This window comes from Chelmon rostratus, chromosome 9 (assembly GCF_017976325.1).
Source record: "Chelmon rostratus isolate fCheRos1 chromosome 9, fCheRos1.pri, whole genome shotgun sequence".
Classification (NCBI taxonomy): domain Eukaryota; kingdom Metazoa; phylum Chordata; class Actinopteri; order Chaetodontiformes; family Chaetodontidae; genus Chelmon; species Chelmon rostratus.
This window is the reverse complement of record NC_055666.1, coordinates 12016369-12088014: the sequence shown is the minus strand read 5'-3', so window position 1 is coordinate 12088014 and position 71646 is coordinate 12016369. Positions and strand designations below refer to the sequence as shown.

The following is a 71646-nucleotide window of genomic DNA, read 5'->3' as shown; positions in this document are numbered from 1 at the left end:
TCCTCTGATATCATCGACTTCATTTGATGTTTCCAGAAAGTTAGAACAAATCAGTATCACAGAGTACACAACACGAACCCGCTGCCAGCCACACCAGAGTGGATACGAGACGCCGGCTGGTCATCGCGGACCGAAGCTTCACGGATGAAATGTGGAACTATTTGTCATGGCATTGTGTGTATTTTGACTTTAAACATGCTCTTATTGGCTTTTGCGTGTGAGGCACAAGTGAGGTTATTAATTATAACAGTCTCCCAGCTCTAGTAAAGGCAACAGCTGCATTTCATAGACGGCTTTGTATATAAAGAGATGGACAGAAATAGACCTTTGCGCCTCAGAGTGATGTGTTTCTCACAAACTGCCATTTCATCAGAGAGCTGCAGTGACTGAGGGGAAAGGGGGCAGTGAATGCTGATGAAGCACCTGACTGATTAACAGACTCTTTTCTTTGAAATTCCTTGGGCATAACTTCACCCGTTTGTTAATGTTGCTACGGCTGTCAAGCTTACACCTATGTGCTTTACAGAGCTAATGGAGACACGATATAATGCAGGTTCATGCAGTACACCAAGCAGCAAGCCTATGGTGACGTCATGAAGACCACGTCCATGTTTTATATAGTCTGGGGTGCTCAGTTTTTTCACATCTGCCACAGCTAGATGTTGCAAATGCTAAATAGTGGTTGTTTGTCAGTTTATGAGATTAACACACACATATGCTCCACACCAGTTACTTTTATAGAGTGTGAAGTTTGATGAGGATACCGTTGGCTGGCTAAAGTGATCACTGATCTAATTGCTTATGATTCCATTTTGAACTCAGTTTCCAGTGATGCTCACTGGACATTAACTTGCCCGTTTTCACAATGGGGGCACCTTGTGTACAGAGAGAGGGGCAGGCAGTGATCAACAGTGGCACCGGTCTGTGGATGGATTCGTTCTGACAGTTAAGATTCGACTAAATCAAATAACATACAGTTGAATATTGATTGCTGATTACTTAACCTTAATGATGTGTAGCCCACGGCAGAACACCAAATAAACAACAACAACATTAATGATATAATGATAGATTTAGAGGGACATATGATTCGGTTTTAGTGGTTCTAGTCTCATGTAGCTGTCACAGACATTTATAGTTTGCCTACCTTTTATTTTTTTGAAGACTGGCTGCATATCCCAGCCAGACAGTCAGGATCCTCACCAGCTGATGATCCACGTAAGCACCATTGTTTTTGCATCGCCGTGAGTAAAGTAGAGCTAGATCGTCCTGATCTTGTATGATCAGGAAAAATGTAACATCTAAGATCACTCTTTTATTTTGCCATAACCCTGCCTACCTTACTTCAGATGTTCCAAACACCAAACGTCCTTGACAGACGTAATTCTGCCTCAACAAGCTCTGTCAATGCCACAGTGTGAACTCTCTCAAATCCAACAAAGAGCAGTCATTTGTCATTAGTGATATTCTCTGGCCTCGTTGTGATTGTTACTGTATTAATGACGTGCTCCTCAGCCTTGGAGGTGACGCTCGGTGACGCTGCTGCAGCTAGTCGGCTGGTTAGCTGAGCGATTGGAGCTTACAACCACACTGTTTAATGATTTCCTTACATTTTTTTTCTTGTGCTTTTGAAAGCACAAGAAAACGAAACGAAACGAAAAGACACCAGTTGCCAAGCTACGGTTGGACAATTGCGGCACGGGGTTTTAGGAACAGTCAAACAGAAACAGTTTGAAATAAAGTGAAGAACTGATAGTGGGCGACTTTAACATGTTGTGGGAAACAGAGGAAATAGACCTAGTGGTCTGTGGTAATAAGTACATTTCCTCCTGTTGAATACAGCATCAGGATGATGGAGACAGAACACACACAGCGGCAGCTTCTTCGGAAGATATGAGCGCAACCTTTGAAGCGACTGGTGACAGTAGTTCATATATCTGGCGATGGTTTTGTCAGGTGGACAGCCTCCTATAAACACATTCCAGAGGGCCAGACATAAGCCGTTTTCCAGAGAAGGTGGAGAGCAGCGATGTTAAAATCACGGGCTTGTTTAGGTTTTGCAGAGTGATCGCCGCATTATGAAACTTTACATCTTCTGACCCTGGGGTCTGGAAATGCCCACGTGGACACATGGCGTTTTCATTGTCCTCACAAAGCCCGTCTATTGTCTGCCTGCTCTCTCTGTGTCTCAATCAGAGACTCTGACGCTGCTCTGCGGATGCACCTGGCCCATAAGGTTTCACTCATACGTCCTCCTCCTCGGAATATTAAAACGCTGACAAAAAGTTAAACCGAGCGGTGCTGTCGTCTTTCAGCAGACTGCTCTGTGGCACGGTATTAGGTGCTATTGTCGGGACAGGGCGAGCAGTCAGTGAGATTTAAAAACAGCATGGTCTTTATTGGGGGATATCATGTTTTTGGGGGGATGAATGCAGGATTACTTGAACTGGATGGGCTGGGACGAGGGGGCGAGTTGTGGAAGAAGTCTGGAGGTGGCTCCGACTTTTGCTTTTAGTCTCGGCTCCTGCGTAGGGGCACAGAGGCGGTGTGGATCGGCCCAGTCATGAGCCTAACAGATGTGGTCCTCTCTCTGTTCCTCGTCCAGGCTGCTGTGGCAGTCGTTCAGTTATTCTCTGTCAGAGGTTCAGCCCAAGGAGTACAGGTTTCGGCCCTTGCGTGCGCCCTCCCCAGTGTTTACCCTTCATCCTGTCAGCATGGCTGGATAATGGCTAAAAACAGCCAGCAGCTGATGATGTCCAGGACTGATAGAGGTATCTGCTTTCATTAAAGAAGACTCTATTAGCCAATGGTGTGAATTTAACGTTTGTTCTTTGAGGCCAAACCTCAAATAAATGAAGGGTTATCTATAGCTCTCTAATTGGAACCACCTTGACTGTTGCTTCCCTCTCTCTCTCCCTCCATCCCTCCTCGCCTCTCTAGTGAGTGATTTCATGACTTTTGTCCGTTGGCGCCACAAGAAACAGATGTGAGCGAGATTCCTGCTGGTTTCTGTTTTTGATCGAAAACCTGGTGGATGGTGGGATTGATGACATTTTGTTTGCCTGTGAACATGTTCTTCATTGGATTTATGGAGTGTCTCTCCGCTTTCAAAACACCTGCCGCGCTGGGGCAGATGTCAAATCAAAGTTGATACTCTCACGTCTCCGACATCGCCAACGCGAAGGAGAGTCCGGCCGAAAAAGAAGTGATGGGAAAGCACACAAAGTGAAAAATATCGTTTGGTTGACATGTAATTTGTGAATATTTTGTAATGCTTGTAAAACAGATAAATGTGTGCCAGCTAGGCAACGTTACACATGAAGGAGAAGCAGCATCCATCATAAATTTATGCCCCATAAAAAGTATTACAGTGACAAATTACACTATTTTCAGAACAGTATGCTCAGGGATGAAATATCACTAATATATCTTGTTGCCTTATTATTGCAACCCTATCCAGCTTCTTATTATTTTGCCCTGAAACAACTGTTGAATCTGTATAACGTGAACATTATGATATACAGCTGAGGCTGTACATTAATGACCTGTTAGGAGTGTAATTTCTATGATATCATTCCTTCTAGTGTTTAGGAACGAAATGCAGTGCCCTTAAATCAATTGTGGTTGAACTTGTCAAGCAGAAAAACAATTAATGTTGGATCTAAGCGTTTTCTCTGATTTGTGTTTAACCTGTGGTTAACCTGATAACTCCTAGAGAGGCTCTGGAAAACAGAACGATCCTCTATTCTTTCCCCGGCTTCAGAGGCCCTGTCACTTCACATTAGCGCTAACAGTCAGCTGCACCCCGGCCTGCTCTGTCTGGCAATCAGCTCCAGAGTCTGAAACACCTGCTCATGTTAGGCAGTTTCCATGGAATAATGCAGTAATTCCACCAGGAATTGATTGGGATTGGGAAGAAAGAAGGGGGGGGGGGGGACAAATATGCGCCTGCACATACAGTAGACTCGATTGGAAAGAATGGCACTGTTTGTTTTTCAAGCGAAGGAAAAACCTCTCCTTCTTTACCGCGGGGGATCAAAGAGGTTTCGTGATATGAGATGGTCTGCATGCACCTCACCGAAGTGAATTACACCCCCTGTTCCCCCGGTGCAATCTGCAGCGGCCTTTGATAATTGTAAAAAAAAAAAATATATGAGCTGCTGTGTTTGCTTTGCCATGGGTATGTGCCTTTATTTATGGAAAATAAGTCAAAGTTCAGATGCAAGATTTAGCTCTATATTCGGACAAAAAAGTTACTTGCTGTGTGAGATTCCCAAGAACTTTAAATCAAAAGTGGAACATCAACAAGGCAGAGCAAATTATACATGAAGCCTCTCAGCTCCTCACACAACTTTATGTCTTAGCGGTATTTCCTGGATCATACTGTTAGCTGTTTTTGGAGGACATGAGTCCCTTTTAATTCCTCCCAAAGCCCAGAGAACTCCCTCCTTCTTGAGACACTTTTACAATCCGTCAGGATTTGCTCTGACTTCTCCTCAGACGCTAACTGTTTTTCATCAGCGGTACCTTTGTTGACACACAAACACACACACGCTCACTCAGGCATCCACTCCTGTTTCAGCCGCTGCAGGAGGGTTTCTTCAAGGTTGCACCTCAGCCCAGTGGGAATCATTCTCTCTCTCTCTTGCTGGCTTCCATGTTTCCACCATTTTGACAAATGCAAGTATTCCCACTCCTTCCAGATGGGAGGATAAGCGTTGGTGTTCTTGCCAGGGTCGAACGCGCTGCAGGGAAGACATGATATCAAAGGGCTGGGGAGGATTTGGAGAGTGAGGAAGCACACCTCCTGGGCTCTGGAGAAACACAACTCCTCACACATCCATCATCCCACTAGAGCACCATTACCATCATCATTCTTCACGCAGCGGACGGAGCATCTTGCTCAAGATGGATTTGTCTCTCTGAGCATGCAATGCGAATTCCTTCATTCCTCTCAGAGCATCCCTCTCATAACCTCGTCCCCGGGCGTGTGTTATTTATTTCGACAAATTGTACTTCAGAGCAAACTACGGCCTCTAGCGGCCGCCAGAAGGCTCGCTTTGATGTGTGACTGAAGAGAGGCAAGCTGCGTGTCTTTTTAGCGATTACATGTGGAGAGAAAAAAAAGGTTTTCCATTGCGTTGCAGTTTCGTTTGCAGCTGGTTTTTCCGTGCAATGCGTCTTACATATCAAGGGGAGTGGTAATGACTGAAAAGTTGATCTTATCTGATAGCAAAATCTAGATCTACTGATGGGAGGCCATGTGTGTGCGGTGGAACTTTCCGCCTGATCTAGGAACAGGTTGTCATGTTCCCTCTGTGCTTACTCCTTGTTTACTTTGTCTCCTCAACCTGCTAAGACATGAGATATTGTCTTCCTGCTCACAGGTACTCTACAAGCTGTCTCTCCTGAGCCTGCACACACACAGACACACACACACACACATGCGCAAACAATTTCCCCCTGTGTTGATGGCTGAGAGAGAAAAACATTCCTCAGTCAGGAGGTGGAGGTGCCGTGCCCTGAAGGACTGAGTGTGTGAGAGACCAGAGAAAGACAAAGGAGTCATTTCACAGCAGTTTTTCCCCGACAAGACAGTGGACACTATCAGCTGTAATACCTCCTGTTTCAGTGCAGGAGACCCACGAACGCAAACACACACACACACGGTCAACAGCTTTATAAGATATAAGAAAGACCTCTTCCTCCTGCTCAGATGCACACACACAGGCACCAGAGACACACTCACGCTGCAGAGCGGGGCCAGGTGGATTACATCAGGAGTCGGGTATTACTTCAGGTGATGCCTTGTCATCTGCAGGGTGTTGGTGCTGTACGTGGACTTATGCTGCGAACACCGGGGAGAGGCATTTTTGTCGAGGGGAAGGCAAAACAGCAAAGAAATAAACATGTTGTCAAGGCAATATCAAGCATGTTCCCTCACGCCTGCGACTGGCAGCGGGAGTATTTCCGAAGCCTCGCCGCTGTTTCTCTACTTAAACACCTGTGACACACGATATGAGCAAAGCCTGGGAAAAGCATGGTTGTGGTTCCCTTGGGGAATGTGGGGGTGGGGGGCGAGGGTGGGGACGTGTGCGAGGCCTGAAGAAGTGTGTGTTCCAGGGGTGTTTGCCATGCAGCCCGGTGTGTGGAGCTTGGGGCTGCTGGGGACGCCGGTGTGTGTTCAGCTGGACCTGCAGGATGTTTTTATAAGGGAGGCGATCCCCTCCTGCACAATGCACACACACACACACACACACACGCACAGGTGCTTACAGGCTTTAGCTCTGACGGCGCAGGGTTACGTGGTCAGTGCACCATGCGTCACTGCGCAATATGTTCGGTATGCGGCGCGTAGGTCGGTCTCGGTGCAGCGGCGGGGCCTTTCCTGTAACCTCTGTCTGATGTCTGCTTCGTGGCAGCCAGGCCTCTCCTCTCCGCTGTCAGTCTGTCAGAAGGCTCGTTCAAAAATCTGGAGGTTTTGGTCTGCCCCGCCAGGCCTCAGAGGGACCTCCACTCACACGTTTCCCACAGGCAGGAGCAGGAGGAGGAGGCCGCACGCTCGCAGCCAGTTCTGTGTAGTTACAGTAACTGTCTGGCTATTCCCCGCCAGGAGGAATAAATAAATAAATAAAGGGAACTCCACTTCATAACATTTTAATTGGCTTTGGAGGCTTAGCTGTGGCTCGCCTGTGGTTACCGCGGTCAGGCAAGTATGGAGCACAGCAGCCACTGGATGTTTTAGGCTCTCAGGCACACAAACGCTCTCTAAGAAACACACATACACACACTCGGCAACTACACTCTCTCTGTCTCTCACTCTCTAAAGGCCAAGAGTGCCGTACCACAGAGGTTGGCATTTCCTTTGACGAAACCGCTTGTCGAAATCCAACCCCCTCATTACACCGTGCTAGAACCGCTGCACGCTGGGGCGAAACATCCCCGTGAACCCACCAATAGCCCAAACTTATCTTCCAAACAAGTCAAATCGGACTATAAACACTCTGAGCTTGTTTCTGTTCGACCTCCCGTTCTGCCGCCCGTGTGTGTGTGCTGAGTGTTTTGATGTGTTTTGACTTGAGGCTTTTGCGGTGTGTGTGGTTCCCATGCCATTTGGAGCTGGGATCCTGTCAGCATGGAGCCTCGCTGTGATGAAGCCTGCAAGTGGCGTCTGATGATGTCATTACATGAAGGAGCTTTAGAGATGTGTGTCAGTGTTTGTACGTGCACCTGCACATGTGCATGTGTGTAATTCTTAGGTTTGGTTATAAGAGGGATTAAGTGGTGTTTCAGAGTGGCCCCTCACTTCAGATGAGATGATATGAAGGTCTGTACAAGAGGGTGGCTGTGTTTCACCGTGTGAATGTTTCCTGGTTGTACCTCTGAGTGATAGAAAAGTCTCCAATTAGAGCCTGGGCTCATGTCACACATCTGCTGATCCCATCCACCCAGTTTCCTACCTATTTATGAGAAAGCCATCCATCCGCCTTCACGCCTCCTAATCCCCCAGCCTCCATTATTCCTGGGAAGCGCACTGTCACCATAGAAATCAAGAACGGGAAACAGAAAAACAAAACAACTATAATCGGGGGAAAATGTAGAAGAAGAAAACAGGGAGCGAGGCAGGAAACAATTGTGAAAATTCTCCAAAGGTCAAAGCACTGCTTAAAAAAATGCATATATAAAAAAGGGAGAAAAATGAAGAAAGAGAATAAAGAATCGGCCATGAAAGTGTCAATGTGGAGCTTGTGACGCATTGTCGGTGCGGGGTTTGCCTGCTCAGGCGAATGGGTCTCAGGGGCTCTTTATTTTTGAAGCTTGACTGCAATTTGGATAAGGACCAGAGGTCCCAGGGAAGGAGCCGCCAACCCTGACAAGCTGCTGGAGGAGCCCTGCGCGGGGTCACTGAGTGAACCCCATCCATAACGACTCTGGAAGACAATAAACACATGCACCTTATACGCTCATGCATGCATTTTGGTGATGATTATCAGATGCACGCGCCGGATGGTGCACGCTTACAGTACATAAACCTCACCTTGTGCTGAGGCTCGCCACCGTGTTATCCTTTGTTATGTCTTCTTTCCGCCATTGCTGCCAGCCTCCTCGCTTCCCTCTGTCTCCCTCACTCCTGCTCCACCTTAAAACAAAGCAACACACTCGCTGATAACCTCATTACTCTGACAAGAAATGCCTCCAATAATCTGTGCCCATAGAAACCAAAAAAAAATAAAGGCAGAGAGCCGTGAACACATTCAATCCTGCAAGACAACATCAAATGAGAAGCTGATTCCCGACTATTATCCCGTTCAAGTGCATTCACATACATGAATTGTTCTCCACGTACTGGTCTCTGCATGTGCTAATTTGTCAGACCGATGCTTGATGAAACACAATAAGGACAGCGAGTGTGAAAGGAGTGTCAGCGGGGAGAGAGAGGGGGAGAGAAAGAGAGAGGGACCTGACATGTTCCTGTTTTGATCGGGAGATTCCGCTATTACTGCAAAGGTTAAGCCTCCAGAAGACTGGCTGCTGACTGGTTGATGGGATTAGAGAATACATAATTGTTCGCCAGTCACATGTGTCATAAAAAGAGACGCCAAACCCTTTGTAATGAGGATTATGTGTCTTTTCCATGGATTCATTTCTCCGCTCTGTGACATTATTGTGTGCTTGGTGAGCTGCGAAAGCCTGTATCTCTCCCATCCTGACTGTCTTTGTCTGATTGCACACATGGGCCAACTACCTTGACTTTCCACTGTGCTCTCTGAGACTTTTACTGGTCAGTGTGGATACGGAGCACCATTGGCCAAAACCCGTAAAACTAGCACAAGCATGTTTCATTGCGCTACAAGGTGTGAACTAATAGAGTCTTAGCGTTTGGCAGCAGAGAAAACTGGAAGTGAACCGTTGGACCTTGACTAACCTCAGCAGATAATTGTCTGTTATTTTGCTTTGACTCGGGAGAAGTCAGTGTGGTTTGTGAAACCTACCGTTTAGGTGTTTTATGTGCTGGACTGATGAAGGCCATTGGCTTCGTCTTCTCTGAAATGGCTGTGTGAAGCTGTTTATTGTTCAGTATATTAATTGACTTTAAGTGCTCCCACAGGCACTATAAAGTCAAATGAAAAAGCCACAGTTGTATAAATCCTCCATCAGAAGGTGAATACAAAGACAATAGGAAACCGCAGATTCATGCTATTTTCTTTTTTAAGTTTGTGTGAGCAGCTGGGTGTGTGTGTGTGTGTGTGTGTGAGCGGGGGGGAGAGAGAGAGAATAAGTGAGGCAGAGAGAAAGAACTAGTGTGTGTCCATGAATACATTACTCCTGCCGCATGAAACCCTCATATGTGAAATTGGTATGATTTTCATTCTTTTGGTTAACTTAACAGATGGTTCATGGCTCTCCAAGGGATGAAACCAATTTCCATCCATTTCAAATGATAATGTGCAAACTGTGCTGCCATTTTTAAAAACCAGGCTGTTTTTGGCGACACGTTCTTTACCGTTTATAAAGGGTTTATAAGCTGTAACAAAATTCTTTATTAGTGGTTAATAGAGCATTCGCTAACGCTCTGCAGATCCGTTATAAGCTATTGCCAAGCACAATGCTTGGGTTGACAGACTGTGGAAAATCCTGCTCATGCATTACACTCACTTTGCCCTTTCAGCTAACTTTTAAATCCATCAGAGCTCCCTCAAATAGACCAGCAAAATCTATTAACAGCTTCATTAACATTACCTTATTTAGTTAATGTGTCCATTTAATGAATTCCAAAGCCACAGCAGTGTTCTTCTATATATCCTGTAACTCCTCTGTAAAGCATCAGTGTAAATAAAACCATTAATCACAGCTTATACATCCTTTATAAAGAGTGGAAAGTGGTAGAAACTAATATTGTGAGACTATTTAGCTTGTCCATTCATCTTGGAAGGAGGTGAAACAAATCAAGCAGGTGGAAATAACAGATAAGTACAGTGGACGCTGTAACAACAAACAGGAACGTGAGAGATTTGAGTAAAGTGAACATTAGATAGTCTGAAAGAGACGCTCAAAGTTTTTAACTCATTCAGAGGCAAGTAAAAGCTGCCAAATATGCAGTTTAAGCAGAGGTGCACCGGGCACAGGGGGGCAGTCAGCTGCTTTAAATCGAGCCCTGATGTTGATTACTTTTCCCATTTCACCGCTTTCCTCCCTCTCTACCTTTGCTGCTAATTTACATACTCTGTCTCCATCTGCATGTATAATCATGTGTGACAGATGATTCTAGATGTGTGTCTGGGTCTGGAACAAAGCAGCACTGACTGTAAATGCAAAGTGATCACTGGAGCATGAGCTGAAATAAGGCTTGGCCGTGGGGAAAGGAAACATTAAGTCTTGCGCTGCACAGCAAACACCAGAAACTGCATTAAACATTGCAGTCACATTGTAATTTTACAGCCTGTTTTAGTATTGCTCATGACTCTAATGTAGGAGTGAGGCAATCAGTGCGAGTGAAGCTCGGGAATCCAAATGAACTTTGAAGTACACATTGGTGTAATGAGTTTCCTTGCACGCCAGGCAGTTAAACTGTGGGGACTGGTGGACAGAGCGAGTCCACGCGGCCTGTCGAGCTGTCTGAGGAGGCCTGACTGACCTGAATGCTGCTGCATGGACTGAAGCTACAGCAGTCAAGGAAAAGAAAAGTGTGTCACTGATCTCTGAGCAGTGATGATGACAGTCAAAACAGTCCTCTGAACCACCTCGCCTTTGTCATGAGGTGCTGGACTACACCTGTACACCTGTACATCTACATCTATACCTGTGGAGGTCAGCAAAAACAAGAATTTTTTTGGGAGGGTGGGTGGGTGGGGCTGGGGGTGGGGGGGGGGTTAACTGACTCTTCACAGATGAATTTTGAGATGCTAAGTGTCTGCCGTATGTTCGTGTGGCGGTTCTTTTCTGCCTTTGATTCTCTCCTCCTCTGTACGGTGTCTGCATCTGTGTGAGAAACAAACAGAAAAGACTGTGAGTGTGTGCGGTCCTGCTAGTGTACTTCTTCAACACCCTGAAAAGCATAAAATGGCCCTCAGTGGAGCGAGCCTCCACACTGCCTATCACTCCATTACCAGCCGCGCCGCTTGACTCAGGCCAATGTGCAAAACAGCTGTGGAAAAGGCCTCATGCCTTTTCTTTAATAGAGTGTCCCCTTAGAAATGTTTTTCCTACTCTCCCCATTTTTATCAGAAGTATAGAAATACCCACCCACTTCTGTCATGTAAGATTGGTCCCCCTCCAAGTATGACATGATGGAGCTCATCTGGATTGAGTTAGGGTGGGGCACCCTGAGGAGATAGAGAGGACGGGAATGTCATTACTGAATCGATAAAGCCCCTCTAGCCGTTTGGGCTGACGGTGTGCAACAAACACTGGATTTGCTCAGTAGGACGCAGCCCCCTCGTCCAGAGGGAGCCGCTGTACCATGACGGTGCACCATTTTGCTTTTAGGAAGCGCCTGCCCCCCCCTCCACCCCACCCCCGCTTCTGTTTCTGGTATGTTACTTGTGAACCACGTGTTGCACAAGCTTCAGCACCATTAAAGTGCTCTCTGTTACCACTCGGGCTGTAAAGCACAGATCATTCTGTCAGGAAGCACCATATTCGGTGGCCTCCAGTATCTGGGGGCTATGCAGGATTAGAGAGACACAACCCCAAATTAGCTCTTGTATATTTGTGACTGATTTCACTTGTCTTTACTCAGCATGTACTTGTAAATTAACATGTGAAAGCCCACATCTCTCATGCATGAATTATTCATGAATGTCTCCAGTAACTTCCCTTCATACAGTTCCCACCTCTCCCGTCTGTCTCTGTTCACACACCAAACATGCTCCTCCGTCTCATTCAGCAAAGCCAATAGAAACATTTCATGTGCCATGTGCTGCAGCTTGTGGGCTAAGGTAATTCAGTTTAATTGGTTGCACATTACAGAAGCAAAATCTCTGTTGAGAGTCTCTGTGAAATCCTACCTAAGTAATAGGAAGCAACAGAGATCAATAAAAAAGGAGACTGAAAAGCATTTTTCTGTAAATTGTGACAAGCATAATCATGTTAGAGTATGTGGGAAATGACATGCAGCATTTGCTTCATATTTGAGTGGATGTCATAAAGTGAAGGAAAGACAATGGCAACGACTCACTGAATATGACAACTGACGACCTTTGCGCAATTGAATAATCCACTGTGAACACCACAACTGCAGGAGAAAACCTGGATCTGTAATTGAGGGTTTTTTTGCCACTTGGGGGCAGTGGAAACAAGCTGTAAACACCACTGTCACATATAAATTCATATGCCAAATATTGGCAAACAGTACACATCCAGCAGAGACAGAGCACTATAATCATAAAATAATAATTTCAAGTTGCTTAATGGTCATTATTCTTTGTTTTTGGTCTCAACCTACTGTTTTAATATGTTCACGATTTGTTCGCTAACTCCGTCAGCCTGCTATTTATTTCTCTGATGGTAGGCTGCCTGCTGCAGCTGAAAATGTTGTTAATAAGAGTGGTGAGAGTGAACTAAAACAATGAAGTTGTGGGCTGTACAACCCAAAACACTGAAAGAAGCTAAAATGCTCCATAGAGCTGAGTGTAACTGCTTCATCAGGTGATAATTCCCTGTGGGTTCATCATTATGAATCATTACATGTTGTCATGATATGAAGCAGCTTTAAAGTTCATTGTCGTCTTATTTCAGCAGTATTTTCTCCATCTATAATATTCCTCTATGTGTTTTCTAAGGAAGCATGGTTGGCTGCATACATCCATGCAATATGTGGTATACACATTTCAAATTTGGGTAAAAAGAGAGCACCAGTATGTGATTGGTGCTAGGTTTCTGCGAGTGAGTTGAGATATTGAATTCGGTGTTGGGAGAAAAAAAATAGATTGGTGCATCCCTAATTGTGCAGAGCCCTTATGATCATAAAATCCGTTATGATAGCCAAAGCAGGATTATAATCAGGCATCAAATCACGTCTCAACTTCTGGGATGTTGTTTTTATAACATTCATGTTCTGTGACGCATTTTGAACGAAACGGAATAGGAAAATGATGCATGGAGAGGGTGTACCTGTATCAGGTGTCCTAAGGTGCGGCCGGTCCAGTGGCTCAGCACAATGTGAAGGCTGAGAGCAGAAGAATGCTGTAGGTGTTTGTGGTTCATTGGTCAGTCTTTTCCTGGTTCAGACGCTGATTGTCTCCATTTGTCCTTTTGGTGCTGCATCTGTAAATCCCCTGTGGAACGACATTTGCTATTTGAATGGCATTTCCTCATGAGTGATTTAATTATGAAAATATTTCCATTTTCCATTTGAATCTCTCCAGCCATGTGATAATGTCTCCCAATCAACTATAGCACATTTGAATTTGCGTAATAAAAGGTGATTTGTGACACCTGCATTGACAGTCCTCTCAGCACCCTACCTCTACACCTCCGTGCCTCTGCATTAGGAAGATCTCTCCTATCTCAAGCCCCTGGTGGCTTTTTACGGCAGATCTTAGTCCTTGTAACCATTTATGCAAGCAGACGTAAAAGCATAGCTGAAATTGCTGACATTTTCCCTAGGTTTTGTTTGATTACGTGAGAAAGGTTCTAATGAGAGACATCAGGCTTGTTTTCCAGTCCTTCTTGTGCATGTCGAACATTCAGCCCAGGACCCATCAGGTCGGTTCTCCCAGCCGGTCTTTGATTCCAGCACAGAGCAATCAGACTAATTGGCCATGGCAACACTGATGAAACATTTCAGAAGGAGAAAAACACAGGCTTGAGGAACTGAATCAATATCATTAATCACAGGCAGGAATCTGCTATTAATGGTGTCTGTTTTCTATTAGGGGCCGAACACAGACGTTAGCCGGGCGCAGGGATGGGGATTATCTAGCCGGTGCTGTGACCCCAGCTGTCCTCAGCACGACCAGACAAAAAAGTTCACAGCAGAGTGTGCAGCAGAGTTCACAGCTGTCAACCCCCCATAATACAAAACAACACAGCCTCATCTCTATCTGTCAAGGTCACAGTGGATGGCACAACACACACCTGCAGGTGCAACAGCCAATCTGAGGGCACCAGTAAGAGAAGCTGCATAACAGAGGGGCATGGGATGTAATTTATTTGTTGTGTTATATGTATCAGGAGGAGGAGGTGTGCGTCTCACTCTGCTTTAGACACAGCAGAAGTTCTGTCTTTGAAGGGCAGATGATATGAATGTCTATTAAAATTCAAAACAAGCCTAATCAAACCCCTTTTGAGCAAGGCTGTCTGGACAGCTGTTGGTGCTGCTTTCCTCTCTTTCTTTGTCAACCAGGCTGTTATAAGTAGAGACATTTACTCACTGCAACATTATGAGTTGTGTTTCTAGCCACTTACTGAATGCAAGTCACCCTTCTTTTAGCTTTGTTTTGGTCTCCACCAACTCCTTAAGGAAATATTTGGCTCTTAAGCTGCTGAATGCTTCACTGCATTCACCAGCTGGTTGCTAACTTTCTGTTGTTGGTTCTGGGCAGGTAGTGAACAGAGCGTTTAATAGAGCTTTTTCGTTGAAAACAGCTTTCAACCTGAAGCTGCTCTGTTAGTGATGAGACTGAACCAAAACAAAAGTTGCAGAGCAGGAAAGCAAAACAGTGAGCCAAAAGACGCTAAAAATGTGGGGAGATGCAGAGTCGGGTGATAATTCTCTGTGGCTTTGTCACTATGAGAGACCCCTCTAAATTAAAAAGCACCAGGTCTTGTATTAGAGCATGTCAAAGGCGTGAAAAAAGCAAGACTCATGAACATGAAAGATCCACTGAGTACTGCTCTGAGCCAGGTGACATGAAAGGCCCTTTCACACTTTATGAGAGCCCTCCAGACCAGCAAGGCAGCCCAGCCTCCGGTGACACATACGGACCGTAGCAGCTGTCCCACCAGTGGACGTCCATCCACAAGAAAACAGACATTCCTCAAAGACCCTGCTTCACCAAAGAGAACTATGAGAGAAACTACCTCAAGTGGAAAGTTTATTATGCTAATGTGTTGAGGGGCTGCAGGGAGAAGTGTCAAGCGTGAAGGGTGTATGGCTGCGGAGGCTAAATAGTTAGGCTGCCGTCCCAGCTCATAGCTTCAGCACTGGTGCACTGAGGCAGTGCGTGCCTGTTACTTGCCAGAGGGCGGGAAGAGGGAGCGGGGTACACAGGAGCAGCATGAACTGTACCCCTCCTCTTTCTCTTTCCCTCTCCTCCCTTTGCAGTCCCTGACTTTGATGTAGCACTGCTGGTTATGCCATATTTTTCTTGGCTATTGAGACCGAATGGAAAATACAATGTAACAAAGTTCTCGTCGCTGCCCAAGTGCATATATTTAACTTTTTATGTGACTTTAAAAGATGGAGGAACTATTTGTAGGTGACACTGGCACTCTAATTCCCCCTAATCCCTAACTCAACACAGAGCTCTTTTGCGAATGAAAAGTCTCTTCCACGCTCTTTAATGCCGGAGCTCTCCTTTGTATGGAGGTAGTGACATCATCACTGCAAGACACGTCCATTATCAGCCACCTGATGACATGTGGGCAAGTTGAATTTGTTGTCATGGAGACGGAAACACTGCTATATATACAATGCATATCTGCGTATGTGGGGGAACAACATGCGCTGGCAGCGTGATTTTACTGTTGCAGCATGGATTTGCACAAATGCATATATTCTACATCAGGTAACGTATCTCTAATGCTATAACTAATGACAGAAATCTGCTGAAGATTAGCTGAAGCAAAGCAACAGTAGTACCATTCTTATTAGCCTGAATTCAATCCAAGCCAGACGCACAACAGTTGCTCATAATATTAACCCTACATGACTATCCAAGAGAAACATGTTTCTACCCGCTCAGTTACTGTTTCCCATCAATGAATCACACACACATTAAGAAGTATTTGTGTTTGCACTCTTTCGACAGCGATTACTTATGTTGTCAAATTTGTCTCTGGAATGGCATGCTATAGTAGGCGTTGGGGTCACTGTAGGTGTAGTCTGCAGTGTGTGGGAGCGCATGTGTCTGTCTGCACGGGGAACATTTGGGATCTCATAGACTGGATGAGGATTTACAGTCCCGCTGAGACCCAAAGGACCCCAACTAAGGATCTGTTTGGACCCACAAGAATCTCTTTCCAGGCAGCTGTCGGTCTGGCCGGTGGCTCCTGACAGCAGTGGGGCTGTAACACTGGATCCAACACAGGGGAGACAAAATCAGCTGCCAGGGTTTACATGACACTGCCAATGGAAAGATGGAACATTTAAAATACATCAGTGGAAAGATCTTCAATGGAACCAGCTTTCCCCTACTGATAAAAGAAGCTCCTCTTTGCACTTACTGACAAATGCAGGGTGAACTGACTTGCTCATTAATTCATAGCTTTCCTGTGGCTGTTAGGTCAGTGAACGCTTCATTTAGAATATTATTAAATGACAGTTGTGTATTAAGAAAGACATTGTAGCCACACTAAAAGTCTGCCACTTGGTCTGTCTACTGCTTTGGTCCAGACTGAAATATCTCAACAACTGTTGGATGGATTGCTGTTCAAATCTGGTACAGACATTCATTGTCGCTATCTGGATAAACTGAAATAATTTTCATGATTCCCCGTTTCATGTAGCACCATCATCAGGCCATCGTGTATCCGGTGCTTTGTATAAGACCAAATTCCTGCAAAGCCAGCCTCAGATGCACTTTGTATTTAGTGTTAATTAGCAAGTGTTAGCATGCTAATACACCAACCAAATTATACCTGCTAGCTGTTAGCATTGTCACTGTGCACATGCTTGCATAGCTATAGACTCTTGTCACCTTTCTTTTATTTTTGTCACAAAACCCACCTATCTACCTGAATGCACTCATTGCTTCCATGGGGAAAAAGTCCCAAAATTCAGAAACTGCAGCAAATAAAAAAATAAGTTGCTGTTTATATTGGCAACAGGCAGGTTTTTATTGGTATTCATTTCAATCATCATAACTGATTACACAGTGTGAAGCCCGAGGCAAAATGCAGAGTGGTACAAATTGGGAGGAAATTTCTTAACAGTATGAGTAGCAACTTGCACGACGCATGGTTTATGTATTATTTTCTACTTTTATAAGCAATGTCAACGAATGAAGTGTTCCTGCTGGCACACAGGCAGTGTTTTAAAAAGGCACGTGTGCCCTGTTTGTGCGGTTGCCCGTCTGTCTTGCCTGTCTGTCTGCACTTCAAAGGCATGTACGTATCAGATACAGCGACCGGTCCAGGTTTCTTGGGGGTGCAGACAAGGTCAACAACATGTGCTATGACTACCAACCAGCCCCCTGCGGCACCAGGCTGCATCTGTTACATTCCTTGCGAAAACTGAACAAAACACGGTCACCCCGTTTGTTTTGGTAACCCGGAGCATGAAAATGTATTAGTGGCTGTATCAGGAGGCTTTAGATGCAATGGTTCATTTCCTTAATGTGGTTTACAACTCAGTGCCTGTGCCACCTTCGGCTGCCTTTGCTCACCGCTCTCAGAGCTCTGACTACATTACTAACTCAATAAGCCCCTTTCAACCCCCATGCCTTTTTTATTTGCTCCTTATATGTGGATGTTTCTGTTTCAGCACCCCCCACAGTCACATATCTTCTTAATCTCTTTTACCTATGCTTTGTTTACCCTCCTGTCTGCTCCTCGCTCTCAATGCTGCTCAGCCATCTCTTCTTTTTCTCCATCGCTCTCCCTCCCACATTCATCTCTCTCTGTTATATTTATTCCACTCTCACTGTCTGACTCTCTGCCCCTGTGTGTTAAATCGGAGCATGGAAACAGATTCCCTTAAGTACCTGCCCTGGAATCTCCTCTGCGATGATAACTCCAGACCCTTTCCATGCAGGACTGGGAAAACAGTCAACCCAAACTCAAACTTTCAGAAGGGAGAGAAAAAACAAGCCATTAAAGTTGTTTTTGCAATGTCCTTTGAAATGTAAATTATTGTCACTGATGGGGTCACCTCTGTACTCGAGGCATTCGTCAGAATATTTATGAGCATGCAGTCCTGGAAAGCATCCATTTGTGTATGGTTCAAAAGGGGTGCTCATAAATTACTATAAGTTGCCATTGCAGGAGACAGATGGAGCTGTTGTCACCCAGGTTTTCTTTATGCCACATTACTGCTCTGTCACAGCCCGATTCTTTGCATGATCTGGCTCTGATAGCTGCGCACATCTGGTACCAGAGTGCTGACACTTGAGTTCACCTCTGTCCTCTCATCAACCAGGGCTGTGTGCTCAGGTGAGCGTGTACTCGAGGGCCCATCAAAGGAAGAACAGGTAGGAAATAAGATTAGCTGATTATTGCCAAGTGCCACCTGGCTTTCTCATTATTCCCATTCATACAGTAGGCAATAAGTCTTTAAAGTTTATGTATGCTATAATAGTTCCGTATCATTAATCCTGAGAGCGACTGACTGATATATAGAGCTTGTTCTGTGTGTGTATGTGTAAGTACAGTGTGTATTCATGAGGATGAGTGGCAGACACCCATAGTGGAAGAAGACTGATTTGGTCCCATGTGAACCCGACATGGTTGCGTCAGTAGGGCTGGATCATCAGAACCCAATGAGGCCTTCCTCTGTCTCCCTCAGTCTATTCCCTGCTGTGCCATCAGTGAGTAATCTGTTTTTTTGAGGCGGTATGGGAAAAAGCGATGTTCACACATTCGTGTTCTTGTTATTACTGTTATGTGTTCTGCCTGCTCTGTCTCGTCAGAGTTTGGTATAAGCAGGAGAGAGAAAAAAAAGTCTATTTAAAGTCATATCCTGCAGCAAAACATTCAAAGGCTGCTCGTACTCATCAGTAAACGTTTCCTTGTGTGTGGTATTGTGTATGTTGTGACTGTGTCTGTGGAAAGAGTGCCGCGCCACAGATAAGTGTCCTTGGGGGACGCTGGAGGCTGGCGTACAATACAAGGCAAACAGCATCTAAACCTGTGAGATGATAGACTTTCCAGCTGCCCTCTGCGTCCAGTGCTGCACTCTCTCTTTTCCCCTGCCGCTGTTTGTGTCTCACCAGTGGCACTTAACAACCGCTTCCTTTTCACCCAGCCAAGTAACACATATTGATGCAACCAATCATATTTATGGAAAGTCGACCTGAGGTGATGAAAATGAGTCTAAGTGAGAGGATTGCCTTTTGTTCTCACTATCTCCGAGGAGAAAAGTTCAGATTTTCCATGAGGTATTTTCAGTGGCAGAGATGTGGTTGAGTTTAGACGGAACGCAGGCAGCGGTTTAGCTTTCAAAAGGGTCCTTGAAAGCGACAAAGCTGCTGCAATTGCCTTTTGATGTTCTACCCCAAATATCATCATGTGGTTAGACACAATGTATTACTTTATCACTTGGCAAAATGCAATTAATCTGTTTGATGACAAGTGCAGAGATCAAGAACAATGATACTGGTGAAATACGTTTTCAGTTTAGATCCTGTCTGCGTCAAGGCAATGAAAACCACGCTCCACGCGGCTTTTCGAGGCAGCATGTGATACAGAAATCGCCCATGAGCACATGACACGCACACACTGTAATGAAATGCCTTTATTAAAACGCGTATAGCCCTCCTTCGTGGCGTGGCCATCGCAATTTCCATGATTGTTGAAGACACACAGGTCTCCACCCTTGAGCAGATTTATTTTCACACATGCTGGGTGAGGTGTCTGCAATTCCTCCCCGCCCTGTCATTGTTTGCTCTGCTGTTAAGTGTGAATATGAGCAGAGGCCAGGCAGAAATATGTTTAAGGGCTTCTCCTGCTCCGCTGAGTGCCGTTTGCTGATGTCACACGAACCCAACAGCTTTCCAGACGTCTGTAGTCCGCCGTGTCCATCTGCGGGGTGAGAGCCAGACCTTGAGGCTCTGCGGTCCTCCTCAGAGTCAGAACATGTGGCTGTGTGATGTAAAAAAAATGCAGACGAGGCATCCAACATGACTTATTCATACATGCATAATGCACCAAAACAAGTTTCTAGACAGTTCTCAGGGCAATGCATTGGTGTTACTAGGTTAATAGTAGAATGCATTAAGTCTTTTTCTGTGTTGTGTTAAGCTAAATTGCAAATGACATGTGTGACCACGCTCTGTGAAGCCGTAGCTTTATTTTCTTGCGCTGGTCTGTCTCTCTAATTACTCCTGTGCTCATGTCTGATTTTTGCACACACATACCTTTTGTCTAAATGTGGGCAACTCAGAACAGCAACCCTATGATCACCTGGACTCACACCAATGACAACATGTTATGATGAATGCAGACTTTCCAATATGTGCTCCATATTGACTTCGAACGGATGCACGCAAGATGAATTCCCCGTCCAGGCGCTGAAGTGTGCAGGGAATGAAATGGAAATCCTATCAAACTCAATGCTGCATCATCTTGGTGTTGCATGAAAAAAACGGATAGAGAGAAACAAACGGTCCAAAAACGCACAAAACCTCCATCCCTCTTCCTCACACACATACACTAATGAGGCCTGTTGCTCCCCCACATGCACGGAAACACACACACCTCCCAGATGAATCACCCTCCCAAGCGCTTAGCATCATCAGCGTTCCCTGAACCGGCCATGACTGCAGAGCACTACTGCATGACATGAGAGTCTCAGGGGTCAAATGAAATGCACACTCTCAGTACCACTTCATCTTCAAGGCATAACAGCGAGCAGCAGCTCAAGAGCAAACTCAAATGACACTGGACTGTGTCAGCCATTGTGCTCCTCTCGCCGGTAAATAAGCCTGCATTGTGGCACATTGTAAACCAGGGTCCTTTCGCACTTTTCTGCAGCCACGCATGACTTCCCCCCCAAACAGGCTCTCCTCCAGCCCCTACCGTCTGTTTATGTAGACTACCACCAGGGCGGCATGGAATGCACCTCCAACACGCTCCGCTCACACACATCTCTGAGACGAGGAGTCTGCCTCAACCTGCTGTTTGTGTTTTACTTTTACACGGGGGTTAATGTTTTGATTAAAAGGCCGTTACTATTTTGCTAGTCACAATGGCTTTGTAGTGGAGGGGTTTGCTGCCGTGCTGATGGATGGACGGCCGCTCCCTGCCTCCAGTGAGCGGTTGAATGAGAGAGGAGCTGTCATCACCCAGCCGCCGACACTGTTGCCTGAAGAGAGAGGAAGGCGGAGGAGGAAGGGGGCGGGGGGGGCAACAAGAGCAGGAACTGGATGGAGAGCCAGTGGCAGATGACGTGTTGAAGTGGGAGAAGATGTCGGGGAAAGGAGCAGGCCTAGAGAAAAAGAGGAGAGAACATGTGTGATGGAGGGAGAGGAGGTCAATACTGGGTGCAGCTCACCTCACACCCCTATCCCAAAAGGCAGTGCAGAGAGGGAGTCTGCATTACGTAAAAGGGGGGAGAGCAGGTGGTACTGTGAAACACACAAAGCCTCTCTACACAGTGATCAACAGTCCCACTGGGCTGTTAGAGTCCACGGTTAAATGCTCCAGTGACTCTGGAGTCCCGTGGCATGATGAAAAGTTTCACAGCATCCAGTAATGGGGAGACTATTACACTGGATGTTACGCATTGTGTTGGACGGCCACGTCAGAGGATGACGGCATGTAATAAATCTTCAGAACAAAAGGAGTAAACGGGTGAAGCAGCATCTCTCTGAAGGGACGGATGAGGAATTAATGGGACATATTAAAGATGAGAGTCGCTGATAGTGACATCAGCAGTGTTGGTCCTCCTGGCACAAGATCAGTTTGTTTCTGCTTGGCTTACAAAGACAACTGTGAGCCACTATACAAGCCCAAGTCAGTGTTCAAACAAGACTAATTACTAGTCTAATTGGATACCTTGATGTTCGAACTGTCACTGCGCCTCAATAACCCAAACCCTTTGATACAGATATCAAACCTTGCATAGTGGGACACTGCTAATGAGCCAGCATTTGACTAAAACCACATTCATGTTCACATTTGAGATTCTCTTAAGAGCAATGGTAAGAGGTGTGCTGTAAGCTGCTCAGATGATGTCTGAAAGGCTACTTTCATACTGGTTTTAAAACGGTCTCACAGTGCCTCTTACTGGTGGCTGCTGCAAAGTGCATGTGGTGTTGATTTTGTTTTACGCCAGAAAATGCTGAAATTAATTTCAAGAGAACAAAGAAATTAACTCAGGTAATAATTTGCCCCTTTAGTGAGCACAACATGTTTGGAAAAAGTGTAAACTGATTCTGGATTTGCCACCATATGATCCTCACGGACTTCCTTTACAAAACGACTGGTAGCCTATATCAGCAGAGAGGATGTTAAAATGGACCAACAGTAGTGAAGCTGCTGAAAATGTTTTATTTCACTGTCTTAAACATTTATTTTCTTTATTCTCTTTATTTTTTTTATTTTCTTTATTTATTTATTTTCAACTTTAAGAGTAGTGTCACAGAGCTGTGGAGTCATGTCAACTAATTTTATTTTTATAGTCCACAATCACAAATAGGAAATTTGCCACAGGGGCTTTACAATCTGTAGGGTTTACGCAACCCTCTGCCCTGAGAACCTTTGTGTCAGATAAGGTGAAACTCCAAAAAACCCTTTAATGGGGAAAAATGGATGAAACCTCAAAAAGACCTACAGGGCAGGCATCCCTCTCCCAGGATGGTCAGACATGCAATAAATGTCATGGCGTCAGGTGACAGTTTGGGATTACAGTCCAGTTCCCCTCAACCCACAGTGAGACAAGATGACCTGCCTCTACCCTCACAACTTCAGATTCAATTGTGAGTCATGTAACCTCTAGACATTTTCTGATTGCCTCTCTATTTTGGGATGATTGCAGCAACCTGGCAGAGAACTGCAACTATGAGAGGAGAATTATTTGCAGCTCAGTTCAGTGAGACGAAGAAGCTGTTAGTTACTTTCCAACAAAGTGAGAGAAGTTAGAGACAGTCTGTCCCTATCGGAAGTGAGCAGCTGCCTCTGAACCTCGAATGGCACAGAGCAGCAGAAAGCACGGCCGAATGTTCCATGTCATCAGTCGTTCCTTTATTGGCTTTGGTGTTTTGAGGAGGCAGCGTCACGTCAGGGAAGGCAAAGAAGACAAACAAAGCGAACAGGCAGGGCTGAAACTGACACCCTGGAGACAGTAACACACAATCCTTTTTACCTTCTCTGTGACGTGCGGGAAGCACCTGCAGTGTCCACCTCATGCCTCGAAGGTGTGACAGGAAGCCACCGTGCAAATATCAATCACAAACTGCAGAACTGTCTGACCAAAGAGGTTCACACCAAGGCAAGCAGGAGGAGTGGAGCAGATACCAACACAGCTTGAACAAGCTGAACTATCTCTCTTCATATTTAGTATGTGATATCTTGTAACCTATTAATGTAAAAATATTACACATGTAGATATTTCCATGTCCTCTGTCTAATAAATTGATGTTAAACTACACACACTGTGCTTACCGTTATATGCATGCACTTCCTGCTAATTACACTTTACATGCCCAAATTCTGGGTTTGTTTTTTCCTTTTTTTAAAATAAAGTTTCTTCTGATGGGTTGCTTGTTACTATTTATTGCTGCAATGCACAAAATTACCTCACAGTACCATTAAAGTTTAATTTAATCCAGTCAAATCTCAAGGTTGAGCCGTTTAAGTGTGTAAATCGGGGACGGCAGGGTTGAAAGTAACTCGCTAATGCAGTATTATCGCATTAAATTCAAATAAGGAACAACACAAGATGATGTAATTCACTGAGTGTTTTAAAGGAGAGGGGGAACATTATTATTTATGTTGAAAGCAAATTAACTGCAGCGGTACTCATGGCTTATACTCAAAGAATGCTGATCCAATTTTGCAAAACAATTAAGCGATTTTGTGTGTGTGTGTGTGTGTGTGTGTGCGTGTGTGTGTGGCCTGCGGAGATTTGGGCAGAAATCCAGCGGGTACTATAATCTATAAATGATGTAAACAAGAGCACTTAATTGAAAAAGTGCTCAGTCAAGTCAATCCCTGGTTAAGGCCCTGCTGGGGACCTACTGTATGTTGCTTGTCAAGCCCATCTCTCCCTCCTCATTTCTTTCAGCTCTCTCTCTGCTATCTGATGCACCTGGGTGGCTAGAACTTCGTGGTGGAGTGTGTTGGCCATTAGTGGGGGGACTGGTGCTGAATTCCCCTACTCCTCTTGGCCACATGGCACAGTATTATCAGCAAGACACTGAACTCCAAATAGTTCCCAAGGTGCAGTGTGTATGTGCAGGAATAAAATTAAACTTTTTGCCAAATGAGTGTAATGTAATTCCTTTGTGCTTATAGCTCCACTGGTGGAAGCTTATGCACACACTCAAGAAATGCTCCATAGGATTTTAGATGGAAGATCTTTTATGGCTGTTCTAGGTGAAATCATGTCAGAGCTAGTACAGCAAACCTAATCCTTCATACGTGTGGGTAAAGGTTCTTTTCAGCTGTAACTAAGACGGAGTCATAAGTAGTTAAACATTGACTAATGGGTTTGTAAACAGAATGCAGATAATTTAATGCACTGAACTTGCAATAAAAAATGATCACTAGGTTATCAACTGCACGAGTCTAGCTCCTGGAGTGCGGTGAATCGCTCGCCGATGTCTCTGATGGATAAATCCCAGGAATGGTAGTCGAGCACAGATAAGAACAGAGGTGAGATGGAATATGGCTCTCTCCAGAGGTTTGAGATGCTGTCAAAGGGTTTTCTCTTGGATACCTGTGCTTATAATAACCTCGGTGGTGTTGTGGTCATACTACGCCTACGTCTTTGAGCTTTGTCTTTGTAAGTATGCGAAACTGTGCTCGTTTGTTGTGATTTCGACCGTGTAACTGTAGACATCGCAGATTGCCGCACAGCAGTGTTGACAAAAATATCGTTATAGACCGAGAAGGAGCTAGCAAACTAGGCGGAAGTGGTTTAGGGTGTGCTTTATTTGGTAAATGAGACATTTAACTTTGCTTTTAAAAAAGTGACAGGTAATTAAATTTGTCATTGCCATTAACGTTAAGAGGTAAGCGTTAACTCTGTATTCATACAAAGACTGGCTATTGTTGTGCCTCTTAGCTACAACCTGTCTGGCTAATCGTGTTAGCCGGTAAATGTTCCTCCTTTGATTAACCGAACTAGAGACAGTTTGCTGCACTGTTGCTCGTCTCTGACATCCGGCATGTGTTTTTATTATGCTATTTTCTCATTTTTCTAGTTACACTCACCAACACATTGGAAAAAGGTGAGTTACCCACTAATATTTGTGCTACAAACACGGCGCGCTGCTAAACAATACATAAATTATTATTGTTGTTATTGAAAATAACTGTGACTGTTGTTTTGTGCTTTCAGTCGCCTATCTACTGGTATTTCATGTTTGTTTTATGATGTTCTCCTGGACCTACTGGAAGTCCATATTTACCCCTCCTTCATCACCATGCAAAAAGGTATCCTAAACTGTGAAATATGACAGACTGAACACAATGTCATTGATGTATTGAACCATACAATAGATCTGTGAGACAAAACAAATCTTGTGCTGATCAGGACATCTATGTGGCTCCAGTTTCAGCTGTCATACTCAGACAAGCAAAGATACGAGCTGGAGGAGAGGCCAGATGCTCAGAAGCAAATCCTGGTTGAGATTGCAAAGAAACTGCCCATCTTCACCCGAGCTCAATCTGGAGGCAAGTTGTCCTGTCGAGAAATGTATATGATTCCCATGCAAAGATATGATTCCATATGATGTTACAAACTTATTTGCATTATCTCAAAGCAAGTAACATTAGCCACAGTCCGTCATCTCGCACATAATCTGTGTGTGTTGAAAGCAAGTAGGCTAGGGCAATTAGCTGTGTGTGTGCTCCTCAGCATCCCCATCCAGAGTAATCAGCCAATGTATCGCTTTCATTAGTGCTGATTGCAAAGACCGAGTTCCAGGGTGCAGGAAGTAAGTGAAGGGTAAGCTCAGCTCAAATGTCGTTCACTCAACTGGCCATCCTCTTGTCTTCAGCTATCAGGTTCTGCGACCGCTGCCAGGTACTGAAGCCTGACCGCTGTCACCACTGCTCAGTTTGTGAAACGTAAGTCACTCTTTCCTCCTCAATCCATTCATCTAGAGAGATTACCCTTGGCAAGGGGATATATGTTGGCCAGGACCTGTTGTGATAATTAGAAGGTGTTGCTTTGTTGGCACATTTTTTCTCAGAAAGAGTATCCTAATGATCAATCAGAGCAGAGGTTTACCAAGAGGACTCAGCAGGCCACTGTCAGAATAAGTCTGAAGAAGGTTTCATTAAAAGCTGGACTGGGAGACAAATTGAAATAAGAGTTTCATTCATGATTAAAAATGGTATTAAGATATTTATTGCTTTAACATAGCTGCTATATTGACAAAATGATTTGTGGAAATAAACATGTTTTTCTTTTAAAGGTGTGTCTTGAAGATGGACCACCACTGTCCCTGGTAAGTGGCAACTTAGCCTGTATTTCCCTCTTTACAGCAATTTGTTCATTAATTTTATTCTGACAACAGAATTTCTTTTTCCTTCAGGGTGAACAACTGTGTGGGCTTTTCCAACTACAAGTTCTTCCTGCTTTTCCTCTCCTACTCCATGCTGTACTGTGTATTCATTGCAGCATCAGTCTTTCAGTATTTCCTCAAATTCTGGGTGGTGAGTGTCAGTTAAAATTATTGCTTATGCTCGACATCTGATAGTGGAGTCATATGATGAGTTGCACATAGTCAGCGCTGTTGCAATTCCACAACAACAGAGAACTGGAGCCTCTGTCATGAGTTGTACCTTTTTGAAGCCCACCATTTTATCAAGTTTCTGTCTCTCCTGTTTCTCTCTCCCAGGGGGACTTGCCAAATGGGCCCGCAAAGTTCCATGTACTCTTCCTCATGTTTGTGGCGCTCATGTTCTTCGTCAGTCTCATGTTCCTCTTTGGCTATCACTGCTGGTTGGTGGCCAAAAACAGATCCACTTTAGGTGAGGGCTCACAAATCTATCAGAAAACCCCTTCGTTCTGGTCATTAAGCTGCTCTCTCACTACCTAAATGCCATGAATTATTTGCTGGGAGGAGCTCTTGTGATATGAATGCGGGTCCTTTGTAAAAGTAGGCGTGACGAATTGAATCACAAAGACATATTGTTGTTTTTCCTGTTCTCAGAGGCCTTCTCAGCTCCTGTTTTTGTTACCGGACCAGACAGAAATGGCTTCAATGTCGGCATACGTAGAAACCTGCAGCAGGTGTTTGGAGAGGATCGGAGACTGTGGTTCATCCCCGTCTTCACAAGGTGAGTTTGATGTCATCAGCAAGTTAAAATGCATAATTTGCTGATTCTCCTCCTGTTGCCCATTTTTCAACAATGCTGCTCTTTTTGCATTTGTAATGTATTTGATTTGTGATAGACACAGAACTAAAATACAGAATCAGAAGATCCATACAACATAAATGCCCATAATAATCAAGGTCACAGGGATATGGATAGTTGACAGGATGGACAAAATAAATTTGACTGCCTGCAGAATACAGAGTTGTTTTACATGTCGCAGCATTGGTAAAAGTGTAGAATGAGGGACGGGATCAGGGGATGGGAGTAGGTAATGGTCACAGTTTCTTAACTAGCTTCCATTTTCTTTTGTGTGATGAACACGTCAGCCAAGGGAATGGTCACTACTTCCCCTTGAAGAATCGGAGTTCTGAATCCCACAACCCCTTATTAGCTAATGAGGATATGTGGGAAGAGTCAGATGACGACTCTGAGGAAGGAAGCCTGGGTGAGTCATTTTAATTTTGTCATATGCATATTTATACTTCCACATGTTCTCTGTAGTTCCATATAATTCAAGCTGCTTCTCTGTATTTTATAACGGAATCAGTAGCTTTCTGCATTGAGTGTAAATATTTATTTTTTAAGTTTAGTGTTTCACTACAGTCAATACAACACCTAATTCACAGGAAATATGGATTTTATGAAAATATGGATTTTAAACTTTCAAAAACTACAGTACTGTGTGTTTGATTTGTACGACTAAAAAACTGAATTTGAATATGTGCTTCTTGTTTCTTCGCGCTTCTATACACTGTGATTGTATTTGCAACAAAAGCTTTTTCCAACCACCACAATGTTAACATGATTTGAAAACTTGGCTTTTGAAAGAGTTTGTAATTCAGCACAAAATAGCAATAGTGCTGTAACTACTTTCAATGACACTACATATTAGTAAGGTGAATTTCAAACAAGGTGCAAATCTTAACAGGTCTTATGAGCTGCTTAATGTCCCTCTATAATGACCATAGTCTTAATAGCATACCCAGTCCTGTTATTGAGGTTAATAAGCTACAGTGATAATGCACTAAAAAACAAAATAGTTATTAATGCACTTGTCTTCACAAGAAATGTGGGCTGCATTATTATTACCACTACAAACCGGATGTATCTGCCACATAATACCAGAGAGAAAATACTACTGACGACTCAACCACACATCACAGACGTTGTTGGCACAGCTCACATGACCTTACCACGCAGTCAGTTACTGTGTTTAAATTACTTTGCACTTAAACTTGTAGCGAGGCTGTAAAATTAAATGGCAAATGCAGTGATCTCTTTCACTATCCTCTCAAGCTTGACATGGATTTTCCTTCCAAATCAAGTTTTCTATATCCCACATGAACATGAAAATCAACTGAAAAAAACAAAATAACAACCAAAAAAAAACCATGTTGAGAATTTAAAAAATTATTGAGATAAATTCTGATTAAACTCTAAAATGCAACATAAGTGCCTTAGTTGTTAGCAATTTCTTTTTCAAAGCCTCAGTAGCATGTTATGAATATGACACCAACTTGTTTTGTTTGTGCTCACTTGATTTCTCCAGTTCCAAAATAAAAATGCACCAGCAAATGCAGTTGATCTGGATCCATCTTACAACAGATTTTTCCGCAACTCAGTTTTCCGGTTGCACACCTAAAAGCAACAAGTATCTTCTGGTGAAAGTCACCTTCCAGCACCTACCGTAAGAAGTTAGAAGGACACAGTTTGTCACCTCGGAGGAAAAAGGCTCAGAGACATGATCGCTATAATGACACAAGCAAATCTGCATTCATTTGCATTTAAACTTGCATGCTCAGATTCAGTGATGGGTAGGCACTGATCTCCTCCTGCAAGAGTTTGCTGTGTTTGGATTCCAAACAAAATACTCTGCTACCACCTGGTGGTCATGTGCAACACAATGTTAACAACTGTGTGAGCTGAATCAGTTACAGCAAACACTGAGAAAAATAATGCATACTGAAATTTCTTTTTGTTTTTTTCATTTCAGTTGAAGACCAAGACCCCTCTGTTACCATAGAGATGGAGGAATAGAATTTAATGTAAGGACAAGTTACACTGGTACAGAGGATGTATATTAATATCGCACGCACTGTGTACCACGAGGCAAATGCATTCCAAATCATGTGGATGTTCAGACACAAAAAAATCTTAAGGGGGCCAAACGTGTGGATTAAAGCCTGCATTTGGACTGTCATTGCCACTTTTACATAATGATGTAAAGAGGAACTCACTGGACAACCACCTCTCCTCACCTCTCATGGACAACAGGGTCAGTTTGATTCGGAACAAACCCGTCAAATATTACCTTGCGCACAAAGAGACAACTGCTATTTACTGTACCATGGCGGCATATTTCCCTCTGATTGTTCATCTCAAGGCACTGGCCTCTGTGGGATTATAAATTGTTGTTAATTGGGAAGGTTGTAAGGCACTGTACTAGTTAGCCTCTGTTTCAATGTTGGGCTGTGACTTTACAGTGTTGCATCTTAGAACTTGATGTGTGACCTCACACCCATAATGCTCCAGAGGTATCCGGTAGTGATTCAGTTGTCTGGCCTCTACCAGTTTGGGTCATGCAGCATATTAACATAGATTTTTTTTTAATAAGTGAACATAAACATATTAGAATACCTGACTTAACCTTCGCCTTATTCATATATTTATTCTGTTGTTTTGGGAGTCCATTTCTCCTAAGAATGTATCTAGCACCTGCTTGCGAGTAGACTGTGCCAACATTTTGGGCACCTGTTTGCGAAAGAACATCTCACATGCTTTATCTCAGCATTAGTAATAATGAGTAAAAATGCCATTAATAATGTCTGATCAGCATGTAATACACAGAAAACTAGCATAAAGTTGTAGCTTTGCTTCACAGCTACAGTTCATTATGTTTGAAAAGGAATGCTTAAATCTCAACCAGAGTATTATAGCAATTAATCATATTTTTTCAGTGGAGTAATATCCTGAATATATTGTATATCATGGCTTCAACGATGTTGGCTTCATTGCTAATTTACAAAATGCAGTTTGAATTTTTTTTTTTATCTGGGATGAGCATACAAGATATACTGTGAAAGACCTTTTTAAATAAAATGATCACAATCTTGTTTTCTAGCATATCAGCCATCCCCAGTATGATTAAACTTCTGTGTTGATGCAAAGTGAGAGGAAATCAGCGTTCATCATGGGCACAAAATCGCACATAGGAGAGGACGTGGGTTTTCTGTCTGTAACTGTACATGTATATAATGCCTGATCCTCATCCACTGGTTGGTGGAGGTCAGCGGTCCTCTGCAATACGATGTTCTAAATTTTTTCTACCTGTGTTTATGTATTTTGAAAATTTTAATACCAACGAAACAGATTCTCCTCATTGAGACTGTCTGGTTTATGGACTTATGTATTTAGCCAGTGTGCTTAGTTGAAAACCATTTTTCTGTGACTGAGTTCACCCATTTATTCACTATGAGGAGGGAGTTGGGCCTTTATCAAAGCTTGATGCTGTATGATCTTGACACTTTAACTTGCTTCATCAGATCTGTTTTTCTACTATGTTGGGAAAGCCAAATCAAATGCTGCTCATGTCTAAGAAATTTGTATCATAACATACACAACTCATTTATTCATTAAAGCTGTGTGTCCTTTTTATCCGAGGTATGATTCAGTGTTTGAAAGCATGTATAAAACATTAGGAAAGATGTGGATGTTGAGTGTTCATGTAGTCTTGTGTCTATTTATTGTTCTAATGTTCAGCTATTTTCTTGTGTATTAAGTTTACTGATTCATAACTGCTGCAGGCAGTGTCTGTATATTATGCTTCATGAAGTGACACTTAAACTATTGAAGCGACTGTGCTTTTATCATGTAGTAGGATATTTAAAACATGAGGACAAATTCTACCCAGTTTGCAGACAGGAGTTCAATATTGCTAAAGCACATACAGACACATACATATGATCCCTTTTGTGGCGCTTCCCTTTTTCAACACCTCTGAACCACCAAAAGTACAGATACTGTTTGATTTGCGGTTCTGTCTGTTAACAAATATAAAGTCTTTATTTTCCATCAGTTGTTGTAACATGCAAAATAAAATGATCCAAGTTGAACTCTTTATATTGTTCGCTGTTGCCTTCTTTCTATAACATTAGTATACACAGCAAAAATGCATGATAATAAATACAACTGATCAGATTCGTAATTTTCTACCAAGTTTAGGAGCTTTGGAGACAAAGTAGCAGTATTTGGCACAACAAGGAGAACATGAGATACATTTAAATGAACAGGACAAAATGCGTATACTCAAAGCAGTTTGTAGATCATGTTCCTCAGGTTGTCCTCGGTTTAGTCAGTGCCAAAGTACCTCTGTCCAAAATGTGTCGGAGCCACTGGATGAACCTCTGTGGTCAGGATGGTGATATCTGGGAACTCCTGGATTATAGATTTGGCTCCTAGGAGAAAAGTAAAAAGCATGATGCTATGGGTGGAGCGTTGAAGGTATCCAGAGATATCCAGCAATAGTGCTGCTGTTAGGAATTAGTAAAAAATAGTGGCTGAAAGTGAAGCAAATCCAGCTTGAGAAACTAAAAGACAAATCAAACATATTTTCTGTGTTACAGTTACGGTAAAATGTGGTAGACATCATTGTCCCCCGAGGATGAATCCTGTTGGCTTTGGTGATCAAGTGACTTTTTGTTAAATGCTGTACGTTTTCAACTTGCTATTCACATAAGTACTTGACTGGCTGCTTCAAAAGCTAGCGACCACGCCTGTCCTCCTCAGCTGTACTGTACATACAGCTGAGTCATGTCAGCTCTATTTTTACAGCCCAAAATCCCAAATCACAATTCACCTCAAGGGGTTTTACAATGTGCACAGCATACAATACCATCTACCGTTAGTCCCTTGTTTCAAATGAGGAACCCCCCCCACAAAAAAAACCAAACAAACAAACATTGTAACTGGGAAAAATGGAAGAAACCTCAGAATAGTAACAGAGGAGGCATCCCTCCACAAAGACGGCCAGGCCTGGGACAGACTAACCAGTCAATTATTAAACATAATGAGTTAAACATTTTTGTAGTGAGGCTGGTGTGACAGGAACGTCTATGGGGTTAACAAAATCAACAGGTTTCATCCTCTTTGGAGCATTAAAGGGCTTACAAAAAATGTTCGGTTACATGCCCCTCAGATTTCAGTATTCCTTGTGTTTAAGTGGAAATTTTGGTTTGATGACAACACCAGAAGAAAGGACAGGGATTAAATAAAACTTAAAAACTAATTTTCTGCTTTGTTCACTCATTTAAAACCACTGTTGCTGAACTGCTAAGCAGATCAGCGGTGCCACTGAACAGCACTGTGTTTACCAGCAGTACACTGTATGAAGACAATGATACAGCAGGACCAGGACTGGGGAGGAGATTGGAGACTAACTGTGTGATCTGGAGGGTCAACAAAAGTAAATTGGTGGAGAGCTGCGGATGCAGTGAACTGGCTGTGGTGGTATACCGTGAGGCGTGGAGAAGAGGCTGAGGAGGATAATATGTCTGGGCTGGACTCCGTGCTCTATCAGCACCCTCACCGCCTCAATCACAGTGTTCCCTGTACCTGCAGACACACAACATTTAGGCTCCAAGTCTGACAATATCACTCTATTTACCGACATGAAAAACAATGTGCAAATTTAAACTGATGCATTTCAGCATGCTAGTATCTAGAAAAGGTACTGAGCTGTGTGATCTGCCCATGATTCTGGGCACCTTCAACCCGGTTCGGTCACCATCATATTTTTTCATAAACTGAGAGCAGAAAATGCTGCTTTGTGACACTGGGAAACCAGGGCTATTAAGATGCTATTTTTGTTAGCCCTCATTATGCTATTCAGCAGCATGGTGGCTATCTCCCAGGCAGTGTATAATTTCCCCCATGAGAGCTATAATTATCAGAACAGTGTGAATGGGCCGGTATGATATGGAAATGCAGACATGGTGGTGAAGGTCAACTCAGGGGAGATTTCTCAAAATGAATAAATACATGAAACTGTTTTTGCATTTGCACAAAAATAGACGTCTCTTGACATTTACGTGCAACTAAGAGAGGTAAACTGGACTCATCAATAAGGTAAACTGTGCCCAGCTGTTTGTTACTTACTAAGGATGGGGTACATCAGCAGCACTTTTCTTCTGTACACGTCTGGAGGGAACTTGGCATAGTAGACCTTGGCTTTCTGTGTCTCCTCGTCACTCTGGATGAGGATCTTGCCAATCCGGATGGAGCGGCAGCAGTCCCGGAGACCCTGCTCCATGGCTTCGCCTGTGAGGGGAGACACATAGGAGCACAATGTTTATAGTAATAAACAGTATTTTTACTATTCTTAGATGTTTTTGCTTCCCTTGTAAACACAGCACAGGTAAACACTGGTTGAGGGCCAGGTGATTTTCTTCCCCAGTGATTCAGCTGTACAGCCTTGGGTTGAAAATCTGATTGTAGATCTGTTTTTTTTTTCATAGCTTCAGTAGCTTTGATACCGAATATACAATTAATGGAGATCATATCGTTTTAAACATGTGGTACTGAAAAAGTATCCAAGTATCGACACTTTTGACAACCTCGCCTTATGTTAGGGATAGGAGTCACCAGAGGGCCTCTGATTATCACAGTGCTTGTACAGCTCAGTTTTGCTGCAATTCCCTTTTGGTTAATGGCATGCTGAACATTTGCCATTTTTAAATTTCAGCATCAAATAATGACAAAATGTGATGTCAAAATAGTTTTTGTCTGATATGGTCCTGCATATTTCATTCAGTTCATCTTGTCTCTACAAATGTGACCGTCATGAGACAGAATGAAGGACGCTCGTCAAAAAAGAAAGCTTAAACTCTGCACACAAAGTGAAAAAAGTATCGCAGATACAGGTGTGTGTGTTGCCTTTAAGGCATAATATTTGATCTAACAGGCCAACATTTTACATTTTATGCCCTAGCAGTACTGTCATGAAAGGATGATACAGGTATTGCAATAAATGCATTAGGTTTTGCATTTGACAGCGATAACTATCTAATTAAATCTGAGGGGGAACGCAAGAGTCCTGTCCACTGATCGTGATGCCTTCAGAGAACATGCTCTGAAAGGAGCAGCACTGCATCGGTCTCAAGGCATAACATTATTCTATTGTATCATTTAGTATTCAAGTTATCAATCGACTTCACTGAGAGAAAGGAACTGACTGCTGATAAAAAATGTTTGATCCAGAGCACACAATAGCCTGGCATGATGAATACCTGCAGAACAGAATTTACAGCACAAGTGCAGTCGGCACAAATCACACATGCACGGAAGACATAAAACATGCCCTTACAAAGGAAAGACTCTAATTTGGTAGGTGAGCTACAGCAGGTTTAACTTACCACTCCTCATTATGCTGACTCCACAGTTGCCTCTTTCAAACTTGACACCTTCATACTTGTACCCTGAGGGAAAAAAATGAAGCAGGGACGTTCACAAATGTAGCTGCTCGGAACAAGCTGGAGGTAAAACACCGGATGGGAGCCCGTCACTTATTTTTGCATTTGCGTTCTCATAATTGGCCAGCTCTATCCAGCCTGCTCCAGGGGAATCTTAGATGTTGGAGTTCAGATTCTGAGTCCAACCTTTAAATTTAAACTTTGTTATTAGAGAAAGAGATGCTCGCCTGTTGGTGTGGTCACGGTGCACTCTGAGTAGGGGAGCTGATTCAGACCCTCTTCAACGACTAGTCTGATCTGTTGTTGGAGAAAAAAAGAAGCAAACATAATGGTTTCCAACACTTGTGGGGACATTACACAGACTTACATTCATGTCCTGTAGACTTATCTGAACCATAACCGCTACTTGCCTAAATCTAACTTTTACCCTGACCTTAACCCAAGTCTCCACCCCAAAATGTTATGATTTATGTTATGGGGTCCAGCATTTTGGTGTCCATGAGCTTCCAGTGGTAGAACCCCACAAATCTAGAAAAAACAGTATCACACATGCACACACTTGTAGTACTGTATGCAGTATCATGTCATGATCTTACCAGTCGGTCAGCACAAAACACAAAGTCTCCTCTGCTGGTTGTCCTGAAAATATGAACATATGAACATTACAAACATTTGATTAGATCACTACTGTTCATTTCACTAGGGATACACCAAACCCACTTTTCCTCTCATTTTATGATCCATAAATGTAGGGTATTAGCAGATACTGGGCACTGATCCTACACCTGTGATCTCTTTCAGTTTAAAATCTTAAACCTGACCTCACTGTGTTGTACTGACTGGGATCATTCCTCTATGTGTAAGGTAAGGTCGAATGAGGCTGTGACCACACAAAACTAATAATCTTTGGATGCTTGTGCAAAATTTTAATGATATGACTTGAGAGGGTTTATAAAATTGTGTAGCTGAAATTATTATTTCTCACAACAGTTAATAAGTAACAGCATTTAACCTCTCAAAACCTTTCATTTCCCCTTCAAGAAGCTTTAAGGTTGGGAATTGATTTTATTCTGCGCTGTCTTGAGAATCGCGCATTGATGTATATCCTTTATCAGCTTCATTGAAGCCATATGATGTTCACACAGAGAAAAATATTACTCAAACTGCATCATTCCATCAAAAGGAAGGATTCTAGACAATTTTCCCCACATTCAGCCTGATATATTTGGCATCGTTGTAAACTTTGGGACGCCCACTGAATATTGAAATAAAGATCTGTGAGTTTAAAGGATGTTTGGCTGCAAAGATGGGGCATCACTACTTTAAACAAACCAACAGCCATATGGATTATTCTAAATTAGGCCCAGAAGACACATCAATATACTGTATATCTGATACAGTTAATATGAGGTTGGGCTGTATAGGATTTTAGTTATGATACAGCATGTGAGTATCTAACGTTTTGTCTTGACATTGAACTCGAGGTATTCGCTCCTTAATTTTATAACACTTTGTATCGCAACCTCCAGACTTGTTGTGGCCTGCATGTGAAGACAGAAGAGTGGGGACTCACTTGTCTCTGATTATAGTCTGTAACTCACGGATCTGGTCATTCAGAGGGAGCAGTTTAAGCTGAGGTCCCAGGCCATCTTGGCTGACAGGCTGTGTGGTGGCATCAGATGGTTCAGGGTTGGACAGCACCGCAGGCACGCTGCTGCTGCTGTTGTTGTTTGCAAATCGTACTTGCTTCATTGGATGCTCCTGGCCACTGCTGACATTGTTCAGTTGCTGATTGTGGCATGGCATCCTGAGTACGAGATTGAGGGTCTTCCCTTAAAACTATGCTAAAGCCAGATGGCGTTTCCTGACAGAGCGACCCACTTGCTGACGGTTTGCCCGCTGCCTCACAAAGACAACGTGTTCTTCCTTTAGCTTCGACTCTTGTTTTGAAGTGAAAGTCTCCGATTCACGCGGCTAACTTCACCGCACAGAGACTGTCCATTAACACCACATTAACAGACCTTCAAAATACTTACTCACGTCGTGTTAAAAACAAACTAGCGGCTAATATATCCACAGAAATACACAGTCGAGTAAAGCTGCTTGCTTGCTAGCCCTGACACTGACAGCGTTGACGAAGGCCGGATATGACGTTCCCGGCGTGTTGACAAACCGCCTCCTTCTTCACCAACATGGCGCCGATGTTGGTACCGCTAAAATGCGGCATCCACTTTCAAAGACGAAAATTAGCGCTTCTCCTTCGACAGACGAGCTCATATCATATTTGGAATAAAAGTGGCAGTGAAAGTGGGACATACCATAAACGCCAAAGTACATATCTGGTGAGTGAGGGGGACAGCTGTTTGGAGAGGACACAGTGTTTTTGGTGGAACAGTCACCATGCAAGGACAGAGATGGAAAGTGCTTCCAACTAACGTCAACTTTACGGGAAGTTAGGCTACATGTTTTGGTCAGCTTCTCTCGTTTGTTTAAAAGTGTCGTCGATGTCATGTAATTACAATGCTAGCCGAGTAGCCGTTTAACTTGGCGTTAAATGTTGAGTTAGCTAACTGGCTAACTCAGTAGTAACAGTTGCGTTATCTGTGTTAACATTAACGTTATTGAACATCGTTGTGAGTGGTTACATTGGGGTCTGCTCTTCGTCCCCTAGGTTTGTATGCTAAGTGAACGGTTTATAGCACGTTTTTTTTTACCGTCTACTTAGTACAAACAGTTGCCGTTTAACGTGCTAACGCTGTAGCATGTTAGTGCTCTGACATGTCACGTGTTATAAGGGTTCCAAAAGTGAGCAAACGTTATGTTAGATAAAGACTGTCTGTTTGTCCCACCCAGGGGACCCAGCGGTACTGCCCATGCAACTGTCACCATATGTCAACAGTCGGTTATTGATTAATCGATAACTTTTTAACAACCGCTCAGCTGTCGGTTTATTATCTTGATAAAACAAATACAGTCGAACGCAACAGCCCTGTCATATATCCTACTGTCACGAATGCTATAATGTCCTGTGTTTATAATATGTAGTCCTCCTCCTTTGTGTCAATAAGGTCGCTGCAGTAGTTTTAGCTAGGTGAACCTGGTAAACTGGAGTGTATTTTATGTAGATAATTAAAGCTACCCTAACTTTTTGTGGTGTAAGCTCAGTTTGCAAACAAATCACACATTTACAGCTAATGTATGACCTAACTGGTATGACATTGGTATGAGTAAGTAAGTGTGTGAAATTATGGTCTCACAGCAAATTATGCTTTTCTCAAATGTGTTTTTACAGTAGTTGCTTACATAATGTGCTAGGTCATCATAGATAAGAGGATAGTGTCCTCAAGGAGCTAATACCAATAACCAATGATGTGTATTTTCAGTCTAAATGTAGGTGCAGCACAGGGTAAGTTTAAGTTCAGTGGCCTAAACCAAGCACACTATATCTTGTAATATCAAGCACTCAGCCACTGTAGGCGCACTAGTAGTTTTTATCCTTCACAAACAGTTACTGTGTCTTTTTTTTAGTGGCTCACTAAAGTTGATGTAAATGAAACCATTTCGGTACATCATGTCACAGTCTCAGATTTGAACTAGTAATGCTTCTACCGATTTCATGCTGGTTGTAATGAATTATTAGTGTCAAATATTCATGTATTATAAGAGTAGCCACAAAACATTTACATAAGCTTCTCAGACCAGTTCTGAAGCTTATCCTGAAACTTCTCCTCTGCTGTATATTTGTTCAGTATGTCCTCAGCCCTTGTGTAAACTTTAAACTGTGAGTATTTTGGTAAAAACACACAGGGAAGAAAATGTGTAGTGCTTGATTGTAGGGATTGGAATTAAATGTGTTCACAGTTTATTTTGCCTTTTTCTGTAGATTGAACATCCATAAAAATGAAAGTCAAATAAGACATCTCTTGTGTTTCAGCTGAGTTCTCCTCCACACCTACGAACAGCTACATGGAGTACAAGCAGGAGCGAAAACAGTCATCGGATTTTAGAGGCTGCAAAAGTAAGTATGTTTAAGAAATAGTCATTAATCAGCGTCAGTTATCAGAACAAACAGAATAACAATGTATGATGTCTCCACAGCATTTGCAGATTATAGACAAAAGAACATGCTGGCACGGAAATGCAGGAGGACGGCTTAATGCAGATCCAAAAAATGTGGTGAGTACAGTGCCTGCTTTTTTTTAAGGTGACTGTTTTCATTAACTGATCCTTTGGTCTACAAAATTCAAAAATGCTGAAAAATATCTGTCCCAAGTTACCGAAGTTAAAAGTGATGTCTTTGCAAGTATCTATGCTTATCAGTCCTGTATCTTTCAGCCTTGGGGCCCTGATTGCCACGTGGGGTTCGCTTTCTAAGATTCTAAGGCTGATATTTTGATATGGGAACTGACATATTGAAATGAAATATGAAATGGGTTTGAAATACACAATTTCTCTATTTACAGCTCTTTAAAATCCTGTAAAAAAGTATTCTTTACTCACATGGCAGTCTGATAGCTATTTTTTGGGGTCAGGAGAATTTTGGAATCCAAAAACTTTTGAGAAACCCCTGACTAAGCCATTAATCGACTACTCATTTAAGCACTATAGTGATAGTCTTGTCTTCGATATGTATGCAACAGTTTCTTACATGCCAAAAAATCTATTTGTTAGCTATATTCGTTTTCTACAGTGTACATTCTTAGTATGCAAACTTAGAAAGCCTTTACTTGCATCCTATTTGCAGATATAACAAAAAACTGTAATGAGGTTAAGCTAACAGACTTTTGTTATACATTAACTGGTCCCATCCACATATGGTAAGGGACCTCAGTCGTCCATTCAACTGTTGTGAATGTGAATCCTCTCTTTGTAGTGTCACATATTGCTTGATTTTAATTGATTAAAGGCAGGTGTTGGGCACAATTTCACTGTAATTTGCTTGGAGGTGCTGCTATACAGTTCTGCTGTATGGCGCTACCACCATATTGAGTGGATTATTGGAATTACTGCATATGCTTTGGCCTGCAGATAGTCCCTGTGGCAGGTGTGTGGTGGAGCGTAGGTAAACAGCCATGTTGGCACCAGTGCGCTCTCAGCTGGGATGACAGCCCAGGTGTCTCCTGGGACTTGTAGTGTCAGACTGGATCCCTAGGTCCACCTGGAGACACTGCTGTCATTGCTTCTCACAGGCCCTCCCAAGGGACTCCCATTGACATTTGATGTTCCATGTGTCTGCCCAGAGAGCTATCTTTAGTTTATTATGATTGTCACGCTGAAATCAAAGTGCAAGTTAGTTGCCAATATGGGCAGACATAGGGCAGTGTAGTATAGTTAATGCTCTGTTACCCATTTGACCTGTATCTTACAGGACAGACTTGTTCATCAAACTAAGGTTACCATTATCTAAGAAACTGCTTTTGTTTCTTCTCCACAGCTGAATGAGGTGAATTCAGCCCAGATCCTGTCTGCAATGCTGTCTTATGTGTGGCCAAAGAATAGACCAGACCTGCGGGCCCGCGTTGCCATCTCTCTGGGCCTGCTTGGTGGAGCCAAGGTAAGTTTACCAACAATTTCCAGGGCATTACAGTGGGGTTCTTCCGTTTACACTTTTTTTTGTCGTATAAAGCTCATTTGATCTGTTTTATCGGCAGTCCAGCAACTAACCATCTAGGAAGAGGCTCCAGTCCCTGTTTAATGTTTATTCTTGATGACTCTCAGTCTAACTTTTGTTTTCTGCTTTATTGATTTCTCCAGCCCCAAAGTAACTTTCTAGCAATAGCTAATGCTCCTTCTGATTACAGTAGGAACCATTTTCTCACAGATACAACTTGGTCAAGGTGAAAGACTAAAGCAAGATGCTTTTACAAGATGTAAAAGCATCTTGTTGTTTCACCGTTGTCTTAAATTCACCTCTCCTTTCTTTATTAAAGATGCATCATAATATTATAATAATATTAATATTGTTTAATTGACAATATTTAAATACTAAAAACAGCTAAGATAAGAGAAAAACAGCAACAGCATCTCACAAAATGATCAGAACACTGATCTAAAGTGATCAAAGAAGGTAATAAGAAAAGAAAAAGATGCTGTTGTTGTCCTTAGGACACAGGATCAAATATTAATATTCCTACATGGGAAATCATTGCAGACAGTGTTACCATTAGCAAAGTCTATGCCATGATGACAATCATTACCTTTATGGTAACTGAAATGTAGTTATCCAGTCTTAACTCATCATCCATTCCCCCCGTTTTAGAGTCCTTCTTACATGTTGCTCATTTAGTTTTGTCCATGTTTTGCAAGAAATTGCAAAAGTAGTGCATCGCAGAGAATTGGAAATTAGTAAAAGTGATAATTAATTCGTACTCTGGTAAAGGCCATAGAGATGTTTTATGATCATATATCATCAAAAACATTGCCCACAATGCAAATAATAGTAATAATAAATTGTGCAAGTGGTGCAGAGATCCAGAGCCATCTGTTTCTGCCGGGCCTCACAGTGAAAAGCAGCCTTGCCTTTTTACTGTAAAATCCAGTGAAAGAGGCAAGTGACAATCCAAGGTTGCTGCTGACGTCAGTTATACCAACAAGATTATTAAGTGACAGAGGTCAATTTTTGAAGTTAATACTGTCTCTGAAATGAGTGTCAGGAATCAAGACAGAATGTCACTGTTAAACCATGAAGATTGAGTGGGGAGAACAACTTTTCTCAACACTAACCTGTCTTGCCAGTTTCACAACAAAGTGGTGCACTGCTAGCTTAAGCAGACATCATGTCTGGTTAATTTATTTGTCAGTGGCATGTCATTGTTGTGTGGCACTGCTGTTGGAAGACATGATGGATATGAAAAGCCTGGTCATGTGGTCTTTGGGGCTCTCGCAAGTCCCAACTGCTAAAAAATTTCCTGCTCACGCAGCACTTCATTCATGACCTACAGTCTTTATGTTGTTGGAAAATTAACCCTGGAGGGTTAAAAGCAAGCCAATATTATTGTCTGCAATTTTTTGCATAAAGAACAGTAGATGGTGCATTTGAGGTATTCACTTGCCACACCAGGACATAAATTAGGCATCTGGTCTCCTAACATTTACATAGAGGTGAAAGAGGTAAACCATTATCACATTTCTAAGCATGACAATTTTGAACACTTACCTTCCTAAATGACTATAGGAAATATATCTTGCTATGGCAACAGCCAGTTTATTCATGTAGGTTGGTATTAGTGATCACTGCTCACAAATGGCATATTCTTTCGAAAGCAATAGAAACACAAATACATCCTTGCTAAATCAGGTAACCTTTGTGCTTTGACCACCCTTTGCTCAAGCAACTTGAGTGCTCACCACAGGTTGTTCCACTGTGTAAAGAACCTGTGTAAAACTAAAAACAGCATGCATTTAAAAGAGATATCAATTTTTAAATAGTTAATTGCATGATCAATCAGCGCATGATGTATTTCCTCTTCCTTTGTTGATGGTCTCTAATTTACCCCTTGGAAAACAATCATGAATTCACAGCTCCTAAATAAGCATGTACTGCTGCTGCTCGGCATGGTTGCGTTTGTGCGTGCGTGCATGTGTGTGTGCGGCCTTGCACGCAAAGGATGGAGAACACACATGCAATTGAGTCTTCTCCTTTTTTCCTGCTTGGCTGGAGTTAGCCTCGATTTCTCCAGTTTGTCTGTTTGAACCGAAACCACCAGCAGTGTGGAGGCAATTTTTAAATCAGCTGAATAATTATGTGGTTACAGTGAATCACACCTCTGCACTCTGCAATATCAGTGACATTTTCATTTCAAATAACTGATTATATAGAAGCTCTTGTTTTTGTTTGTCACAAATGAAGCCATCTCTGTTTGCGTGCACCACAAGTGTGAGTGTGTGTGTGTGTGTGTGTGCGCGCCTGTGTATGCCTGTGTGCATCATACATATGTTTAGGTCAATTCTTGATAGTCTCAAGCCTCCTTTCCAGATTTGACACATTACCTCTATTATGAGATGACATATCACAGGGTACAGATTGACATGGTGTTGATTCAATCTCCAGTTGGCCGTTAGTGCATTGAAAGAGCACATCCAACCACATCCTGTATTAGTGCTAAAATTGAGGATATGTTTTGGCCCTGTGATAATGGCTGAGGCTATTTTTGTGTCATGTTCAGTTGTCTTGGTAGCAAAGACTTGACAGGAGTAAGAGGAACAAAAAGAAAAGTTTAAAAAAAAGCCCTCCCCTGTGTTAGGGGTTGAAAGGTTCAAATGAAATGGGTTTCAAATGAAAATGCTCTGCGGTGTGCTGCTGTGCTCTCTGGATGTCCTAATGCGCAGTGGACTGCCTAGCCTGAGTCACACAGCTGTCCCTGTGCTTTTAATTAGGCCTAATAACCATTTCAATTCCATTAGCAGGAAGCACCAACCACCTCACCAGCACCAGCACAGCCAGTCAGGAAGACTGCACACACACACACACACACACACACACACACACACACACACACACAGCATACATATACACAGCATACATACATATACATTCATACAAATGACTAGTGGATTAAATGTTGCTACCCTTGCTAGTCGGCACCAGAAATACTAGTCTGTTAAACATATTATTATTATTATTCAATGAATATACACTTTTATATTACTGGATAATGTGTTCATAATGCATGGCAGGTTCCGTTATCCAGTAATTACTATTACTCCTTTACCGGCAAAATCTGTTGACATATATTAATCTCTATGGTCATAATGTCCGGTGAAAGTAATTCATGAGTTGGACGTGAAAATATTCTGGGTCTACATGCTGTTTCCTCCCGCTGTTTGTCTGATGTTTGCCCTCTCTTTTGCTCCTTTCCTGATTCAGTTAAGAGTTTATTTCAGCCAAAGCGGAGTTGGTTTTGATTGTTGCAACAGTGGAAAGATGAACCAGGAGTGTTTTGATGGGTGTATTAAATCACATGATCATCATTTTTGTATTTCTCTTGGTGAAAATAAAATGCAAGAATGACCATTGCTGCTAATATCTTGACTGATATTGCAATCATATAATTGCATAATGTTCAGCCTTAATATATATTCTTGAGTTTGCCTGAATGGGTAGTGTTGAATTTAATGCCTCACAATCATAGAAATCCTTCTTTCTAAGCATGTGGGGTGCAAGTAGATACAGAGGCACTACAGAGGACTAGAAAAATGAGACTGGTCTGTATTGAACATATGTCAGTCTAATAGGCTATTTGAAACAGTTTCCTCTCATTTTTCTCCTCTAAATATTTCCTCCCTCCCTCTCTGCCTCCCTCAGATCACCAATGTGACGGTGCCCTTCATGTTTAAGTATGCAGTGGACGAGCTTAACCAGATGTCGGGACACATGCTGAACCTGAATGACGCGCCAAGCACTGTGGCTACCATGGCAACGGCCGTGCTGATTGGCTGTGAGTTCCAGACTTGTATTTCAGTGGCAGGTGCCGAGCTCATCAGAGGGGACTGTGGGACTGCCTATTATCTACAGGCTGACCTTTCCCAACACATTCATATCAATGCCACTCTGCAACCTCTGTGTCTCTCTGGCATTATTTACATCATGTGCTGTGTTCTGAGCCTGAGTTCACTTCTATCAATCCACACGGCCCCCTTGTGAGTGCTGCCAACTTTTCATGTGATACCTGTGTGCTCCCAAAGCAAACAGAGCTGGATACGTTCCTTAAGCAGTGGGGAAGAAATTGCTAATGCCCTTTTGAAAGTGGTTGGATATGCCAGGGATGTTTCTTTCACTTCATCCCTTGAGAGCACCTCTCTTTTTTCTCATCTTTGTCCACATGGGCCGTGTGAATACAAGAGGGGTCAAGGGTGATATGTAGTGTGAATCTGAAGTCTTGTCCTGATTAGATTTTTTTTTCACTGAGCTGCTGATGAAAAGCAAAAGTAGAAAAATAAATAATGTGAACTTGACACCTTCTGCAAGTCACTCTGGCCTTGAGTGAGATCCGCTTGGATGCAACAGACGCTTAGCCCTGCAGCCACTTATTTTAATGAGCCCACTTAGGTCTTGCACACTAATGCTGCCTTTTGAATAATTGGAGCATATGAACAGGGCTCCAGACAGGATGAATTAAGATGACGAGGAAGAATGAAGGGGATGCTCTTAAAGAAAGGTATTGTATTTTTTGTTCCCTCTTTGTGACACTTGGGGCCCGGTACTCGGAGCCTGCGGTGACGAGTGTAATTTGGCTGAAAGGGTTGCACAGTGCTCATCCTACCTTGTCAGATGTGGACACATTGTTCATTAGATGAGCATTCCTATTTAACGCCACATTACAGCTCCATGAAGACCGGCAGACAAAGCGATTATTACCCCGACTTTGGTCTCAGCAGACAAGTCATGTATTCACAGAACTCGGTGAAATCGCCACAGGAAGGCCACGTGTCATTCAAACACAGACCAATATTGATTTGTGACAGTCATGCTAGCCATCTGCTTGTATAACACTTTATGAGAAGTGTAAGGGATCAAATAATTAACTTTCTTGGATGTGAGACAGCTTCCTTTAAAAAACTTAAACTAAACTAAAATTAAGCCTGTTCATCAACAACTCGTTGTCACATCCCTTCTTGACACTCTTATTAGAACCACCTCCCCCTCTTCTGGTGTTTTACTCATAAATGTAGCCGGCTCCTCGCCAATATACACTGAAAACACTTGTGTACACTCAGATACCCTCCTCCTCTCAGTCTGCAGTGTGCTGACCTGTCATAGTAGTGAGGCTTCAGACAGCATTAATTACAGAGGCTCGGGGAGGCTGCTGCTGTAGCACTGCAGTGCTTGCAGACCAGAGATGATGTGAAAAATCTGCCCCACCACCTCATACAAGCCTTCGGTTTAGAGCAGATGACAAGTCTCCACCCTGTCTCGTCTCAAGTGTCCCAGTACTGTATTACATCTTACAAGTAAGGAAAGGTAGTGGTCAGATTCTTGTTTTGCTGCCTCATATCACTTTAGAGCTACATAGCAGTCCTCTGTGTTTAAGATGGGGATGTATTCTCACTCAGTAGCGCTCAGCCCCGCTGTCTGAACCTCTCTGCTTTTCACAGCAGGTGTGCTAAACTCTCCATCTCCTCCGCTTATCCCAGATGGCGTGTCACGGGCTTGTGCAGCCCTCTTCAACGAGCTGAGGAACACAGTGTTTGGCAAGGTGGCCCAGAGCTCCATCCGACGCATCGCCAAGAACGTCTTCCTGCACTTGCACAATCTGGATCTGAGTTTCCATCTCAGCCGCCAGACAGGAGCGCTGTCCAAGGCCATCGACCGCGGCACACGGGGCATCTCGTTTGTCCTCAGTGCGCTCGTTTTCAATCTAGGACCCACAGCCTTCGAGATGGGCCTCGTCAGTGCCATTTTGGTGAGTCTCTCAGTGACATTCACGCACACAGATACTAATAATGGTAATCATAAGCCTCAGCATTGTTGGATGCTGCCAGAAACACTGCCTACAATTTTCTGGCTTTTATCTCTTGTTGCTGTTACTGTTTCAGTCTTTAATGTTAGCTCAGGACCTTCCATCACCTTGACACTCTTCACAGCAGATTGTCCGGAAATTAATTTTGGGGATATTGTCTCATTTACATTCTAAATGGAATATGAATCTCCATGAACTTTTGGTGGCAACACAGAATCCCATTAGTGTCAATGATGAATCCCAAAGCTTTGTAGCAGCTTAATGTCCTCCTGTGGAGTATGCACTGAACAGATGCACCCCCCCCCTCATTGGCCACCACTGGAAGAATGGCTCGTCTAGAGCCACGTGTTATTATTCCACTCTGGACCATACTGTCAGCTTGCCTGTAATGAGGGCAGACTCCATTGCCCAAATAGCTAAAGCATTAGCACGATTAGTTCTTGTAGTTTCCCCTCCATTTGTAATACTCAATTTCATAGTGGAATGGTCAAAAACAGTACCTTCTCAAAATGTATTGTGAACCAATGTTGGGGTTCAGTGGTCTGATGTGGTCACTTGACTTTTTCTCACAAAGCTGTTGAGTCATGGCGCGTGTGCGCTCCTTTGTTTTGACTGTGTTTTTCTCTTCTGCAGTATTACAAGTGTGGTGGACAATTTGCAGCAGTGGCCTTGGGTACCTTATCAGCATACACCGTCTTCACCATTCTCCTCACTCAGTGGAGGTAACAATGAGGATGTTTGTGCTAGTCCTGTGTCTGTCTGCAGTTCAAATGGTTGTTTTATTGCTTGTGTTTGTTGTCACTTGAATACGATTCAGTAAGTAGTTCTGTGGCTCTCTGTTCTGACAGTAACAGTGTTCACTCATAGGCTGAAATATTGCTGACGTGATTGTGAATGTGTCTCTGTGCACAGGACTCGCTTCCGGATAGAAATGAACGCAGCGGACAATGAAGCTGGCAACGCAGCTATTGACTCCCTCCTTAACTATGAGACTGTTAAGGTGAGATCAATCCTCCCTCACAAGCACATTCCTTATCCCCACCCCTCCTCCCTTTGACAATCCTTCGCTTTTATCGCCTCCTTTTTAGTCTTTTTCTTCTCTTCACTTAAGCCAGGCACATTGACATGAACAAATATTTACTCGGCTGTGGTAATGGTGTTTCACCGGCATGATTGCCAGTGTCAGAATTTGCCTTTTAATCAAAGAAAAGCTCTCCCTCTCCCTCTTCATCTCTCCGCCTCTCTTTCTCTGACTCTCACCACTTGCACACACAAAACTCCCTGTCATAACAAGTGCAAGTTAAACTCGAGTCAAGTTTATCTTTCTGAGTGAGAGGACTGGAATTTATGGCTGAAAGGACTGAAAGTCACTGCCAATCTTGACTGTGGGTTTCCTCAAAGGTTCCTCCTAGTTATTATAGTGCAGTGTCACACCAAAGTAAGCCCACACACCCAGATTGAGAGTGAAGCTGTGGAACCTTTTTTATGATTGTTGTCATAGTTAATAGACAATGCGGTTGATTATAAAGATTTTGCTTCCATAGTGTTTGGGTATTTAACTGTTGCCTGTCTGAAAAAAGATGAGCTTCATAGCTAGTAAAATGTTTGCAAACATACCTCTTCTGCTGTATTGATCAGAACCAGAGAGTGCTGGCATAATTCAATATTATCAATTATTGTCTCTCGATATAACTGTATTGGGATGAAATTCTCATATTAAGATACTTTTGTTCATAGTTCTAATGCCTAAAGAGATGACACTAAGTTTTTTTTAACCAAAATGTGTGACAGTGATAGATCTCAAGCATTTTAGAAAAGCAGTATAACCACGTAAAATACTAAAACTTCAATGGAATAACCAGGAGTTTAACTTTTGATCGTGTGATACTTGACTAAATATGCATTACTGCGATAATTATCATGGTGGTAATGTTGTACATATTGCTTGTACATATTGTGTACATGCTGACCTGCAACTAACGATTCTTTACTGATATATCGATCAATTCTCGATTCATTTATTGTTAAAAAAGGTCACAAAATCCTCAAACAACAAACAAGGTGGTGTCTTAAAATCGCTTGTTTTGTCTGTTTGTGTTACTATCACAAATGACAAAGAAAAGCACCAAATCCTGCCAATTCAATTCAGAAGATAGAGCTATATAATGATTACTACTTTTACTGATTATCAGTTTGTTTTCTATCCATGAACCTTTAAGCTCTGTACTGACCCTTTCACACAGACAATGGACAATTTTAAATTAATAAGTTCTTACTTTGCTAACATTTTTATCTCAGTTGTTTTTTTCCTGGTCCTCTTCTCTTTCAGGGTAAAACTGTTCTCCTTTTTTCTAAATGTCATTCCAGTTGCTACAAACAATGAGATATTCATCACCGGACACTCAGGACTATTTTCATGGTTCAGTCAATGACCCAAATGTTGTATCAATTATAGTTCTGCAGTGGAAGCGTCTGCCACCGGAGGCATTGTTTTGAATGGAAATGTCTGCTGAGGGCCTGGGTGGTTAATGCGAGAATGTGCTCACACAGACACCTGACTGATGCCATGTGGTGGGGGTGTAAATATTGCTCTGTACTTTTTATACTTTTTGGTTGTCCTGAATCTTCATCTTTTGCTGCTTTAAGCCTCCTTCTAGGTAACCTCATTGTACATAGTACACATATAAACATAATCACCATCCAGTTTCAGGGGCTTTGTTGGCTGTTCCAGATATTTTGGTACCCATGTTATTTTCTTTGCTGTATTATTTTGCGTCCTGTTTTCCTTAACGTTTTGTTCTGTGTTATTTTGTGTCATCTGTGCCAATGCGGCCGGATTTAGCATCACTCTGAGCTGTGAGTGTGCATATGTAATTAGATCTCCGCCCACTCAGAAATCCGTTCCACTTTCACAAAGGGCTGGATGAGAACCTGAACATGGTGCCTTGCACTGCTTCTGTTTGTCCTCCATGTGCTACTTTCTTCTCTCTCACTCTTCCTCTCTCTCTGTCTCGCTCCCTTTCTCTCTCTCGTTCCCTCTCTCTCACTCGCTCTCTCTCTCTCTCTGTGTGTGAGATTTCCTGCATTTCCCTATATGCAAATCAGTGGCAAGTCGGTAGCAGCACAGCACCACTGCCGTTAGCTAGAGAAGCAAATCGCCCACTTAACCAGAGCAGAGGAACAATAGTGCAAACTAAACAAACAGCAATATTAGGTAATTGGCAGCAGAGTTGAGGAGGGTCGTTGTTGTGATCATGCCTTAGTTTTATGTGCTGAATTTAAGAGATGTGTTTGTGGCTGATTCATAAGGTGTTGTTTTTTTCCGTCTAAACGATAGCTGTATGTCTTAATCAAAATTAGAGCTGCTTGTGTGGTGTAACACTTAAGAGCTTTCTGTTGTTTGTTGGTAGGTGTCTGTGTAAGCTGTTGCAGATGTAAATACAGAGACTGACAACAGTGTCAGTGATGAATATTCTGCAGCAATTCTTGTTTAACTTGCAAGTGATGTTTAGGCTTTCCTTGCGATTGTAATTGCCTAATATTTTCTAAACTGTTATTTTGCCATAATCACTACCCTCTGCCAGAGCTCCAGGTCCAGAGCCTGCTTTGCTGAGCAGGATCTGGATTTTGTTTTATCGCCCTCCACATCCTTTAAGATCAGTGGGGAGGAGATGAGGATACAGAGATATGAAGAAGTGTTTTATAGGCCAACTGAGACCCAGACTACACCCAGAGCGGTCACTGAGAACAAATGCAGCCTTGAGGCAGGCTGCGCTAAAGTGTCTTTCTGCCTGACACTGCTCTCCATGCTTCCTTAACCCTTAACCTTAACCATATTTTGTGTCTCTCCCTCTTTCTCTCTCAACTCACACTATTACCCACTACCTTTGTGAATCCCTTTGCCATCTCCATGCCCTGTGCTCCCTTCTCTCCTCCCTCTCTTCATGTTCCTCATCTCTACTACAGTACTTCAACAATGAAAAGTATGAAGCTGAAAGGTATGATGGATACCTGAAGACATATGAGACGGCCTCTTTAAAAACCACCTCCACGCTCGCCATGCTCAACTTTGGTCAGAGTGCCATCTTCAGTGTCGGCCTCACAGGCATCATGTTGCTGGCCAGCAAGGGCATTGCTGCAGGTGAGTGAGTTAGGAGTTTTGTGTTTGTGTGTGCGTGTGTGTATGCGCATGTGCGTGTGTGTGTGTGTGCAGGTGGGGGGCTGTGTTTTTGTCATGTTAAGGGGACATAAATCTGTTTACAGAGTTACATTGTGGGGACTTGCCTTCTTTATGAGGACAAAATGCAACTCCCCATAATGTTAAGCATTACATTTTAAGGTGAAGACTTGGGTTAAGATTAGGGTAAGGGTTAGGCAGGTAGTGGCTATGTTTAGGGTAAGTCTTCAGGAAATCAATGCAACTTAATGTGATTAAGTGACCGAAACACAACTCTGTCTGTCTTTCCATATATTTGGAAAAATCATTCTCTCAGGATCTAGAAACCATGAAAAGATTTGATCGCATCGAGGTGCAAAATTCCTATCACCTGATCTGAATTTACCTCTTCATGCCCATGATCTGTGTCCACAGCACAATGGGGCAAAAATGTGCATTTGGAAATAAGAAAGCTTTAAAAAAAAAAAAAAAGCCCACCTCAAAACAAAATCAAATGGACAGATGAAAATGACAAGTAAAACCCTGACTGAACTGGATAATAGAAACTAAATGAGAACAAAGCACAGCAAGCATGAAAAAGTGGCATGAATAGGAAACAAAATAACCTTGATGCAGAAAATGAAATCACAGTGGGTGGAGGTAGATTCAGGCTGTAACATGCTTTGTCTGCTTTCACAACTTGAAAGAAGAAATGGTTTGAGTGTTATTTTTTTGGGGATCTTGTATCCAAAGATACATATATACAATGGAGCTAGGTTATGTGCATCTCTGTAAGTTGTTCTGTTGCTGTTGTGCAGGTACAATGACTGTGGGAGACCTGGTGATGGTGAATGGCCTCCTCTTCCAGCTCTCCCTCCCCCTCAACTTCCTGGGTACAGTGTACAGAGAGACCCGGCAGGCCCTAATAGACATGAACACTCTTTTTACCCTGCTCAGTGTCGACACCAAGATCAAGGTAACTCGGCCTCACATGCACTTCTCCACATTATAGCAGTAAATTGCTAATTTTCTTTGTGTTTTCTTTTTTACTCTAACGAGAGCAAACAGGAGAGACTAAGTTTCAGAAATAGAAAGAAACTCAGGGGCTTCCTCATTGATTACCACTTGTACAGCATGATACCACTTGCTGCGTTACTCTGATCTGCAGCAAGGTATTATGACAAATTGCAGCCAAACTGTGGTTGGCTGATTTTGAGTGATTTATTCAGAGCATATATTAACCCATTTTACCTGATGCATTTTCACTGATTAGTAGGTGCTTTTTCACAACATAAACAGTTTTTTGTTTTTGTTTTTTTGTGTTCCAGACAGTTATGGTAAAAATGATCAAGTCGACTGTGGTTGTATTTGACCCCTAACGTCTAACCCTCGTCTGCTTTCTACAACATTGCCTTTAAGTTTTCAGTTTCAGCCCTCCAGGGTTGCAACTAACATTTATTTTCTGTGTTGATTCATCTGCCAATTATTTTCTTGCTTAATCAGTTAATCGTTTTTCTGAAAGAGGTAGTGACAAAATGCATGAGTCCAAGCCTGTTTTATACAGCCAACAGTCTAAAACCCAGAGATATTTGATTTGCTATCATACATGACAAAGAGAAATGTAGAATGTATAGAATTTTTGCTTGAAAAATGACAAATGGTTATCAAAATACTTGCTTATTACCTTATCTGTCAACAGACTAATTGATGAATTGATTATTTCAATTCTGGTGCAAACTAACATGTATTGCCTTTTTTATGGGTCACTTCATAATGTTACTAACATTAAATTATCTATTTGTGAATTCACCTTTAAGATAAACAGAAGTGCTGGTATTCAAAACTAGATCCTGTTCTTTGACTTGACCATTAAAACGAGTCTTCTGTTTCTTCTGTGCCATAGCTATCAGTTGTGTTTTTCATTGCCTTTATCAGCCCATCTTGCGTCAGAGGAGCAAATTTAAGTGCAAATGTGCGCATGCTGACTAACATGAATGCCATCCCCATCTCTAGCCTGTAATTACAGTAGGAGAAATGAATTTGTCCAGTTATTTTTCACTCATCAGTAATACTCCTCTCCATTGTGATTCCTCGTGGAATGGCACAGCCCAGCAGGCCATTACTGTCTGAATGCTTTTTTTTTTTGGTGCAACACATTGGCTTATTATGTAGATGTAAAATAATTTAAAACTCCCCCTCACTTGAAACTGCTCCACAAAATAAAAAATAAATGATTTTGGCTTTTTTCCATGTTGGGGGGGGGTGTAAAATTATCATCTGTTTACACTAATGGACTGTGAGTTATTTGTATTAATTGGCTGAGGTGGATTGGGGGTGATTATGTTGCTATTAGGCAGTATAGAAAAGGAGCAGATGAGGCTTTTACTCTCAGAGTAAGGACAGCGCTTTATTCTCTGCTGACCTTGGCTGTATCTCAGCACTGTGGCTCAGCTCAGTATGTACCGAAAGTTTTCACGCCTATTGATCCTTCAGTCACCATGAAGGGCAGCGTGTGAAGATTGAGACGGTCTTTTGAAACGACCTCTTGAATTTGCTGTGAATGCTTTATGCAGTCCGTGTTGGCTCTGTGCTCCAGCATCATCCCTCTTTACAAGGTGTTGGAGTAACATTGCATCATGTTAGGCCTCGTCTGCCAGTGGCTGTTCTGTATCTGTCTCCTCTCTCTCCCTGTTTCGTCTGTCTCAACCCTCTGATGGTTTTCTCTAGGAGAAGGATCTCGCCCCACTGTTAACCGTCGCACCGCAGGAGGCCACCATTCGCTTCGAGGATGTGTATTTTGAATACCTGGAGGGCCACAAAGTCTTAAACGGAGTGTCCTTCGAAGTGCCTGCTGGGAAGAAGGTGGCTATAGTTGGTGGCAGCGGGTCAGGGTAGGTCACGTTTCATACAAGAGCACTGACTGTCAAAGCTTTAGTCAGGTGTGTGTCATCTCATTTGTATGTGCAGTACAATCTCATCATCAGTAGGCTGTGGGGGTGCAGCTCACAGAATGATGCTGACGATTGGTTCCACGTCTGGTTGCAGGAAGAGCACCATTGTGCGGCTGTTGTTCCGCTTCTATGAGCCCCAGCAGGGGAACATCTACATCGCGGGGCAGAATATCCGAGACGTCAGCCTCGACAGCCTGAGGAAGTCTTTGGGGGTTGTACCTCAGGTCTGGGGCACATCGACACAGTAAAATAAACAATAACAAACAATTACAAATGTTTTTTATCAACACCACAGTGATAGTTTTTTACTATTTGGAAATGAAATTTGCATGTGTCTAGATATGACTTTCAGTAGAACATGTATAATATTTTTGAGTTATAATTGATAATTATATACAACAAGGGGGCAGCATAGAACAATGCAACATTAATTGTTAACAGCCTTAGAAATAAGCAGAATTCAGTTTCAGGTTTTCACTGCAGTGAGCTCAGAGGCTGATCTGAACAGATGGTACATTTTTGTCATTTACGTTCTTTCTCTTTCTCCCTCCTACCCTCGTCTTTGTATTTGCAGTCCTCAGTTTTTTGTCTCTACTGCAATAAAAATAATCTCTGAAGCCTCTTTTTTCCTCTCTAACTGTGTTGTTGTCAGGATGCCGTTCTCTTCCACAACACCATCTTCTACAACCTGCAGTATGGGAACATCAACGCCACACAAGAGGAGGTGTACCAAGTGGCGCGTCTAGCAGGCATCCATGATGCTATCCTCAGGATGCCCCATGGCTATGACACCCAGGTTGGGGAGCGGGGCCTCAAGCTGTCAGGTTTGCTGCACTGTTATGACTACTGTTTGAATATGGGCTCCTCTGCAGAAGCAAGTAAAAGAGCTGTGTGTTTTGTGTTTCCTTATGTGGTGTACTTAGCTAAAACATTTAAAACCCCAAAATAATTTCAGTAACTTACTGTTCATTGTTTAGTTATCGATTCATCTGTCGATTCTGTTTTTAAGTGAATCGTTTAGTCTGTAAAACAGAATAGCGAAAAATGCCTGTCACAGTTTCCTGAAGCCCAGGGTGACCTTCAAATAGCTTACTTTATCTGACCAACAGTCTAAAACCCGAATGTGTTTCATTTACAGTGAAATGTAAAACAAAAAAAAAAGGTAAAAGCAGCAAATCCTCACATTTGAGATGCAGGGACCAGAGGATGGTCCGTTTGTTGGCTTAAGCAAGTAATTGTTATAGCTGAACTCTCTGCATTAAACATTATGTGATTATCCACCAAATATTTTATGACAGTAAAAATATCCAAAAACATTTTCTCATTATTGATCTTTAATGATTGGGTCTAAAATGTTTTGCACCTCAGCATTTAAAGGTACACTTTACCCGTGGTTATTTCCATACAATTATTAGAAGAAGTGAAGCAGTGTCCAAGAGCCTAAATCTTCTAAACCCTGATTGAAAAAAGTTGTTATGCTGTTAAGCATAAATAAAAAACAGTGCATACCCTCCATCCTCGCTTGTGAGCAACTGAGCCTTTCCAGGATACTCCTTTCATACCCAATCATCATACTATCACCTGTTACCAATTCACCTGTTTACCTGTGGAATGATTCAAACAGGTGTTTTTAGAGCGTTCCACAACTTTCCCAGTCTGTTGTTGCTCCTGTTCCAACGTGTTGCTGCATCAAATTCAGAATAAGCAGATGTTTACAAAAATCAAATACAAAAAAGTGAAGATGATGAGGTAACACATTAAATATATGTGCTTTTGTACTGTTCGGTTGAGTATATGTCAAAAGGAAGAACATTAATACAGTTTTATTTATGTTTAACATGCATTTCAACTTTTTAGGAATCAGGGTTGTATTGGTTCTCCATCTGCTGCCATGAATGTATATTAGGATGGTTGTCGCCATGTTTTATGCTTTGAAAGACAAATGTGACTGAGACAGCAAAATGCTGTGAGGAACATTTCAGTTTGCACAGCTCTAGACTATATTAAACTTTCTGCGTTACTATGGCAGTTGAAACTTACTGTGAAAACACTTTGATCATGAGCTGCTGTCCTGTAAAAGAAGGTAACGATAAAACTCAAGTTAATTATTATGAAACTTAATCTGCAGCTGCACCATTGTTATTTTGTTGTCCTCTATTTTGTGATGTGTGAACTTGTTTAATGGCATGTTGCCTTATTTGATCTGCAGTGATAGCTCAAGACTGTAGTATTTGGCTCCTAGCATCACTCTGCAACTCATTTAGCCCACGTAAACACACAGTGTGCGAGCACTTTCACTCAACATTCAAGATGCAATTACTGGCAGCACAGATTTCTTTATGTGGAGTGACTGAGTGAGTGAGAGAACGGACAAAATAAAGACATGACTAACTTCTCATTAATTTCACTGCTGCTGTATGTGACAGCTGCCAGTGAGTTTGTCAGAGGATGGAGGGGGGGTTCAGGAGGGGGCTGTCTGGGCTGTGAGGCTCCTAACTTCCTTCATTGCAGTTCTCCCCTGCCAGAAATATTTATATCTGTGAACGCTGCGTGCTTTCAAGAGGCCACACATGGCTCATATGTAATAAAGGCCGAGTCAAACGCAGTGGGAGAAATCTTTGCATCCTGCTGATTTTTCTTCTCAATTAAATGAAAGTCTGTTCTGAAGCCTGTAGCATTAGTATTGTCTGAGTGCTGGCCCTCCGTTTGAGGTAATTATCAGATAGAGGCCAGAGAGAGACCTGCTGCATTCTGGCATATTTCAAACCTTTCATGTTTAGCCTGGTTTGCTTTTATTTATGACAATTGTTGTTTGGTTTCAGGAGGGGAGAAGCAACGTGTCGCCATCGCCCGTGCAATACTAAAGAATCCACCCATCCTCCTGTATGACGAGGCAACATCCTCCCTCGACTCTATCACAGAAGAGGTGGGCCTGACAGCGCATGAACACATACACACTGACAGACACAGACATGCGTACATAATACACCAACAAATGCCCGTCCTCTGCTGCACGTCCGGGTTGACACCTCACCGTGACTGGATACACGTTTAGCAGAACAAACACCCACTCAGTCACCTGCTGTAGGTGCACAATAATTCAGCTCACTGCTGCATCACATACCTGCTGTGACATATACCCTCCCCTCCACCACCACCACCACCACCACCTCTCAATGCACACACACACCACCCCCATGTTCTCCCTTGCCACCTGCCACTGTTTTCTCCTACTTAATCTCCAGCTCAGCTTAAACCCCACAGTCTTTGTAAATGTTACATTTAATGAGAAAGTTCAGCATCCCCTCTCTAAACTTCAGGAGAAAGGGTGGGGCAGCAGACTTGGTTGTTAATTGCGATTTTCTGTTGCCTCTCGTCACGACTGTATTTTTAAATTATCATATGTAAACACTGGAAGGAAAAGCATATGAAACTGGATGTTGCTGAGCAACATTCTGTTGACTTAGCTTGTCCTTCAAATCCAGATTTGGGAGTAGATGTCATATATATCCTGTCATTCATGCACTTTTATTCTTATTGTTTTTGCAGAACACCACTGTTGCAAACCTGGGGAACTATTTTCTTTTGGATTAGGGGATACTCCTTAAAAGCTTAAGAGTGATTAGGTGTCTTGTCTTTGTGTGCTTCCAGAACATCCTGAGTTCAATGAAGGAGATGGTGAAGGACAGGACATCAGTGTTCATTGCCCACAGGCTTTCCACAGTCGTAGACGCAGACGAGATTATCGTGCTCAATGAGGTAAGAACCCATCCACATTTTTTACTTGATCTCATACTTTCCCTGATTAACATTTCCAGTTGTAATGTCAGTCTCATAAAAAGCAAATAATATGACGGTTCAGAGTTTTTCGAGTATAAACATGCGCTGCGTTAATTGCCAGTCCAATTAGACGGTTTTGCATTGAAGGGAAGGATGATGACCTGCACTCTGCGTGACCTTCAGTGCACTGTATCTGCTAGCAATAAGAATTTAGCAAACTTAGCCTTGTTTTTGCCACTCATTTATTCTGAGTTACCTTTCTACAACATACATAATGAAAACATGCACTGTTTAGCTTTTCTCATTAACTTCACCAACAACAGGACACTGTTGTTAGAATTGAACGTATTATTTTCTCCATAAGGGCTCATTAAAGCAGTCAGACTCGACTGGCTGTTTTGGTCAGATGGCGTGTCTTGTTTGTCTTGGTGACTAATAATGTATGGGCCAGCTTCCAAGATGCTGATGAGGCCTCGTCCAGGACTAAACATGTCTTTCAATGGAGATCGCTGTTCAAATGGCTTATCTATACAGGTTTTGGTCAGATGTGCTTAAGTCAGGCTGAAGGTGCGGTGGAGACAGAGAATATTTTTAAAAAACAGGCAGTGGATCTTTTTGGTGCATTGTAATTGCATTGTGCATCAGAGAAATATCGCAGTGAAGAGAAAATGCTGCAGCACATAATGGGTTGGGCTTGAGACACTGTAAAGCACAAAAAGACCGAGTGAAGTCAGTTATTATCTGCAAAGTAAGAGTTGATATGAAATGTATCACAGATGAAGTGACATTTTCCACCGGTGCTAGAGTCAGATAAAATGAGAAGAGGCTTCTTTGAACTGCGAGAGAGCATGTGCCGTTCCGTGTTTCCAGAGTCAGATGGCAGGGATCAGAGGGTCGTGGCGAGAAGGCATGTTTGCGTGTGATGTCGCCACGGCGTTTGCTGGTGTCACCAGCAGAGGACTGCCTGGGGTGCTCATTAAAATAACGAGCGGAAGCAGTCACGTGCTCATCATGGGTGCACTAAAGATGATGCCAACACCTCTGCATGCTCATGGGAGGTGGGGGAAGGGGGTGCCTTCATTTGTGTTTGACTGTGTGGGAGGGATGTGTGTTTGTTGCGTGCGGATGCGCGTGTGTGTCTGCGAGTCCGTGTTTTTGCGAGAGAGATTGCAACAGTTGTTGGGGAGGCGGCAGGGATTCTAGGGGGGAGCTGACTCTCCGCAGAGAGTGTGGTCATGAGGAGATGCTAACTATAGGACTCTGTTCATGGCCTCTTCATTTAACTTCATGTGTGCTGCAGCCATTTTTTTTCCCCAGCAAGTTTGGGTTTCATATGTTTCTTTTTCCCTTAATTCCTTCATGATCTCTTTTTTTCTCTGCCAGGGTAAAATAGCAGAGCGAGGCGACCACCACACCCTCCTCAACCTCCCGGGCAGCTTGTACGCAGACCTGTGGAACACTCAAAACAACAAAATCCTCAACAGCACCAAGAACTCGCTGCAGCAGCCGGCTGAGCGCTTATCCCAGAAGGAGGAGGAGAGGAAAAAATTGCAGGAGGAGATCCTGAACAGTGTTAAGGGCTGTGGGAACTGCTCCTGTTGAGAGAGGCTGCCACCTCCACGTCTCTTCATCCCTCACAGATGGCCTACGCTGGAATCCACTGGAGTCTGTGCTGTACAGGGGAGGGAGCTGGGTAGGGGTACATCCCCTCTACCCACGCCCACTTCAGCCAGGCCCCCACCCATGTGACTACCCCTCCTCCTACTTGTGTGAATAAAGGCCACTGCTCGCCAAAGTGAAGGAGGAGGAGCAGAACAGGGAGCAAGTGTGTTTAGCGCTGGCTGGTGTCCAGAGATGGAGCTTCTATGCCAGTTGCCTCAGCTGAAGCCAAGCATAAGAGACCTTGTATATCACATACGTGTGTGTAAGACATCTGTTAGTCAACATGGTTGCCCCCCCCCCCCCCCCTTCCTCCTCATTTTTGACATCAGGTTTATTGACATCTTCCATTGCACTGGAAACAGATGAGAGTACACGTAATGACTTACATATGCCTTGATGTTGACACAAAATTTGTTCTGATTTAAATATTTTAAATTATTTTCAAAATAAACTGAACCTAAAGTTTGCTTATTTTCTATTAAGAGTATTCACGTATTACGATGTATTTTGCTATTAGTTGATCACAGTTAAAATACTGAAGATTGTTTTGCAGTATGCGTTGTTTCACAGTATATCGTTTGACTCTTTCCTAAAGCACCTGCAGTTCTGTCATAATGCTTGCTGCCCATGACACTGTTTTCAACGGATGTTCTAAAAATATCAAAATTGGCAGATAATCAAGTCTCGTAGACGAATCACAACATAATGTGGATGTTTGGACTCCCCGGTGAATTAGCAGTATGTCACAGTCACATTCATGTAAATATAGCACTTTGAGAATGACAAGAAGCTACTCTAATAAATCATGAATGGTTTTCACCACAACTGGAGCCACATTACGAGGCAGCGACTTGAAAGCCTCCTCTGGGAGCATTTTACAGTCGCATCGTTTAGCCTTAGTTGACGGGCTTCTTCTAATAAAAACTTAAACAGTGCTTAGACAGCTTTTTGGATTGTATGATCACAACATAGAGACTTCTTCCTGAAGGTTATTTGTTAATATTTAAAAACTAACAGTACATGTATGTCCTCATTTTCTGAGGGCTGTTTTGGCTGTGATATGCACATTTTGTTAGGAACCTTGGGATTGTATCTATAAATGGGGGGGAAATGATTAGTTGGCTGTATTGTACTATTCAGACAATTATAAGGCTTGTTTCTCTGTATTCTGGACTATCTTAACTGTGAGCACACTGCAGACATATTAATAAATGTTGGGTTTTGTCTAAATAATAAGGTCCATGCTGTTGTTCCAATTAAGGTTGAATGATATGACTATAGCTGCTGTATTTAGACCGTTAATGCCAAAGAAACCATCTGTGTCGTGTCTGTGGCTGTATTAGACCTCTGGTGGTTATTGGATAAGTGAAGGGTCACAAGATGATCAATGACCTAGAAAAAACTAACCAATTCTCACATATTTGCTTTTCCCTTGTTGAAGAAATAGTTTGAGATTTTTGGAAATGGAATTGGAAATTCACTTTCTTGCCAAGAATTAGATGAGAAGATTGATATCACTTAAATTATCTGTCTGTTCAGTTCAAGGCTTCACCCTGCTGCTGGTTAGCTTAGCTTAGCTTGGTTTTTACCTTGTCAGTTGTTTACGTTTGGTGTTCTTAGAGGCCTTGAAGGACCAGTGTGTAAGACTAAGGGGGATCTATTGCTAGAATATAGCAGAAATCGATTATAATATTAATAATTACATGTTTAGTGCATAATCACCTGAAAATAAGAATGATTGTGTTTTTGTTACCCTAGAATGAGCTTTATGGCTACAGAGGGAGCGGGTCCTCTTCCATTAGTCTGCCATGTTTGTACAGAAGCCTAGAATGGACAAACCAAACACTGGCTCCACAGAGGGCCTTTCATGAGTTTTGGAGCCACTGTGGGTTCTCCTGCGTGCTTGCAAAGGGAGAGGTGAGGCGAGGGCTATCCAGCTGGTTACAATCTGCAACCTCAGCACTAGGTCCTTTAAGAGGTACATTTTGTTGTATTTTGCTTTGTGGTTGTTAGATGAGAAGACTGATGTCATCTCATCTATGCATACATCTATAGCTACAGGCAGCAGCCGGCTAACTTATCAGTCAAAGTAATTGCAATCTGATTTTTATTGCATATTGTTCAGCCCTAGAACGATATGTACTGATAAAGCAATATAAAATTACATATACCGTGATACAATCACATATCGATATATACATTTGGAAATTTCCATCCAGTGCAGACAACATTTTCAATACATCAAAATCAGTATCAAAATGTAAGTTCCTGGATTCCTAAAAGTAAAATTTGGTATAAATTGAGTCTGCGTAATGAGAAATGTTGTGTAGATGTTGTGTTTAACAGAGTATCGACCTTCTCTGTTCTCTTGAATCCTAACACTGTCTCGTGTTCATTGTCTGCTGAACAGAATGACAGTGGATCCCTCTCAAGAACTCCCTGGATCCTCCTCCTCTGGGACCAGTTACATTAGACGACACTGTCTGCGAGGCCTTTCGGCAGGATTATAATTGAAACCGACAATAACAAAAACATTCACATAGCGTGACAGACCGAGCCCTGATGCGCTGCATAGTGTAGCCTCCACCACCTCCTGAGGAAGTCAAACATTACAGATGAAAGTAGACTTTGATAGAGGCCTGCTTTAAAGGAAAGCAACTGCATGATTACTGGTTGGATGGGTCTCCTTTCATGCGTCAGATGTCCAGGCAGATGAGTTGGTGTTAATGGCGTCCTTCTAATCTAACCTAGGAAGAGATTATGAGACTATTCATTAGCGACTCCCAACAACGTTCAGATGCTGCCCCTAACAGGTTATGCGCTAATTATTCAGTGAACATAATTCACATTGATCTGCCCGGGTTCTGTGAGAGAGAGCCTTAGACATTACAGACAGCAGAATATTTTGCTTTTCCTCCTTTTCGCTGAGGCAAAGCTTTGTGCGTGTTTCATACGGTCAAGGACATAACACTGTCAAGTACTGAAGTTGCTGCAATCTGAGGTGGACTTACACAGGGAGGGGGTTTGCTTTCTGGCTATTTATGTTTAAGACCTGAATCACAGAATCTATCGTTCAGTGACCCTTAATTGTTCTGTGTGGCGTGCATGTGATTAGTGCTGTTGTGAGCTGTTTGTCTGCATGTCCTCAGGAGGTAATGAGGAAGCCATCTCCCTGTTTACCATGCAGCATTCTGCCGGCGCAATGGAAGACAGGCACACAAAGGCCTTTAATAACATCCTTAATATGGACCGCAGCAGGAGAGTCAGCCCCTAATGCAAACCACGACCTTCTGCTGAAGGAGAGACTTTCAAAGAACTCGCTGCTGGTGTGCAGATACGATGATATCTCCTTACTGAACCCACTCTTTCTGTCAACGCATGGCTGTGTCATACTACCCTGCGTGGTGATTCTGTGATAAATTTAATACGTTGATCTTCTAAACGCGCCCAAATAGCTGCATCCCCGGTCCCACGAAAGCTGTTCAGGCTGCACAGGTGATGAGAGGGGTTCAGCCACACACGTCAAATCCCAGCCGACTCCTCCGTGGCCCGTTGCTGAAGTCCGCCGCGCTCTTTCTCATAATGATAACAGGCGGAGCAGGCTGAGACTCAGGGCCATCCCTCTGCACCAGACAGCCAGCTCACTCCCATCCCACTACAATGGAACTCGTACGTGGCCAAGGGCGTCTACGCCTTGATAAATATGCATCGACGCCTCAGAGAAGATGTAGTTATTTCCACCGTTTTGTGTGGGAGTGTAAATTTATGTGTGTAATCCCTGTGTACTATATCAGTGCTCCTGGTCAAAATGAGAATGAATATTCACACATGTGTGCACTCGCGCACACACATGGCAGATCCTTTTAGAGTCAACAAACGCAGATATGGCGGTGTAGCCATCTCCGCACATGCACAGTGAGATAGAGTAAGATGCAGATGATGCAACCTGGGAGCAGAGCCACACATTTCTCATGCACTCGCTGCTGGTGCAAAACTTTGAATGTGTTTTACATTCAGAAGCAAAGAGGTCTTTTTCCTTTGCACAGCAATCGAACAACTGAATCTTTTCAACTTCTTTTCAACAGTCATTTTTGTAAAGTTATGATTCCACTGCTTCTTAAAAGTTGTGAATGTTTGGTATTTTGTGTCAGGTGCTACAGGCAGGTATATATAAGAGATGGAGGCTGACAGCTGTAGGGCTCTGAGATGGGATGCCAAAAAGGGAAAATCCACCCTATAAATATAAACCCTAGAGTTTAGGCTGTGTTCATCCACTGATTTTGGCCGTCAAAGTCCCAAATCTCCTTGTCTAAGATGGAAATCAGAGCGAGGCCTGAGCTTGTGATGTCACTAGGTGTCACAGGTGACCCGACACTGAACTGGTGGCTGATTCTGCAGACTTTTTTAATTGTGCTCTGAGTGTGTTAGCTGTGAATCAGAAAATGTCTCCATGTCCCAGTAAAATGACTGTGGCTGCTGTGAAAGAGTCCCACCGGAGTTGTTCCATTATTCACTGTCAATGGAGCAGCTCCGGGGTCTGTGTCTGGATGACATCATCATCACTGCTGCCTGCCTCTCTGCTTTTACAGAAGAATCAAACTCATTCACAGATTTGTATCTAACAACAATTTTCTATTCAAGGGCTTGATTTAAAATCTCCAAAAGAAAGGTCTCGTCTAGAGCCGTTTTCAAACTCTACTTCCCACTAATGTTACTCATGCATCTATCAAACACTTTCGGAGTCAAATTATAAAACTTTCTAAAAACTAGGTGTGCCAGATGTGTATATGGTGCTGCAAGAACTCTCTCTCTGAATTTGGTGAAGAGAAAACTATAAAACTGGACCAAATGCCTGAGGGCGAGGGCCTGGTGAGGGGGATATGTGTGTTCGCTCTGGCCGTGCCCTGTCATACTGTGGTCTTTAAGACTTTCAGATGGATTCTCATGAATCAGTGTGAACCTGCGCGGACATTTCTGGACCGCTTTCTGAATCAAGCTCAAGCAGAGCTGACAAATCAGACCAAACGGCCCCTTCTTACACTGCTTGGTCAGGCACAGTGATGCTAATACAAAGATGGATGCATGCAGGTTGCAACAGTCCTAATCTTATTAGATATTTCACACCGACTGTCAGACCTGGTGAGTGTCAAAGCCTGAAATTTCAGCATTTACATTCTGCTCTCAACTCCTTACAGCCTTTAATTTTACATGGGCTCGAATGCCAGAGTCGCCACCTGTGGATTTTTTTTAAACTTTAAACAGTGTTACGGAGAATCTGCCCATTTTTCACATTTAATTCAGATTAACGTTTCAGCTGCGCAGCCTGGGAAACCTCACTTTATGACTGTAATGTAAAGCATTTTATCACCATGCCAAGCCTGTCAGTGTATGCTCCTGTCATTCTGCACAGGCTTGTAATGGGTTTCAGTGCATATCCTTACCTTGACATTAACTCTATTCACCAGCTGCTTGGATTTCAAGTTCGGTCTTGACTTACTTTTGTCACAATTGGTCACAAACATCTTTCCAGACACAGTATTTTTCAGATGTCTTACTGCAGCTAGTGCGACTGAAGCTCAACTGCATGGCTATTCAATTCATTAAAATAATAAAACACAAAAATAATAACAACATGAAATCAACCAGATTAAATAACTGATGCAGAGTAGAGTATTTGGTCAATAAGAACACACTTTATTATTTATCTGTACTGCAATGAGCCAACAGGACTGAAAGTCATGAAACATTAAACAGAAGTGTACATGTATTACCTACACTGTCAAACAAGTACAGGCAATATGTTTTCTCTCTTTGTCTGCAATTTGAAATGGGAGCTCTTGCTTTACAAGATAACAATACATGAAGAACAATATATATGACTCACTACTCATACACAATAGAAACCCTGCAAAACACGGACAGTACGATGAATTCACATCTGTGTAAAGAGAATTTGGACCTGCAGAGCCTCCAGCTGTTATGAGCAGCTGTTTGGGCTTGTTAGGGATGCGGTTTTCCCCAAATTCAGAAATGCAAACATGTGTTACTTTTTGTTTCTGCTTTTTCTAATTTACATTATAGTATGTTGTTTTTTTTAATGCTGTGAATACGCTATGAACCGCTGTCGGCTGTGAGTTTGTGTATTATCAGAGTTGGAAAATGGTGTGCAGTCTGAGGTTTGGAGAGGAAACTGTAGGTTGTTCATTCTTCAACACTTTTGTTCATGGTATTTCAATCAATTCATTTTGAACCAAGTCCCTTAAAACAAAGCAGTGGGATTATTTTGCACAAACTGGATGAGGAAGATAATTTAGTAAGTGAAAAACACCAGTATTAAAATACACCAGTATGGTTAAACATAGTAAAGTATTGTTCTAGTTATATTTTGCACTGTTTCTTACATTCAAATGCCTTTAGTATGCTCTCATTTCAAAGAGAGTATTTGCTTTATTGCTGCATTCATCCATGAGGATGATCCTACGATCTTTTAAATGACCATTTATGATCATAGGAGGCAAATATTTTACTTTGCTTATATTTAAGGTTAGTTAAATATGAAACCTCATATACGTTTGCTGCAACAAATATAATGACAGCCTTTATGATAATTACATTATCTCTGTTGATCGATGCTTTATATTACACTGATGATGGATGGCTGCCAGCTTCGGTGATAATTTGTATGGTTGAGCCTATCATTTCATCACACTCTCATCGCTCTGCAGTAGTCATTACCTCTGTTTACTGTAAAGACCTGAAGAAACTCTGTAATTATATCAGCATGAAAATGTTCTGCTCTTGTCAGCCTTGAGTTTTGTTATCAACTTGTTGTGCTTAAGAGAAGCCGTAAGTCAATTTACCTCTTCCTTAAAACATCTGTCATGATGACTGCAGTCGAAAAGTTATTTTAAGAGATGCTGATAGAATTTCTGTTACTATGGAGTCGTTAGTGAGTCTTGTGCTTTACATGTAAAGTGAAAATAAATGCTACTTATCTATTTCCAAGGTAATTTGCTGTGTGTGTGAGTCACAGGTAGATAGTGCAGATCAAGACCTCAGATACATGCCGGTGCATATGTTTTACATGTGCGTGAACAGAATGAACAAGTTCCATAACAAGGAATAGTTTCTCATATGTGAATATTTTCTGTTTTTGGCTTCAGGCTGCAGGTCAGTTAAAACAAGCTGTTTAAATGTGCCAACTTGGGCTTTTGGAAAAATGTCATAGGAAAGTTTTTATTGCTTTACCAAACAATTAATTGCTGGATGGAAAATATAATGGTCAGATTCATCGATAGTGCATATAAAATGCAGCTGATGCCCTAATAGGTACCTTATGGTCGAGGCTTTTGCCAGTAAAATATCTGGAAATGGATAAAAATGACTTTCAGAGCACAAGGTAACGTCTTAAGGTATCTCCACAGTCCGGAACCCAAACATAGTCAGTGCATGATGATAGAAAACAAAAGAGCATCATCACAGCATGAAGCAGCATGTGCACTGTGCTTGATAAACAATCAATTAACAATTTAAAATAGTATTTCTTTTTACATCGATCAATCTATTAATCAGCTCATCGTATATGAAGATTGCTTCTGTCCACCTGTGATGTGGAAGGGCAGAATGTGAATGGAAACTGTGCACCAGTGTATGAAGTAATGAAAGTGCTGGTGTTTGTGCACAGTCCTGACATGTTTACAGTACATCATGTTGCACTGTGAGCTGTCATGTGACATAACTCTGCATTGTTACTCCAGAAAATGTGACAAGATCAGTAAACTATTAATTATTGATATGCTTGCGCAAAAAGTAGCCCATTAGCCCATTTCCCCCCTTGTTTGTATCATTAATTAAATCATTTGAATCTATTGAATCGATTCATTGATTACTCACTGACAGGGAGAGTGAGTGTGAGAGAGAGAGAGAGAGAGAGAGAGAGAAAGAGAGAGAGAGAGAGACCCTCTCTATCCAAATATTGCCTCCAGTCCGGTAAGTGTTCTGAGTGGGCCTATCATCCAGCATAGACATACATGAGTAGCGTATTCATTATTGATGTCATTGCAGTTGCCCTGTTATGATACAGTCCTATTTGGAGTGGGCTACCTGATTTGCTCAGCGCGTCCGTCAAAGCACCGCGTGGCCCTGCGTCGGCTGGCTGCGCGCGCTCATAGGTCGGACCGAGAAGAATCGGAGGGGGAGCACGTGAAGTGCGCGCTTACGAGGCTGCGCGCCGCAAGGAGGGGGAGAGGTCCAGCTGCAAAAAAAAAAAAAAAAAAAAAAAAAAAAAAAGGAAAAAAGAAAAAGAGGAAGAAAAAAAAAACGCCGTGACAATGGCAACATCAAGCATCTCGTAAAACGTAGATAACAGGCGAGGGGGCGCCGCGGATCGGGAGTTGGAGAGGCGACGGCCCCTGTTTGTCCTGAAGAGGAGGAGGCGATATTAGGACATGCTGGCTGCCCTGTAGCGCGTTTCCTGGAATACGAATTCTTCCGTAATTGAAAATGGAGCGGCGGGGGAGAGGAGAGTCGCGCTGTCTCCATCATTGAGAGGCGCGTCCACCTGCTATTACTGGAGGCCCGGGCTGCTGCTGCCGCTGCTGCTGCTGGTGCTGCTGCTGCTGCTGCTGGTGGTGGTGGCGGCGGCGGGGAGGGTGGGGGGTGGGGGGGAAGACATGCAGGGGAAGTGTTTGCATTTCGGGGGAAAGACGCATCTCTGATACTGTCCAAAGCGGCTGAGAAGGATCCCATTGCGACGGGGGAAAGACGCAGTTCGGGCGCACACGCTCTGGAGGTAGGCAGTGAAATCGTTATTATGCTGCTATTCAGCGTGCTGTGTGTGTTTGCACAGGGAGCGAGCTCTCTTAGGTATGCACATGACAGCTCGGTTTGTGCACACACGCTGATTTATGCGGCCGCTTTTGCCTGATTTGATGTGATCGGACATTTTATTCAAAGGGAGAACACACCAAGCATGCGGTGTAGTGGCTGCCCTGCCTCCTTGGGACAGCTGTCGTAGCCTACATTCATTCGTCTCTGCTCCATCGATTACCTATTCCCTGCGAAAAATACCCCCACTCCCTTAAAGCACAGGCACGGAGCCTTTCGCTTTAGGCTCGGAAATTGAACACAAATACAGATGCCACGTGTGGTTGTTCATATCGGAGTCAGCTGCCTTGCACTGTTTGTGTGTTTTGAAGGCAAACAGTGGCCTGTGGACGTCATTTTGGATCAGCGCTATGCATCCCGAGCAGTGCTGCCCCAAAAATGAATAAGAAATGAATAAAGGGGAATAATCTATAGTCCAAACTATTGAATGATTCATGAATGGGCTATTGAAACCCAATGGGATAACACATCATCTTACAGCTAGGCCCCTCCACTGTGATATGGCGAATAAATGATTCATAAGCGGTTTATGGGCACACAATTCTTAAAAAAATGGCCTAAATATCATGATAGCAGAGCACACACACACACACACACACACACACACACAGGTGCACCAAGGCATGTGTGAATGCCTGCACTGTCGGGTCACTAGATCAGTAGCTTACTGTGTCTCCCCTTTAAGGATGCCTCATGACAGATGTTTACTGGATGTCCCAGTCAGCCACACTGCGAGCCAGACAAGCCATGCTCGAGAATAATGAGCTGCAGCCAGTTATAACAGCCTCTGTGCTGTGCTTTTGTGTTAGAAACACTTGTTAACTTTGTTTTAATTGGATTAAATTTTAACGAGCTAGACATTTGCCTGGCTGATGTTTGTTGGGATGTCTTGTAATATGGGATTTTCAAAATAAGAACCTGGTGAATTTGTCGCCACGATTAATGAACAGCACAGCATGCAGTTATTGACCTGACCCGATGCGGTTTGATTTATGTTCTGGAGCTTTTATTGGCCGCTTTGATGGGCTGTTTTTGGACTTTTCAGCATGCATTGGGTGCTTGGTGGAAGATTTGCTTAATTGAACGATGGGGGCAGCCCTCTCCCTCTCCAATGTGAAGACAGCAGTGGGAACCAGATGGAAAGCCATGCATTGATTGAGTCAAAGGGAGCCTATAAGAGGGCCAAATTGAGTTGACGTGTTGATGTGGGAGTCATTATCATGTGTTATCATGTGTGCCATCACACCATTGGGCCCGGGGCCACGTGACGTGTGGAGGGGAGAGGGCCTCCTCGCTCTGGCCGCCTGGCCTTGTTTGAGGATCGTGGATCCGGAAACTAACAAGAGCCATCGTGTCAAACTGTGTCTTCATTCTGCTGTGTGCCACCAAGCCCGCCGCCGAGGTTTGTCTTGACATCTCCTCCTGGTCACTCTCATTGCTCTCGCTCAAGTGCCGTTCTCCGTTTGCTCGAAATTGGGTGAGAAATTGAGCCCAATGACACATTTCAGCGCCGTGGCTCCGTTCCATAGTAGCAAGGACAGCGCTGGAAGGTTTTCTGAAAATGTGTTTAAAATGCTATCCGAGTGTTATGTTGCAGCAATAAAACCAGCAGCTTGTGTACATAGTCTCTTATCTTCTCCTGCCCATGTGTGCTCTGTGGCTTCTCCTCTGATTCAGCCTTAGGCACATGTGTAGGGCCTCTACTACCACACCTGTCAAACTAGAGGGAGTCTCAGCTGTAGAGAATGAACCGATCCTCATCAATCACCCTTTTTCTTACCACCGGACACGCTATTCATATAGGAGGTTTCTGGTCCATATTTTACACCTTTGCATCTGCTAATCACTATGAAGCAGACGACAGAAGAGGTGCAGGGTGTAGCACTGCGCTGTCACAAATGTTTATTTGTATGATTGATCATTTTCTAGTAGCAGGAATCGCCTGGTGGCTTGTGCCACAAGTTCTGACTTTTACAAAAGGCAGGATACGTGTGAGAACATCTTGTCTAGCCCACAAAAAGTGCTTTCCCTGCCTGTACGGGCCCTTGCTGGGTTGTATGTCTGGAGCGCTGCAGTTCGCTCTGCACGTTGCATCGCTGAAGTATGGAAGCACCTTGACTCTGTCCCTGCCTACGTAGAAGCACGCTGAGCCCATGAGGACCGGCTGTATGTTTAAGCACACTGTGTTTATGCGAGGCCACCGTATGCAGGGGCCCGTCGCGTCGACCCCAGCCCTGCATTTGGGCTGTGACGTGCTGGCTGCGGCCCAGCGGAGGCAGCCTTTCTCTGTGCTGCTGCCGCTGCTGAGTTCTGTAATTAAAGGCAGAGGTAAGTCCAGGGGAGAAGGCTGGGCTCTGATTGGTTTTCATGGCCGCGAGGAGAGAGAGCTGCAGCGTGTCCTGAGGGACTGAGGCGCTGCTGAGCTCTTTGCTGCCTGCTCTGCCCCCCCCAGACGGGAGCTGTTCCAGGAAGACACACACATTTGTAGTCGCACGCTACTGGCGTGCTCACGCACACACACACGCGCGCGTAAACATACACAAAAACACGTCCTGCTGCACGCACACACGCACCAACATACAGAGTGGCTGAGAGAGGCAAAAATTACATCTGTAGCTGACAGGCAAACTGTGCTAATCTACTTTAAAGAATGCCCCGTTTTAGAAAATATGTGTCAGTACGAGGTGTGAGGCGCTGAGGCAAAACTGTTACAGCGCAGTCATGTAATGAATTAAAAACAGCGCGATCAGAAAGACATTAAGGATCTCTCCCTCAATTGGCTGCTGCTCGACATTGACAGAGCAGTTGACGTGTGATTGGGCTGAGTGTAGATATGAGCAGAGGCTGCCTGTGGTTGTCTTGGACCAGCACTCTGCAGGGGGAGCTGTGCCCCCCCACCGCCCCACCGCCATCTCTCCCTCCCTTCATAGCAGCAGCCAAACCGACGAGGGCTGCTCTGCACTCTGAGGGCCTGGCAAACATGCTCACATATAGGATCTGGGTGGGCCCCAGCGCTTTTAGGGGAAAAATGGCCTCGGCGCTCTCCTCTCCTCTTTCTCTGAATTCATTCATGACAGCCGGCTGGTTAGAGTACACTGAGGGTTTAAAAACCATCACATGCCTTACAAGTCCTATCAGAGAGATTCCCGTGGAAGGCAGAAGCAAGGGTACTTTGAGGATAGGGGCTTTAAAAAAGAGATAGAGAGGAAAGCAGTCGGATGCTGCTCGAATGCCAAGTCCAGCCACGTTTTCGCACCGTGTTCATGAATTAGTTCTGCCAGGATAATTAAAGTAATGCATCAGGATTTCTGCCATTAACAAATAAAAGTCCAATTAAACTGGGGTCTATTAAAGCACTTTCCGCGTTGCCTACTTGATCTCAATATGTAGGCTGGTGGCCGCTGGGACCATGGGCATGCGGGCTTGACGTTCATAGCTCATTTCCTGCTTCCACATCAGACCCTTATATTGCAGATGGATAGATAATGTGAAATTTCCCCCGTTCTGCTCGCTCTCTCCCGGGCCCCCTTCTATTTCAACTCATGGGATTCTTGAAACAGATAGCGAGACGTGATGCTGGGAAATTTGAGAAGGAGCCGAAAGAGGTGGGGATTTAATGCAGTGGACACAGGTGCACTGACATGAATGGTGTGAAAGCGACATATTCACAACATGACTCGGGAGGGAGGAAGCTATATGACGGGGCTGGATTTTAATTGGTTTCACACAGTGTGCTCCCATGTATTGTTCCCTTTGTAATGGCACACACAGTGGCAATAACAGCTCTGGTTTTTGTTATATAATAACACTAATAGATTCATTGTCCCTTGTCTAATTTGAACATTTCTTTTTTTAATTCCTCATGTTGGAGCCGGAGGAGCCACATATCCACGTTACGCCGGACGTGTGTACTG

At 43.1% G+C, this 71646-nt stretch overlaps 3 protein-coding genes across 3 annotated transcripts; 2 read left to right on the top strand and 1 right to left on the bottom strand.

Annotated features, from left to right (window-relative positions):
• Nucleotides 1–24690: 24690 nt before the first annotated feature.
• zdhhc15b (zinc finger DHHC-type palmitoyltransferase 15b) lies at nucleotides 24691–31485 on the top strand. Its single transcript, XM_041944860.1, has 11 exons — nucleotides 24691–24826; nucleotides 25248–25274; nucleotides 25385–25479; nucleotides 25599–25719; nucleotides 26046–26115; nucleotides 26466–26498; nucleotides 26586–26706; nucleotides 26892–27024; nucleotides 27207–27333; nucleotides 27699–27817; nucleotides 29366–31485. The coding sequence occupies exons 1-11, from the start codon at nucleotides 24709–24711 to the stop codon at nucleotides 29407–29409; spliced, it is 1008 nt and encodes a 335-aa protein (XP_041800794.1). The 5' UTR covers nucleotides 24691–24708; the 3' UTR covers nucleotides 29410–31485.
• uprt (uracil phosphoribosyltransferase (FUR1) homolog (S. cerevisiae)) lies at nucleotides 31410–36969 on the bottom strand. The gene is made up of 7 exons (XM_041944862.1): nucleotides 36412–36969; nucleotides 35435–35477; nucleotides 35066–35135; nucleotides 34782–34844; nucleotides 33526–33687; nucleotides 32884–32982; nucleotides 31410–31826 (listed from the first exon to the last, which is right to left on the bottom strand). The coding sequence occupies exons 1-7, from the start codon at nucleotides 36642–36644 to the stop codon at nucleotides 31720–31722; spliced, it is 777 nt and encodes a 258-aa protein (XP_041800796.1). The 5' UTR covers nucleotides 36645–36969; the 3' UTR covers nucleotides 31410–31719.
• A 61-nt stretch (nucleotides 36970–37030) lies between these two features.
• On the top strand, nucleotides 37031–60076 carry abcb7 (ATP-binding cassette, sub-family B (MDR/TAP), member 7). The gene is made up of 16 exons (XM_041944859.1): nucleotides 37031–37180; nucleotides 38773–38856; nucleotides 38937–39014; nucleotides 40273–40392; nucleotides 44143–44275; nucleotides 45972–46240; nucleotides 46931–47019; nucleotides 47210–47297; nucleotides 50264–50438; nucleotides 51272–51429; nucleotides 53181–53344; nucleotides 53499–53628; nucleotides 54057–54228; nucleotides 56227–56330; nucleotides 57056–57163; nucleotides 58568–60076. The coding sequence occupies exons 1-16, from the start codon at nucleotides 37031–37033 to the stop codon at nucleotides 58784–58786; spliced, it is 2241 nt and encodes a 746-aa protein (XP_041800793.1). The 3' UTR covers nucleotides 58787–60076.
• The last annotated feature ends 11570 nt before the right edge of the window (nucleotides 60077–71646 follow it).

Excerpts from the sequence above, each read along its gene's own strand:
- zdhhc15b (XM_041944860.1), top strand. The coding sequence starts at position 24,709 with ATGGCTCTCTCCAGAGGTTTGAGATGCTGTCAAAGGGTTTTCTCTTGG. Across the intron at positions 25,275-25,384 it reads CACCAACACATTGGAAAAAG|TCGCCTATCTACTGGTATTT; the intron begins GTGAGTTACCCA and ends TTGTGCTTTCAG. Across the intron at positions 25,480-25,598 it reads CTTCATCACCATGCAAAAAG|TTTCAGCTGTCATACTCAGA; the intron begins GTATCCTAAACT and ends ATGTGGCTCCAG.
- uprt (XM_041944862.1), bottom strand. The coding sequence starts at position 36,644 with ATGCCATGCCACAATCAGCAACTGAACAATGTCAGCAGTGGCCAGGAG. Across the intron at positions 35,478-36,411 it reads CAGACTATAATCAGAGACAA|GACAACCAGCAGAGGAGACT; the intron begins GTGAGTCCCCAC and ends TCATATTTTCAG. Across the intron at positions 32,983-33,525 it reads GCTGATGTACCCCATCCTTA|GTACAGGGAACACTGTGATT; the intron begins GTAAGTAACAAA and ends GTGTGTCTGCAG.
- abcb7 (XM_041944859.1), top strand. The coding sequence starts at position 37,031 with ATGGCGCCGATGTTGGTACCGCTAAAATGCGGCATCCACTTTCAAAGA. Across the intron at positions 44,276-45,971 it reads AACGGCCGTGCTGATTGGCT|ATGGCGTGTCACGGGCTTGT; the intron begins GTGAGTTCCAGA and ends CGCTTATCCCAG. Across the intron at positions 53,345-53,498 it reads GTTGGTGGCAGCGGGTCAGG|GAAGAGCACCATTGTGCGGC; the intron begins GTAGGTCACGTT and ends GTCTGGTTGCAG.